The sequence below is a fragment of the Henckelia pumila genome, chromosome 1, assembly GCF_033568475.1.
Source record: "Henckelia pumila isolate YLH828 chromosome 1, ASM3356847v2, whole genome shotgun sequence".
In the NCBI taxonomy this organism is placed as follows: domain Eukaryota; kingdom Viridiplantae; phylum Streptophyta; class Magnoliopsida; order Lamiales; family Gesneriaceae; genus Henckelia; species Henckelia pumila.
The window spans coordinates 43,148,038-43,220,126 of NC_133120.1; the positions used below are offsets into that span (position 1 = coordinate 43,148,038).

Sequence of the window (72,089 nt, forward strand, 5' to 3'; positions counted from 1 at the left end):
GATTGGGCCGAACAAATTTATGTTGAAGACTTGAATGTTTGTTTGGAATTTTCAGATTTTATTTTAATATTATTGATTTTTGGATTTAAATTTGTCTTGTGAATGATCTAGCCAATTATTTGCTTGCATGTTAATTGTTTCCGAGTCCACAGGTTAGGAATTGATTTTGATCCCTCCAATAATCAACACAAGGTTAAATTGACAAGAAATAGTATTCGATTTCATTGCGCGACTTTAGGTGAAAACTGAATTTTCATAATTACTTAATGTGTTTGAATTTGATTAGAATTAATTAGAAATAATTCATCCGTCAATATTTGAATAGGTTTAATTGTTCTAGAAATAGTCTATTAAATAATTTAGGAAAATTCGCTGTGAGTTACGATTTAATCTGGATCCTAAATTTACTACTTGTTGCATGATTTGTTCGGTACCTACGTGTGTCCTTGATCGAATTTCTCATCATTGAATCAAATCTTAAAATTATTGCTGCGTTTTATTTTAATTGATTTTATTTATTAATTTTAATTGTTAGTTAATATTAAAAAATCACTTTTATTGAATGGTCTAGTTTAAGTTAGAATAATTATATTTTGGTAATTACACATATCAGTCTCTGAGGTTTCGACACTTGGACTTAAATTCCACTTACTATTACTTGACATAGTATACTTTCTAGTAGACACCTAAATAAGCAGTCAAGTTTTTGGCTCCGTTGCCGGGGACTGATTATAATATCAAAATTTTTAATTTACTTGAGACTAGACGTTTATTTTATTTAATTAGTTTTTGAATTTTTGAAATTTTTCTTTGATCTGTGTTTTTCAGGTAATTTCTGTTGTGCATGCATAGCACTCGATCGTCCAAGGATCTCATACCGCTTGATTTGGAGATTGGACGCTCAACAGGATTCGGAGAGCTAGGCGAGTTACTTGAGCTTGAGTCGGAATCTGAATCAGAGGAAGAAATGGCCGACAACAGAACTGTTCTTGATCTCATTCGTCCACCAGTTGAAGGCTATGTATCTAGCATATTTTGCCCTGCTGTTGAGGCGAAAAACTTTGAGTTAAAGTCTTATATCATACAGATGATTCAGCTGTAAGCATGCTTCGGTGGTACATCTTTGAAAGACCCCTACGCTCATCTGGAGAGTTTTCTGTCTATCTGCTATACTTTCAAGTTCAATGGGTGACATCTGATGCAGTGCGACTACGGTTATTCTCATTCTCTCTACAAGGCGACGCCCTTGAATGGCTAGATGACCTACCTGCGGGCTGTATTACTACTTGGACCGACCTTGTTCAAACTTTTTAGAACAACTATTTTCCTCCTACGAAGATGACAAAAATGTTCTCTGACATTATTTCTTTAAAGCAAAAGGAGGGAGAGTCCTTACATTCAGCATGGACCAGATTCAAGAAGATGTTGATGATGTGTCCTCAGCATAATCTCACGCAGAGCCAACAAACTCAAATGTTCTAAAATGGAGCCGATCAGTCGGTTTGATCCATGTTAGATGTTGCTGCCAATGGAAGCCTATTCAGGAAGACGCCAACAAACGCTTGGGATATTATTGGTAACATGGTTGAGAGTAATATGGGATGGCCTGATGTGAAAAAGGAAAAGAAAGCTGGAGTTCTAGAGGTCGACGCATTGACTTCACTGAATGCGAAGATAGATTCTCTTGCACATCAGATGACACTTATGCAGACAGCCCCAGTAAATCAAGTTCAAGTGAATCCACCCGAAGAACAGAATGTGTTTGAAATTGATTTAGGAGACTTTGCAGGAAACCAAAGGAGACAGTCATACAATCCTTACAGCAACACATATAATCCTGGCTGGAAGAATCACCCGAATTTTTCATGGAAACCTGCAGATCCCACTGCCAACACTTTCAAGCCAATGGAGAAGAAGCCGAGTTTCGAAGAGATCATGATGAAGTATGTAGCTGATATTGAGACTCGGCTACAGAATCAAGAAGTAATGCTACAGAAGTTGGAGATGCAAATGAGTCAAATAGCCACCCAATTTTCAGCAAGGCCAATGGGATCTCTCCCTAGCAATACTGAGAAGAACCCAAGAGACGTCAATGCTATTCTTGCAATCACTAGATCACAGGCGGACGGAAAGGAAAAGAGTGTTGATGATGAGGAAGCGATGGAACCAAACACTGAAAAAGGGATGGAGGAAAAGCCAAAGAACATAGAGTCTTCGCCTATGGAAAAGAAAGGTAAGTCTTCTAACCAAACTATTAATGATAATATTTATGTGAGTAAACTCTCATTCCCCCAACGAGCAAAGCAACTGCAATTGGATAATCAATTTGCAAAATTCTTAGAAATTTTCAAAAAGCTCCACATTAATATTTCATTTGCAGATGCTTTGGCTCAAATGCCTAGTTATGCAAAGTTTTTAAAAGAGATTTTTTCAAACAAGAGGAAGTTAGTAGATTTTGAAACTGTGAAGTTGTCGAAGGAATGTTCTGCCATTTTACAAAATAAACTCCCTCCGAAACTTAAGGATCCAGGTAGTTTTTCAATTCCTTACATGATAGGGAAATCATTCTTTAGTAAGGCACTGTGTATTGATGGTGCAAGTATTAATCTAATGTCTTACTCATGTTTCCAAAAGCTTGGCATTGGGGAAGTTAGACCAACCACCATCGCCCTACAATTGGCTGATAGATCTATGAAATATCCTAGGGGGATTGTGGAAGATGTGTTAGTTAAAGTTGATAAATTTATTTTTTTTGTGGATTTTGTTGTGCTTGACATGGAAGAGGATCGTGAGATGCCTCTTATTTTAGTTAAATCATTTTTTGCCACTGGAAAAGCTTTGATTGATGTGCATAAAGGAGAGTTGATCTTGCGTATGAATGATGAAAGTGTGATTTTTAATGTATTTCATGGCCTTTGATATCGTGTGGACAATTTTGATTGTTTCAGAATTGATGTTACTGATGAATTGGTTGAGTGCCCTTTGCAGGAATAGTTTTCTGCAAACCCATTAGAGATTTGCTTGACAGGAACAGTGCATGAGGAACACAGAAGTGAGGTTGTTCAAGAGATCGTGAGATATTTGGATGGAATGCAGCCTCTAGCACGATCCATAAATTACAAGATAAGAGAGCTTGGGAATATCCCAAAACCATTGAAGCCATCAATCGAAGAGCCTCTTACTCTAGAACTTAAACCACTCCCTTCTCATTTGAAGTATTTATATTTTTTGCAGAATGATAAACTTCCAGTAATTTTTTCTTCTTCTTTGATAGGGAGAGAGGAAGAGAAGCTGCTGAGAGTGATTATAGAGCATATTAGAGCCATAGGAAGGAGTCTGGCTGACATAAAGAGAATCAGTCCAACCATGTGCATGCACAAGATACTGATGGAGGCGGAGCACAAGATATCTACTCAACCATAAAGGCGGCTTAACCCAGCGATGCAAGAGGTAGTGAAAAAAGAGGTAATCAAGCTTTTTGATGCAGGTATTATCTATCCTATCTCTGTCAGTGAATGGGTGAGTCCGATACAGGTAGTGCCTAAAAAAGGAGGAATAATTGTGATAGAAAACAAGAATAATGAATTAATACCTACTAGGACGATTACGGGATGGCGAGTATGCATAGACTATAGAAAATTGAATGATGTCACCCGTAAGGATCACTTTCCCCTCCAATTTATTGATCAGATGGTTGAGAGATTATCAGGGCATGATTTTTACTATTTCTTAGACGGCTATTTAGGTTATATGCAAATTCCCATAACACCCGAGGACCAACACAAAAATACTTTTTCATGTCCCTATGGTACTTTTGCATATAAACGGATGATGTTTGGTTTGTGTAATGCCCCTACTACTTTTCAGCACTGCATGATAGCTATCTTCCATGACATGGTAGACAAGTTTATTGAAGTATTCATGGATGATTTTTCTGTTTTTGGCTCATCTTTTGATGACTGTTTATGCAATTTGAAAAAAGTTTTGAAAATGTTTGAGGATAATAATCTTGTGTTAAATTGGGAGAAATGTCATTTCCATGGTGTGAGAAGGGATTGTTCCAGGGCATAAATTGTTAGAAAAAGGCGTGGAGGTGGATAGGACGAAACTAGAAGTAATTGAAAAACTTCCTCCTCCCACGAACTTGAAAGGGATAAGAAGTTTTCTAGGACATGCTGGTTTCTATAGGAGATTCATCAAGTATTTTTCTTCTATTGCTTAACCCCTTATGATACGAATTATTAATGCATGGAAGTCAAACACGACTATATTAAAATCGCACCCTCAATTCAATAGACAATAAGATTCAATTGTGTTGTCCCGATCTTTTGAACAAGTAAGTTTTTGGATATCCACCTCTAGTTTATAATGAAACTAGCAACAAATAATCACGAGAATAAAAAATTAATCACAACGGAACCTTCAGAAAACTTGTTTTTGAAAATCCACGAAGATAATCAATTGACAAAACACCACAAAATAATTAAAATTTGATAAGTTTGATTTTGATAAAAACAAATCAAAGCTTTGGAAAAATTCTAGAGAGAATTTTGAAGGATTGATAAAAATCAATAATTCAATAACATCAATAATCTATTCAATAATGAATGTTTTTGTTGTATTTATAATACAACTATAAAATAATAAAAGATAACGCAAAACAATGCAAAAGATATCAAAAGATATCACCAAAAGTTTCCTAATAAGCTTAAAAGTCTCAAAAAATAGGAATAATATCAAAAATATCACAAATCCGCCGAAACACGCACAAACATGCCGCATTGTGTGTGTGCACGGACCCTGGATAAGAGTCCGTACATAGGTCTGGAAGGCTACGAATAAAAGAAGCTAAAATTTGACGATACGGAAGGATCATGCATGGACTCCCGAGCCTAGGTCCGTGCCTAGGTCCGTGTGGTTGGTTTGAAACTGAACGTATTTCCTTGCAAAAATCATATCTCGAGTTCTATTTGTCGGATCGAGCTGAAATGTTAACTGTAACTTTATAACATCCTATACTACATTCGGAACGGTGAAGATTAGATTTGGATGTCTCTAAAGTCTTCAAATAATTTTAGTCCTCCAACTTGAGCTCCATGCATTCCAACTTGGCTCCCATGCTCTCCAACTTGATTCCCATGAATTCCAAACCCTTCAACTCTCGAATGTAAATCACAGAGCAAATCTTGGAGCAATATGAATCTTTGAGCGCTTTCTAGATTCATATCAGTCTCCTCTTCTTCAAAAAGATTTGTCCTCAAATCTTGCTCCTTGTCTACAAAAACCATGCAAGAATTAAATAATTGAAAATTATTTCCCACAAGCAATAATGTACTTTGGTCAATCAAAACCATATCAAGACTCACTAAATTTCTCATGCACAAATTAAACACATCAACATCATTAGCATGCAAAAACATGACTAATATTCCATTTAACAAGACAAACACTAAATTCCTCCCCTTCTTAGACCTAGTTAATACCAACACAATGTTTATAGTTAAGTACAACCATTGCTTTCTAGGAATAAGAAACAATGCACTTGAAATATGCCACTCACAACTCCTCTCAACATATTTTTCATATGCAACCACAACAAATATTCATGGAACTTATTCATTGCTCTATAATCTCCCAAACAACAAATCAACTTTATACTAAATATTCCCCCTACAAATAACTCATTCAAAGAAGAATATGAAACAAAGACCTTATCCTCAAACAAGTTCTTTCTTACAAAGAATTTTTCATGAGTATCATGCAAACATAACTCGAACAAATTTTTAAAACCATTATACAATGCATTTCACTCCTTAACATTCTCAATCCACAACAACTTCAAGAACAAGGTACATAAAAATATGTACCTTTGTGATAGTGTAGTAACCACCACATACTCGTTACCTTGTTGACACTTAATCACCTTTCCATCAAGAACTCTTTTTCCTTGAAGACTCATACCATAAACAAATAAAAAAAATTCTCTTGTACAAAATACACACACTTTTAAATTCCCATCACTATGAGTAAATAACACAAGTATCAAATGTTCAACATGCCCATTAAAAATTTTGCTATATACTATGACATAATCAAAGTATACCACAACAAATTTACCCATAGATGCATGCAAAACATAATCCATCAATCCCATGAAAGTATTACGCACATTAGCTAGCCCAAAAGTCATCACTAACCAATCAAGAAAATATGACTTCCCACCTATGCTATTCATGCAACACTCGCACATATCAACATAAGCTAAATCACCAACTCTTGTAGTATGCACAAACTCAAGAGACTTAACATCAAGATTTGAAATCAAAGCATAATTCATAGCTAACACTTTCTCAAATCCTTCAACAAAGTAATTAAATCCATGCAACATTGAATTGAGTTCATACCTTTGGAAGTTGACATTGGATTTGTAGTTTAAACTTGAATTTAAACTGTCATGCCCCGAAACCGGGCCTAGTTGACATCGGCATTATTTAACATTTTCACATTAAACAACTAGCCTCAGAAGTACATAATTCATAATACAACCATTCTATTCATTCATAATAGGGAATTTCATTGTTCTTACAACTTCAAATCATACAGATCAATAAATTGTCTAACAAACGCAGCGAAATAAGAGCTAACTAAAACATCAACTAGCTTATTTTCTTCACCAGCCCCAAAACTATTTTTTTTCTTCATCCTTCATTTCGTCTTCATTCTTATCTGAAAGGGGGTTTTGAGTGGGTGAGTGATATGGGTGTCACTCTGTAAGTGGGGGAATATCTCGCATAAAAACAATTCCAGACTTATGCATTCATACTGAACTGAACATCCTTATATTTTCAAAAATAGAATACAGAACATGCACTAATTTAACTTATTGAATTTCGTGGATAACTAATATTAGTCCCTTATATGGTATTCCTCTAAAGGGTGAGGCTGGAAATCATAAATAACAGAATTCAGATATGTTCGGAATATATACTCCACCACTAGTTCACAAGTATCAGTACAGTAACAAAAATCAAAGTTTTTAAGAAGTTCAGACATTATCATGCAAAAGCTTATTTATGATATTTTATTAAAAACCAAAAGCCTACTTACCTGATTCCCACAAGAATAAATTGGATGCTTTGGATAGGACCCTAACTCGAAATTGGATGACACCTCGGACAGGACTTTCAACAGCACTCTTGCTCGACTACTCGGTTGATAAAAACTACTCTAGGTTCGAAAATTGGGCAGAGTCTCGACCACTATAGCTACTAAATTTTGAGAGGAATGGAGAGAAAATCTTGTGTTAGGTGTATCTAATTCCTTCAAATTTGAGGCCTATTTATAGGTGAGGGAGATTATAAGGTGAAAGGTTCCTCTTAATGGTCATAAAAGTCCTTAATCATGGTCATAATGACCCTTGATGATGGGAGTTTCATGGTTGGTCATTTGGCTTTCCAAATTATTGAGTTAATGCCAACATTAATTGAGGTAATTATTCTTACATAACTCTTGGTGTAAATTCATTTGAAATTGCATGCATGAAAATTCCTTGATCTTTACATCCCACACTCCTTAATTGAAGTTTCGTCCTCAAAACTTGAACCGGCTTGGTCTCCAACTAATGCATTCATTGTAGAGGCGATTGCATTGGCCTTTTGTCGGAATATGACAATCTTGGCACCTCTTTGCAATTTATATCCCAAAAATTTATTGTCATCATATTCCGAGATTTCAATGGTATTAAATCCTTGGAGCCAAAAGATATCCTAATGATGTTGATCTATAACCAAAAATATTAAACTAACCTAAACTTCAACAATCAAAACTTAAAATTTGTATCTATAATGTAATTAATGCTAGCTCCCAAAAAATTCTGTATAAATTCGAAATCATAACTTAAATATTTCTATTAGCCATGTACCTAAATAATAGTCCCAAAACTGAGTAAACATAAATCTAAAATAACCATTCTCAAATTTCCTGCTAATCTTAAAAATAATACTAGTTCCCAAGTGGTTCTTTTTCATTCTCAATCTTACTTACTAGTCCTAAAGTGATTCTAAATCATAGTTCCAAATTCATCATTTATCATATCACTAGTTCCCAAATGATTATTTTCATTCTCAATCTTACCTACTAGATCTCAAGTGATTCATTCTCATTCTAAATCTGAATTACTAGTCCCCAAGTGATTCATTCTCCTATATCTTAAATACTAGTTCCCAAGCTCTCATTCTGGTCCTATAGATACTAGTTCCCAAATGAATCATTGAAATTCTAAATCTTAATTTCTCATCAAGATCATGAACATGGTTTTTCTTTGATACCACTTCAATGTCATGCCCTGAAATCGGGCCTAGTTGACATCGGCATTATTTAACATTTTCACATTAAACAACCTGCCTCAAAAGTACAGAGTTCATAATACAAACCAGTCTATTCATTCATAATAGGTAATTTCATTGTTCTTACAACTTCAAATCATACAGATCAATAAATTGTCAAACAAACGCAGCGGAATAAGAGATAACTAAAACATCAACTAGATTATTTTCTTCACTAGCCCCAAAACTCGTTTTGTTCTTTATCCTCCAGTTCGTCTTCATTCTTATCTGAAAGGGGGTTTTGAGTGGGTGAGTAATATGGGTGTCACTCAGTAAGTGGGGGAATATCCCGCATAAAAACAATTCCAGAATTATGCATTCTTACTGAACTGAACATCCTTATATTTTCAAAAACAAAATACAGAACATGCATTGATTTAACTTATTGAATTTCTTGGCTAACTGATATCAGTCCCTTATATGGTATTCCTCTAAAGGGTGAGGCTGAAAATCAAAAATAACAGAATTCAGATATGTTCGGAATGTATACTACCACTAGTTCACAAGTATCAGTACAGTAACAAAAAATCAGAGTTTTTCAGAAGTTCAGACATTATCATGCAAAAGCTTATTTATGATATTTTCTTAAAAACCGAAAGCCCACTTACCTGATTCCCACGAGAATAAACTGGATGCTTTGGATAGGACCCCAACTCGAAATTGGATGACACCTCGGATAGAACTTTCAACAGCACTCTTGCTCAACTACTCGGTTGATAAAAACTACTCTAGGTTCAAAAATTGGGCAGAGTCTCGACCACTATAGCTACTAAATTTTGAGAGGGATGAAGAGAAAATCTTGTGTTTGTTGTATCTAATTCCTTCAACTTTGAGGTTTATTTATAGGTGAGGGAGATTAGAAGGTGAAAGGTTCCTCTTAATGGTCATAAAAGTCTTTAATCATGGTCATAATGACCCTTGATGGAGGGAGTTTCAGGGTTGGTCATTTGGCTTTCCAAATTATTGAGTTAATGTCAACATTAGGTAATTATTCTTACATAACTCTTGGTGTAAATGCATTTGAAATTGAATGCATGAAAATTTCTTGATCTTTACATAAATCATACCTCACAAAGGGAACAATTTGCAAACCTCCAACCCCACCTTGTGTGTGATCAACTTTACATTGATCAATCATGCTTACTCTTTTAGCATTAAATCTCATTTGCTTACTCTTCCCAACATCTTCCACAACCTGCAAAAAAGAAAGTATACTGCTCGGGATTGAACCAGCTATTTCATCACAATGAGATAAAACCTCTTTGTACAAAAGTACTTTAGGGATTTTATTCATTTGAACAAAATTTTCATCCTCACAATTTTGGACCATGTTTATTTTTTTTTTCTTGGTCTCCTTCCTCTCTTTTCTTTCCTCTTTTTTTTTTCTCTCAAAGGTCACCTCACTTTTTTGAACACTTTTTCTTTCGACCTCAAAATTTTCTTTTTTTTTTCCCACGGCTATCTCACCTTTTTTATCACTCTTTTTTTAAGTCATATCACTCAAATTTTCAAATTCCAATCGATCCTCAAGAAATTCTGTTGGATTCAATTGAATAGCAAGATTACAAGACTCATCCAACAACAAATTACTAGTCCCACTATGAACATCAATATGATTCTCATCTGCCACAAGAACATTAGATGACTCTTCAACACATAAAGACTCACCTACCACTTCACATTTGTCAACACAAACACCACTATCAACCACAACATGTACAATAGAAGATTTTTCATCAAGCCATTCACCTTCCACTGCACAAATTTTAACACTCACATTATCAATCAATGAAGTTTCATCAACTTAAATTTTCTCAACTTCTTCAACTTCACCTTTTGCCTCAACATCCACTAAAACATTGGATTCATCATCTAGTTTAGAATCCACCCCTTGATATTCACGTTTGGGAACTCCACTTCTCATATCATAGTGATTAGGAGCAAAACGTTTTCGCATAGCTCTCTTTCTCTCATCCCATGTAGAAATAGGGCTTATTCCATGTCTTTTCATATTCTCATCTAATTGATCCCACCAAGTGCAAACATAGTCGGTAAACTCTTTTATGACAAGTTTCACCTTCTTAGCTTCAGAAAAATCACAACCTACAAATATAGACTCTACCCTTTTCTCCTAACTCAAATACAATTCTGAATCCATATCTCCATGGAACGACGAAATTTTATTTTTCTTAATCCTATCCAAATAATATTCAAAATCTTTTCTCCACGACAACCATCATCATCTCTATACACATCAATTTTTCTCTCTATCCTACTCCCATAATTTCTCCTTTCTCTCCCCCAATCCTCACTACTACATTCATCTTTTCTCCTATTACTACCACACCCATAAAATCTCCGTTTGCTCTCAATATTGTAAGAGTGGGTGCCCAGTGAGCCAATTGTGTGGCTATGGGCTTTGATGACTCTTTGTATAAACAATCTTTTGTTTAATATTATTTACACTTTTTAATGGCAATGACTTTATATTACTTCATATTGTTATATTGTGATATACTATTGTTGTTTTGATAAAGACCTTGAATATACTATAGTGTATGTAAGATGTGGTAGAACATGGAGATGTCTATCATGAAATACATCTTATAGTCACTGTATATTCTAAACTGTTCCTAGTCGATTGAGCCGTCCGATAATAAGGATAAGGATCGCTCGAGTTTGAGACTAGCATTTGCGATGCGGAGTACCACATTTCATTGGTAGGGAACATGGAGATGTTCGAAGCATGCAAATGGATATTCATAGGATGAATAGTCGAACTACCCTATCCGGACTTTCCAAGTGGTTATCACTTATCGAGTGGATAAAGTCCGCGGTTTTGGTTGTACACCATTAGTCCTTACGACTTGAAACATCATGGAGACTCTATATGCTAGTGCTGTGCTTTGACTCGTTTACCGACTCTATGGGGGTCATCAGGTGTCGAGATTGGGTACAGTTACGACACATATAGGAGTCGATGCATTGTTGTCAAGGATTCACCACATACTTGCGAGTGTGGATATCCTATGCGATCTGAGGAGATATTAGTGTGACAAATCTCTGGCCAGAGTACTTGATGTGATTTAAGAAATGGTTTCTTAGTAGCACATGCGATGTCACTAATTTGATCTTCAAGATGTATTGCATAGTTATCGAATCTTGAGCGACTCTCGATATACCAATGGTTGTTGATTCGATCGGGATATATGGATGAAGGGACCGTACTGTACGCTAACCAAAATCTACTGGTTCTTGTAGGCACTATCAGTGATACCTAGGGAATCATGGGGCGATGTTGCTAGGCGCTTTACCATGATTCGTTGGGCAAGTCGGAAAGTGTTGTTCCGAGTCACAAGGAGTTGTGAGCCCACGGCTAGCTGTATCCCTGAACCATTGAGGGTCACACAGTGTAATGGAGTTTTAATCCCCGTTGAGATAGTTAAATTTAAAGAGTTAAATTTAATGAACTAAGGAGTTGGACTTCTTAAATAAGAGTAAGGGAGTAGGATTTCCTAAAATGACATAGGGATGGACATTTTTGGAAACCACTGAATTCGGATTCAGGAAAATTTATTTTGACTTTAAAATGTGCAGAAATGGTTTCTGTGCACATTGGTGAAATCAGTTCATCAATCGGAGTCATGATGAATTTTATATTAATTTCTGAACGAGCGGGCTTTGCTTGTCGGGCCCCAGCTTATGACTAATGGGCCCTAAGGTGTTAGTGGCCTGCATTATAAATAAGTTATTTCAGTACAGAAATTACACACAACAGGTCATAATTTTTGAGACAGAGAAAATTTTCGAACCCTAGCTCTCTCTCTCTGTTCGGCCGACCCCTCCCCCTCTGCCCGAGATTTTCCGGTCTGTGATTTTGAATCGCAGTAAGGAATAACGAATCAGATTCGTTTATTCTCTTCGCAGAAAACTTCTGATAGATTTTCTAGTGCAATCTATCAGAGGGATTAAACCTCTGTTCGTGGACCTGATTGAAGGAGTTCATCGGTTCCAGGGAGAGACAACAAGAGCAGATAAAATCTGTTGGTGTCCAGTAATCTCGTTGCGAGATTGAAGGTAAAATTTAAATTAATTGTTATTTGAATTTTACACACTAATAATTTAATCGTTGAACGGTTGATACCCACACTATGGAATTGTTCCATAACAAAATTTTAAACTTCCGCTGCACCGGGTATCAATCGTGATTGATCTGAACGCCAGTTTTTCCAACAGTGGTATCAGAGCCAGGTTGCTCAGATCAAACGATTAAATTAATCAATTGTACAAAAATTTTTGAGTCTCGGTTTTTGAAACAAAATAAATATTTTTAAATAAAAAAAAAAAAATTTTTCCGGGGCAAAACCCGGGCAGCGATTGGATCGCTGCCCGGTGGGGCAGCAATTGTTGCTGCCCCAAAGGGGGCGCACGGCGCCGCCCAAGGCGGCGACCGTCGCCGCCCAGGGCGGCGCCGGGCAGCGCTGTGCGCTGCCCAGCGCAGCGCTGGGCGCTGCGCAGGGCGGCGCTCGGCGCCGCCCAGGGCAGCGCACGGCGCTGCCCTAAGGGGGCAGCCGGGCTGCCCCCGGCCCGCGCCCCGGGTGCGGGCCGGCCCGGGAGTGTCCCGGGCGGCCCGCGGGAAAAATTATATTTTTATTTAAAAATTAATTTTAATATTTAAAATTTTATTTTTGGTCCGGTCAAAAATTGTTTTTTGATTGGTTCACGAGATTTCGGATCGAATTGTTCGAGTCCGTAAATTTTAAAATTGATTTTGGATAAATTTGAATTTTTGGAAAATTTTAATATTTTATCCGTAAATTGAATTTTGAAATCAATTATTTTGGTACAATTGATGATAAGATATGATCTTATGATATATTAAGTAAAATATGATTTTATTTGTAAAATTGGATTTTATAGATAAAATATGATTTTATTTGATATAGAGATAAAATATGATTTTATATGTGAAATGAGATTTTATATATAAAATATGATTTTATCTTGTTTAAATTTGAATTGCCACAGCATGTTATCCAATAAATTAATTTTGAATTAAATGTTATTGGATAAGGATGATCGATTGCCATGACCAATTTTGTAGGTGTATGTTAGGGATTTACATTTTGTCTTTATTATTGTTGGTTTTATTAATGGGCCTGGTTTATGGCCCGATATGAATGTCATATGTAATAAAAGTGGGCTTGGTTTATAGCCCGTTCCCACCCCTAAAAATGTATCCCCTACTTGTCATTGTTATTTATTGTAAATACATTAGATTTAGTGGGAGATCAAGATTTGAAGATGGTGGGCCCAGCAGACAATGAAGACTGAAGAAATGTAAATTGGAAGCATATGTAATAGGATTGCATTTGCATACTGCATATTACCTAGGATTGGACTAAGACCCGTGATTGGCAACCACGGGTCAATTAGAAATGGAATCGATCATCCTATATAATATGTGATATTATGATTGTATGCATGTTTAGACATAAATTGCGTGAATCCGGCAATGCATGCAATAAATTAAATATGATGAGACAAATATTTTTATAATTAAAAATCCCTCATTTTAAATATGATTTAAAATTTATATCAAGATAAATAAAGGAAATTTAAATATTGTTTAAATGTTCCTACCTTCCATCAACGGTCAATGTATGTGATGCTACCCGCGGATACGGTCCGGCTCATATTATTGGGGGGGCCCGTCCGTCGGAAAGCTGTACATTGGATCGACAAATATTGTAAGTTGGGTGGAACTCCCATGGGATCGGCTCATATTATTGGGGGATCCACATGGCGACCGTCCATCACAACTTAATATTGATGGGTCATCTTGACATGTCACTTTAAACGGCGTCATATTATTGGGCCCTTATTGGACATGAGGTAAATACATGGGGGTTGCTTTGGAAGCAATTGGGCTCTACCTTTTGAGAATTATGGTTGGCTGATATTATTCGGGACCATAAGTTTGTCAATTGGACTCCATGTTCTCACTAAGGAAAAAGTTTCCCGTTTTCACTAGAGGGTGGTGAAATCGTTAAAATAGTGGGAGTGAGATTCATAAAATTAAATTCGCCTATTTTATGTCTTAGTAAATTGTTAAACAATCATTGATATATGTCTGTTTTCCTTTTCAGTATTTCATACAATGAATTCGCGAAATCCTTTATTCTCGATCCTCGAACAAAACAAGCTGACTGGCGCCAACTATACGGAATGGTTCCGGAAGTTGAAGATTGTCTTAACTTCGGAGAAAATGCTCTACGTGTTAGAGAAAGCACCTCCGAAGGAAGCACCAGCTGACATAAGTCCGGAGGAATTGGCCAAACTTGATGCATGGTGTGACCATGACATCAAGACCAAATGCTATATGCAAGCCTCGTGTCTGATGAACTCCAGAGGCGATTTGAGGACACGGTGAATGCTGCTGACATTCATACGCAACTCAAGGAACTTTTTGGGGCTCAGTCGAGGGCTGAAAGGTTCTCTACTGTTAAGGAGTTGATGACGTGCCGCATGCGTGAAGGGACTTCGGTCCGTGATCATGGGGTACGAGTGATTTGGCTCATACAGAAGTTAGCGACCCTTGATTTGGTGTTGGAGCATGAATTCAATGTGGACTTGCTGCTTCTATCTCTTCCTTCTTCATTTGATGGATTCGTGATAAATTTTAATATGAACAAGATAGAGGCCACCCTTGAAGAGATGGTCAATATGCTCGTTACATATGAATCCACACTTAAGAAGGATAAGCCAGCTTTCTTGGTGGGCTCCTCATCTTCTGCTAAGAAGGGGCCAAGTATGAAGGGCAAGAAACGTTCTGCCCCACCCAAGAAAGTGGAACCCGAGAAGAAGCAAAAGACAAAGGCTTCAAACAATAGAAAATCCAAGGATGTTTGCCATTACTGCAAGAAGCCGGGTCATTGGAAGCGCAACTGCAAGGAGTATCTTGAGCAGTTGGGAACTGCAAAGGGTATGTTCTATATCGAAATAAACATGTCACTTAATACAACTTCTTGGGTATTGGATACCGGATGTGGATCTCACATTTGCAATGATTTGCAGGTGATGACAAGAAGTCGCAGGCTTAGAATGGGTGAGACCCAGCTGAGGCTCGGGAATGGTTCCAGAGTTGAAGCTACGGCCATTGGAGATGTTTGTTTGATTTTGCAGAATGGTTTTAAATTATTGTTGAGAGATGTTTTATTTGTGCCAGATTTAATTAAAAACATTATTTCTATTTCTATGCTTGATAGAGATGGTTATTCTTGTAATTTTGTGAATGGGATTTGCAATATTTACAAGAATGAATGTTTAATTGGAAATGGACAACTTGAAAACGATCTATACAATTTAAAACTAAAAGACGTTCCAATTAATTATTTTGATAAACCGGCTACAACAAACAAAAGGAAAATCGATAGTCAAAACCCGGCAAACCTTTGGCACGCTAGACTAGGTCATATTTCCTCAAGGAGGATGAACAAGCTAGTGGGAGAGGGCATGTTTGATATGTCTGATATTAACTCTCTACCTACTTGTGAATCCTGCCTAAAAGGAAAAATGACTAAATCTCCTTTTAAGGGGAAACCTGAGCGTAGTCAGAATCTGTTGGATTTGATCCATACAGATGTTTGTGGTCCATTTAGAGTAGGGACTCAACATGGCCACACCTACTTCATTACCTTTACTGATGATTATTCAAGGTATGGGTATTTATATTTAATGAAATATAAGTCTGAAGCATTTGAAAAGTTCAAAGAATTCAAGGCTGAAGTAGAAAACAAGCTAGGTAAAAGTATTAAGGCACTTCGATCGGATCGAGGTGGAGAATACTTGAGTACCGAGTTTTTGGACTATCTGAAAGAGAATGGGATTCTCTCTCAGTGGACTCCTCCTATGACACCACAGCTTAATGGTGTATCGGAGCGTCGTAATCAAACTTTGTTGGACATGGTTCGATCTATGATGAGCTTCACTGAGCTTCCACCTTCGTTTTGGGGCTATGCGCTTGAAACGGCGGTATTGTTGTTGAACAACGTCCACACTAAAGCAGTGGACAAAACACCATACGAGTTATGGAATGGCAAAGCTCCTAAGTATTCGTACTTGAGGATTTGGGGATGTCCTGCTTACGTGAAGCGGACAGTGGGAGATAAGTTGGATAGTCGATCCAGCTTATGTTATTTTGTAGGGTATCCGAAGAATTCAATCGGATATTATTTCTATTATCCTGCTGAAACAAAGGTGTTTGTTTCTAGGAATGCCACCTTCTTGGAGAAGGAGTTCTTATTGGATAAGAAAGGCGAGATGATGGAACTCGAAGAAGTTCGAGAAGAACCCGAAATACAAAATAACGATCCTACACCTCAGGAACCATTGCTGGACACGCCTGAACCTAGAAGATCCGAGAGGACTTCTAGACCTCCTATTCGATATGGTCTTCTTCTTGAAGGGGATCAAGATGAACCCGACATTGGATGTGATCCAAGAAACTTCAAGGAAGCAATTTCTGATGCGGATTCGAATTTATGGCTTGAAGCTATGCAGTCAGAATTGGATTCGATGCATACAAACCAAGTTTGGTCTTTGGTAGATCCTCCCGATGGAATTGTTCCAATAGGGTGTAAATGGATCTACAAAAGAAAGCTTGGGCCTGATGGTAAGGTATTGACCTACAAGGCGCGATTGGTGGCGAAAGGTTATACTCAAAGGCAAGGAGTTGACTATGATGAAACCTTTTCACCAGTTGCTATGTTCAAGTCCATAAGAATCCTTATTGTCATAGCTGCATGGTATGACTATGAGATATGGCAAATGGATGTGAAGACTGCTTTTCTTAATGGAGACATTAAGGAAGAAATCTATATGAAGCAGCCTGAGGGGTTCACATCCATGGGAAGCGAGCATAAGGTATGCAAGCTTCAGAGATCAATTTATGGTCTAAAACAAGCATCAAGAAGTTGGAACCAGAAATTTGATGAAACAATTAAAGATTTTGGTTTCATCAAGAACCCGGAGGAACCTTGCGTGTACAAGAAAGTAGTTAAGGATGCGGTGACATTCTTAGTACTTTATGTTGATGACATCCTACTCATTGGGAATGATGTAGGGATGTTGCAGTCAATGAAGATATGGTTATCAGGTAGATTTTCGATGAAGGATTTGGGTGAGGCATCCTACATTCTAGGGATTCAGATCTATAGAGATAGATCTAAGAGAATGATAGGACTCACTCAATCAACCTACATCGATACCATATTGAAACGGTTTTCAATGGATGGGTCCAAAATAGGACATCTACCCATGTGTCATGGAGTTTCTCTATCCAAGTCTATGTGTCCCAAGACTGATGAAGAGATAGAGAATATGACACATGTACCATATGCGTCAGCTATAGGTAGTATCATGTATGGGATGATATCTACCAGACCGGATGTAGCATTTGCTCTGAGTGTCACGAGCAGATATCAGTCTAATCCTGGTCAAATGCATTGGAAAGCCGTGAAGGACATTCTTAAGTACTTGCGAAGGACTAAGAATATGTTCATGGTTTATGGAGGACGAGAACTCAAACTGGAAGGCTATACCGACTCTAGCTTCCAAAGTGATGTGGATGACTCGAAGTCTACCTCTGGATTTGTGTTCATGCTCAATGGCGGTGCTGTCTCTTGGAAGAGTTCCAAGCAGGACACCACAGCGGATTCCACCACTGAGGCTGAATACATTGCAGCATCAGCTGCTGCTAAAGAGGCCGTTTGGATGAGGAATTTCGTCCAAGAGTTGGGCGTCATTCCTAAATTTGTTGGTCCAGTCCCGGTGTACTGCGACAACACGGGTGCCGTTGCTCAAGCAAAGGAACCAAGGTCTCATCAAAGATCCAAACACGTACTGAGGAAATACCACATCATCCGGGAGATTGTGGAAAGAGGAGACATCACTGTCGAACGAGTGGCCTCTGCAGACAATATCGCTGATCCGCTTACTAAGCCCTTGCCAGGACCATTGTTTGACAAACATCGCGAAGCAATGGGTCTACATAGTATGACTAGTTGGCTATAGGGCAAGTGGGAGATTGTAAGAGTGGGTGCCCAGTGAGCCAACTGTGTGGCTATGGGCTTTGATGACTCTTTGTATAAACAATCTTTTGTTTAATATTATTTACACTTTTTAATGGCAATGACTTTATATTACTTCATATTGTTATATTGTGATATACTATTGTTGTTTTGATAAAGACCTTGAATATACTATAGTGTATGTAAGATGTGGTAGAACATGGAGATGTCTATCATGAAATACATCTTATAGTCACTGTATATTCTAAACTGTTCCTAGTCGATTGAGCCGTCCGATAATAAGGATAAGGATCGCTCGAGTTTGAGACTAGCATTTGCGATGCGGAGTACCACGTTTCATTGGTAGGGAACATGGAGATGTTCGAAGCATGCAAATGGATATTCATAGGATGAATAGTCGAACTACCCTATCCGGACTTTCCAAGTGGTTATCACTTATCGAGTGGATAAAGTCCGCGGTTTTGGTTGTACACCATTAGTCCTTACGACTTGAAACATCATGGAGACTCTATATGCTAGTGCTGTGCTTTGACTCGTTTACCGACTCTATGGGGGTCATCAGGTGTCGAGATTGGGTACAGTTACGACACATATAGGAGTCGATGCATTGTTGTCAAGGATTCACCACATACTTGCGAGTGTGGATATCCTATGCGATCTGAGGAGATATTAGTGTGACAAATCTCTGGCCAGAGTACTTGATGTGATTTAAGAAATGGTTTCTTAGTAGCACATGCGATGTCACTAATTTGATCTTCAAGATGTATTGCATAGTTATCGAATCTTGAGCGACTCTCGATATACCAATGGTTGTTGATTCGATCGGGATATATGGATGAAGGGACCGTACTGTACGCTAACCAAAATCTACTGGTTCTTGTAGGCACTATCAGTGATACCTAGGGAATCATGGGGCGATGTTGCTAGGCGCTTTACCATGATTCGTTGGGCAAGTCGGAAAGTGTTGTTCCGAGTCACAAGGAGTTGTGAGCCCACGGCTAGCTGTATCCCTGAACCATTGAGGGTCACACAGTGTAATGGAGTTTTAATCCCCGTTGAGATAGTTAAATTTAAAGAGTTAAATTTAATGAACTAAGGAGTTGGACTTCTTAAATAAGAGTAAGGGAGTAGGATTTCCTAAAATGACATAGGGATGGACATTTTTGGAAACCACTGAATTCGGATTCAGGAAAATTTATTTTGACTTTAAAATGTGCAGAAATGGTTTCTGTGCACATTGGTGAAATCAGTTCATCAATCGGAGTCATGATGAATTTTATATTAATTTCTGAACGAGCGGGCTTTGCTTGTCGGGCCCCAGCTTATGACTAATGGGCCCTAAGGTGTTAGTGGCCTGCATTATAAATAAGTTATTTCAGTACAGAAATTACACACAACAGGTCATAATTTTTGAGACAGAGAAAATTTTCGAACCCTAGCTCTCTCTCTCTGTTCGGCCGACCCTCCCCCTCTGCCCGAGATTTTCCGGTCTGTGATTTTGAATCGCAGTAAGGAATAACGAATCAGATTCGTTTATTCTCTTCGCAGAAAACTTCTGATAGATTTTCTAGTGCAATCTATCAGAGGGATTAAACCTCTGTTCGTGGACCTGATTGAAGGAGTTCATCGGTTCCAGGGAGAGACAACAAGAGCAGATAAAATCTGTTGGTGTCCAGTAATCTCGTTGCGAGATTGAAGGTAAAATTTAAATTAATTGTTATTTGAATTTTACACACTAATAATTTAATCGTTGAACGGTTGATACCCACACTATGGAATTGTTCCATAACAAAATTTTAAACTTCCGCTGCACCGGGTATCAATCGTGATTGATCTGAACGCCAGTTTTTCCAACAAATATACTCATCATCTCCACCAACAAAATAATTTCTATAGAAAATCATACCTGCAAGAAAAAGGGTAGTAATAAAATATTCCTCACCCAAAATCTCACAAGTCACTTCAAGAGAAATCGCTCAATCACTCTCTTTTTTTTCACTCAAAATATGTAGAAAGGACTTATGCTTTGTGATTTTGTGTGTATCAAACTCACAATTTCAACACTTGTAAACACTTGTCAATCGACTCACTTACATTGCACAAAAACAAGGAATTGACTATGAAGATTGAAAAACTTGTCACCCAAGGATGACAAGACACAAGAAAATTGACCACAAGTTATTTTGCTTCCTTTTTTCTACAATTTCGGTCTCTACTTTTTTTTTACCGATTTCAAATCTCCTTTTTTTTTAATTTTTGATTTTTTCTCTTTTTTTTCAAAAACAACTTGTAGCACAAGATACAAGAAACTTGAGAAACAATATTGACAGAACGACGAACGAAGAACAAAAAACACGAAGAACGGATAATAAGAACGAAGAATAGATAAGAAGAAGAAATAGAAAGATACGACTTACTTGAATCAATGGAACCTTAAGCTTTGATACCAAATGATACGAATTCTTAATGCATGGAAAGCAAACACGACTATATTAAAATCGTACCCTCCATCCAATAGACAATAAGATTCAATTTGTTGTCCCGATTTTTTGAACAAGTAAGTTTTCGGATATCCACTTCTAGTTTACAATGAAACTAGCAACAGATAATCACGAGAATAAACAATTAATCACAACGAAACCTTCAGAAAACTTGTTACTGACAATCCACGAAGATAATAAATTGAAAAACTCCACAAAGTAATTAAACTTTGATAAGTTTTATTTTAATAAAAACAAAGCAAAGATTTGGAAAAAATCTAGAGAGAATTTTTAAGGATTGATAAAAATCAATAATTCAATAACTTCAATAATCTATTCAACAATGAATGTTTATGTTGTATTTATAATAGAACTACAAAATAATAAAAGATAACGCAAAATAATGCAAAAGATATCAAAACATGTCACCAAAGGTAACACGCACAAACACCCCACACTGTATGTGTGCACGGACCCTGGATAAGGGTCCGGACATAGGTCCGGAAGGCTACGAATAAAAGAAGCTAAAATTTGAAGATACGGAAGGATCATGCACGGACCCCGTTCCTAGTTCTGTGTGGTTGGTTTGAAACTGAACGTATTTCCTTGCAAAAATCATATCTCGATTCTTGTTGTGGGATCGAGCTGAAATTGTAAATGTAGCTTTATAACATCCTAAACTACATTTGGAACGGTGGAGATTGGATTTGGATGTCTCTAAAGTCTCCAAATAATTTTAGTCCTCCAACTTGATTCGCATGAATTCCAAACCCTTCAACTCTCGATAGTAAATCACGGAGCAAATCTTGGAGCAATATGAATCTTCGAGCGCTTTCTAGATTCATATCACCTTACTAATTTGTTGACAAAAGAGGTGCCTTTTAACTTTTTTGCTGAGCGTTTATAGGCATTTCAGATATTGAAGCATAAGTTGATGAGCGCACCAGTAATCGTAGCCCCAGACTGGAGTTTGCCGTTTGAGTTGATGTGCGATGCCAGTGACAAAACATTGGGTGCCATCCTTGGGAATAAGACGGATAAAGTGCTTCACATGATTTACTACGCCAGCATCACATTGTCAGCCGTTGAGCTGAATTATGCCACCACTGGAAAAAAAACTACTTGCAGTTGTGTTTGCGCTGGATAAATTCAGATCGTATTTGGTGGGGAGCAAAGTCGTCCATACTGACCACTCGGCGCTGAAGTACTTCATGAGCAAAAAGGATGCTAAATCCAAGTTCATTCGTTGGGTATTACTATTTCAAGAATTTAACTTGAAAATTATTGACAAGAAGGGCTCGGAAATGAAGTTTCGGATCACCTCTCTCGTCTGGAGAATCAAGGAGTCGAAACGCAGGTAATACATGATGAATTTCCAGATGAGCAGCTATTTGAGGTAAAGAATTTACTATGGTATGCAGATATTGTAAATTATCTATCAAGTAAGTTTTTTCCCCCGCATATGACTTAGCAACAGAAAAAAAATATTTATCTGAGTTGAAGTATTTTTTGTGGGAAGATCCTTTGCTTTTTAAGATTCGTGCAGATGGTATTATCCCTAGATGAATTCCAGCAGAGGAGGTAAGTTCTATATTGTCACACTGTCACACAGGCCCGACTGGCGGATATTTTGGAGTGGGTAGAATTGCTACTAAAGTCCTATAGTCGGGATTTTATTGGTCTTCACTGTTCAAAGATGCTTACTCTTTTGTGATTGCATGTGATGAGCGTCAAAGAGTAGGAAATATTTCTAGACGTCATGAGATGCCCTTGAATAATATACTTGTGTGTGAAGTTATCGATGTATGGGGCATTGGTTTTATGAGGACGTTTCCTACATCTGAAGGGCATAAATACATTTTAGTAGTGGTGGATTATGTGTCTAAATGGGTTGAGGCTCTAGCTTGTAGAACTAATGAATCTAAGGTGGTTGTAAAATTTTTGAAAAAGTTTGTCTTTGCTAGATATGGTACACCGAGAGCCATTATTAGTGATGGAGAAAACCATTTTTGTAATCACCAGTTTGACACATTGCTGAATAAATATGGGGTCACTCACAAGGTGGCAACACCTTATCATCCCCAAACTAGTGGGCAAGTTGAAATTTCGAATAGGGAATTGAAAAGAATATTGAAAAAAAAACTGTAAATTTCAATAGGAAATAGTGGTCCAATAAATTGGATGATGCGCTTTGGGCTTATCGTACTACATTTAAGACAAATATAGGAACTTCTCATTTTAGGTTATTATATGGTAAAGTGTGTCATCTTTGTAAGAGTGGGTGCCCAGTGAGCCAACTGTGTGGCTATGGGCTTTGATGACTCTTTGTATAAACAATCTTTTGTTTAATATTATTTACACTTTTATGGCAATGACTTTATATTACTTCATATTGTTATATTGTGATATACTATTGTTGTTTTGATAAAGACCTTGAATATACTATAGTGTATGTAAGATGTGGTAGAACATGGAGATGTCTATCATGAAATACATCTTATAGTCACTGTATATTCTAAAACCGTTCCTAGTCGATTGAGCCGTCCGATAATAAGGATAAGGATCGCTCGAGTTTGAGACTAGCATTTGCGATGCGGAGTACCACGTTTCATTGGTAGGGAACATGGAGATGTTCGAAGCATGCAAATGGATATTCATAGGATGAATAATCGAACTACCGTATCCGGACTTTCCAAGTGGTTATCACTTATCGAGTGGATAAAGTCCGCGGTTTTGGTTGTACACCATTAGTCCTTACGACTTGAAACATCATGGAGACTCTATATGCTAGTGCTGTGCTTTGACTCGTTTACCGACTCTATGGGGGTCATCAGGTGTCGAGATTGGGTACAGTTACGACACATATAGGAGTCAATGCATTGTTGTCAAGGATTCACCACATACTTGCGAGTGTGGATATCCTATGCGATCTGAGGAGATATTAGTGTGACAAATCTCTGGCCAGAGTACTTGATGTGATTTAAGAAATGGTTTCTTAGTAGCACATGCGATGTCACTAATTTGATCTTCAAGATGTATTGCATAGTTATCGAATCTTGAGCGACTCTCGATATACCAATGGTTGTTGATTTGATCGGGATATATGGATGAAGGGACCGTACTGTACGCTAACCAAAATCTACTGGTTCTTGTAGGCACTATCAGTGATACCTAGGGAATCATGGGGCGATGTTGCTAGGCGCTTTACCATGATTCGTTGGGCAAGTCGGAAAGTGTTGTTCCGAGTCACAAGGAGTTGTGAGCCCACGGCTAGCTGTATCCCTGAACCATTGAGGGTCACACAGTGTAATGGAGTTTTAAATCCCGTTGAGATAGTTAAATTTTAAAGAGTTAAATTTAATGAACAAAGAAGTTGGACTTCTTAAATAAGAGTAAGGGAGTAGGATTTCCTAAAATGACATAGGGATGGACATTTTTGGAAACCACTGAATTCGGATTCAGGAAAATTTATTTTGACTTTAAAATGTGCAGAAATGGTTTCTGTGCACATTGGTGAAATTGTATCATCAATCGGAGTCACGATGAATTTTATATTAATTTCTGAACGTGCGGGCTTTGCTAGTCGGGCCCTAACTTATGATTAATGGGCCCTAAGGTGTTAGTGGCCTGCATTATAAATAAGTTATTGCAGTACAGAAATTAGACACAACAGCTCATAATTTTTGAGACAGAAAATCGAAACCCTCCTCTCTCTCAAAAGTTTTCGGCCGTCCCCTCCCTGTTCTCTGCCCGAGAAATTTCGGTCTGTGATTTTGAATCGCAGTCAGGAATAACGAATCAGATTCGTTTAATCTCTTCGCAGAAAAACTTCTGATAGATTTTCTAGTGCAATCTATCAGAGGGATTTAAACCCCATTCGTGGACCTGATTGAAGGAGTTCATCAGTTCCTGGGAGATACAAGAAGCGCAGAGAAATCTGTGTGGTGTCCATTAATCTCGCTTCGAGATTGGAGGTAAAATTTAATTAATTGTTATTTGAATTTTACACACACAATAATTTAATCGTTGAATGGTTGATACCCACACCATGGAATTGTTCCATGATAAAATTTTTAAACTTCCGCTGCACTGGGTATCAATCGTGATTGATCTGAACGCCAGTTATCCAACAGTGGTATCAGAGCCAGGTTGCTCAGATCAAACGATTAAATTAATCGATTGTACAAAATTTTTGAATCTCGGTTTTTGGAAAACAAAATAAATATTTTTAAATAAAAAAATTTTTTTCCGGGGCAAAACCCGGGCAGCGATTGGATCGCTGCCGTCTTATCTGAACCCCTCTGGTATGGGAAAAATGCCAACGCATAAATGGCTGGGAATTCACGTTCTCGTCATCTTTGGTAAAATCAAGTCCGCCGCGAAGACATTCATAAACCGCTCTACCGTCCTTTGACTCTCAGCAACAACAATTACGTCTTTAACGGTATGACTCATAGGTTCTATTTATTAAAAGCTCCCCTTGCGGACAATGGAGAATGCCGCGATCGATGAACAGCGGATTGACCTTGGCATTGCTTTGTTTTTCTCTCCTTTCCTATCAACGAGTTCCGACCCTTTTGTTCGAAATTTCTTCGTTCGTACCGAACCGCTTGCAGAATCAAATCCTGTTCCACAAGATCCTCTATCAGCTATACATCCTCCTTGCATTGGTAAGGCCATGATATGCAGGGGAAAATATCACTCATTCTTCCATTGGGGACAGGTGCACGAACGCCGCATAGGGATGTAAGAAGCCCAAATCCAAGAACCCCAGCTTACTTTCGGAAAAGATGGCCGAGCAAGTTGCAGTCTTTGCTAGGGCAAAAGCGTGCGCCGCCCAGGACGGCGACCGTCGCCGCCCAGGGCGACGCACGGCGCCACCCAGCGGCGGCGCCAGGCGCCGCCAGGGCAGCAATTGTTGCTGCCCTAAGGGGGCAGCCGGGCTGCCCCCGGCCCGCGCCCCGGGTGCGGGCCGGCCCGGGAGTGTCCGGGCGGCCCGCGGGAAAAAATTATTATTTTTATAAAAATTAATTTTAATATGTTAAAATTTTATTTTTGGTCCGATCAAAAATTGTTTTTGATTGGTTCACGAGATTTCGGATCGAATTGTTCGAGTCCGTAAATTTTAAAATTGATTTTGGATAAATTTGATTTTTGGAAAATTTTAATATTTTATCCGTAAATTGAATTTTGAAATCAATTATTTTGGTACAATTGATGATAAGATATGATCTTATGATATATTGAGTAAAATATGATTTTATTTGTAAAATTGGATTTTATAGATAAAATATGATTTTATTTGATATAGAGATAAAATATGATTTTATATGTGAAATGAGATTTTATATATAAAATATGATTTTATCTTGTTTAAATTTGAATTGCCACTGCATGTTATCCAATAATTTTGAATTAAATGTTATTGGATAAGGATGATCGATTGCCATGACCAATTTTGTAGGTGTATGTTAGGAATTTACATTTTGTTTTTATTGTTGTTGGTTTTATTAATGGGCCTGGTTTATGGCCCGATATGAATGTCATATGTAATAAAAGTGGGCTTGGTTTATAGCCCGTTCCCACCCCTAAAAATGTATCCCCTACTTGTCATTGTTATTTATTGTAAATGCATTAGATTTAGTGGGAGATCAAAATTTGAAGACGGTGGGCCCAGCAGACAATAAAGACTGAAGAAATGTAAATTGGAAGCACATGTAATAGGATTGCATTGCATACTGCATATTACCTAGGATTGGACTAAGACCTGTGATTGGCAACCACGGGTCAATTAGAAATGGAATCGATCATCCTATATAATATTTGATATTATGATTGTATGCATGTTTAGACATAAATTGCGTGAATCCGGCAAGCATGCAATAAAATGAATATGATGAGACAAATATTTTTATAATTAAAAATCCCTCATTTTAAATATGATTTAAAATTTATATCAAGATAAATAAAGGAAATTTAAATTTGTTTAAATGTTCCCACCTTCCATCAACGGTCAATGTATGTGATGCTACCCGCGGATACGGTCCGGCTCATATTATTGGGGGGCCCGTCCGTCGGAAAGCTGTACATTGGATCGAAAAATGTTGTAAGTTGGGTGGAACTCCCATGGGATCGGCTCATATTATTGGGGATCCACATGGCGACCGTCCATCACAACTTAATATTGATGGGTCATCTTGACATGTCACTTTAAACGGCGTCATATTATTGGGCCCTTATTGGACATGAGGTAAAAACATGGGGGTTGCTTTGGAAGCAATTGGGCTCTACCTTTTGAGAATTATGGTTGGCTGATATTATTCGGGACCATAAGTTTGTCAATTGGACTCCATGTTCTCACTAAGGAAAAAGTTTCCCGTTTTCACTAGAGGGTGGTGAAATCGTTAAAATAGTGGGAGTGAGATTCATAAAATTAAATTCGCCTATTTATGTCTTAGTAAATTGTTAAACAATCATTGATATATGTCTGTTTTTCTTTTCAGTATTTCATACAATGAATTCGCGAAATCCATTATTCTCGATCCTCGAACAAAACAAGTTGACTGGCGCCAACTATACGGAATGGTTCCGGAAGTTGAAGATTGTCTTAACTTCGGAGAAAATGCTCTACGTGTTAGAGAAAGCACCTCCGAAGGAAGCACCAGCTGACATAAGTCCGGAGGAATTGGCCAAACTTGATGCATGGTGTGACCATGACATCAAGACCAAATGCTATATGCAAGCCTCGATGTCTGATGAACTCCAGAGGCGATTTGAGGACACGGTGAATGCTGCTGACATTCATGCGCAACTCAAGGAACTTTTTGGGGCTCAGTCGAGGGCTGAAAGGTTCGCTACTGTTAAGGAGTTGATGACGTGCCGCATGCGTGAAGGGACTTCGGTCCGTGATCATGGGGTACGAGTGATTTGGCTCATACAGAAGTTGGCGACCCTAGATTTGGTGTTGGAGCATGAACTCAATGTGGATTTATTGCTTCTGTCTCTTCCTTCTTCATTTGATGGATTTGTGATAAATTTTAATATGAACAAGATAGAGGCCACCTTGAAGAGATGGTCAATATGCTCGTTACATATGAATCCACACTTAAGAAGGATAAGCCAGCTTTCTTGGTGGGCTCCTCATCTTCTGCTAAGAAGGGGCCAAGTATGAAGGGCAAGAAACGTTCTACCCCACCCAAGAAAGTCGAGCCCGAGAAGAAGCAAAAGACAAAGGCTTCAAACAATGGAAAATCCAAGGATGTTTGCCATTACTGCAAGAAGCCGGGTCATTGGAAGCGCAACTGCAAGGAATATCTTGAGCAGTTGGGAACTGCAAAGGGTATGTTCTATATTGAAATAAACATGTCACTTAATACAACTTCTTGGGTATTGGATACCGGATGTGGATCTCACATTTGCAATGATTTGCAGGTGATGACAAGAAGTCGCAGGCTTAGAATGGGTGAGACCCAGCTGAGGCTCGGGAATGGTTCCAGAGTTGAAGCTACGGCCATTGGAGATGTTTGTTTGACTTTGCAGAACGGTTTTAAATTATTGTTAAGAGATGTTTTATTTGTGCCAGATTTAATTAAAAACATTATTTCTATTTCTATGCTTGATAGAGATGGTTATTCTTGCAATTTTGTGAATGGGATTTGCAATATTTACAAGAATGAATGTTTAATTGGAAATGGACAACTTGAAAACGATCTATACAACTTAAAACTAAAAGACGTTCCAGTGAATTATGTTGATAAACCGGCGACAACAAACAAAAGGAAAATCGATAGTAAAAACCCGGCAAACCTTTGGCATGCTAGGCTAGGTCATATTTTCTCAAGGAGGATGAACAAGCTAGTGGGAGAGGGCATGTTTGATATGTCTGATATTAATTCTCTACCTACTTGTGAATCCTGCCTAAAAGGAAAAATGACTAAATCTCCTTTTAAGGGGAAACCTGAGCGTAGTCAGAATCTGTTGGATTTGATCCATACAGATGTTTGTGGTCCATTTAGAGTAGGGACTCAACATGGCCACACCTACTTCATTACCTTTACTGATGATTATTCAAGGTATGGGTATTTATATTTAATGAAATATAAGTCTGAAGCATTTGAAAAGTTCAAAGAATTCAGGGCTGAAGTAGAAAACAAGCTAGGTAAAAGTATTAAAGCACTTCGATCGGATCGAGGTGGAGAATACTTGAGTACCGAGTTTTTGGACTATCTGAAAGAGAATGGGATTCTCTCTCAGTGGACTCCTCCTATGACACCACAGCTTAATGGTGTATCGGAGCGTCGTAATCGAACTTTGTTGGACATGGTTCGATCTATGATGAGCTTCACTGAGCTTCCACCTTCGTTTTGGGGCTATGCGCTTGAAACGGCGGTATTGTTGTTGAACAACGTCCACACTAAAGCAGTGGACAAAACACCATACGAGTTATGGAATGGCAAAGCTCCTAAGTATTCGTACTTGAGGATTGGGGATGTCCTGCTTACGTGAAGCGGACAGTGGGAGATAAGTTGGATAGTCGATCCAGCTTATGTTATTTTGTAGGGTATCCGAAGAATTCAATCGGATATTATTTCTATTATCCTGCTGAAACAAAGGTGTTTGTTTCTAGGAATGCCACCTTCTTGGAGAAGGAGTTCTTATTGGATAAGAAAGGCGAGATGATGGAACTCGAAGAAGTTCGAGAAGAACCCGAAATACAAAATAACGATCCTACACCTCAGGAACCATTGCTGGACACGCCTGCACCTAGAAGATCCGAAAGGACTTCTAGACCTCCAGTTCGATATGGTCTTCTTCTTGAAGGGGATCAAGATGAACCCGACATTGGATGTGATCCAAGAAACTTCAAGGAAGCAATTTCTGATGCGGATTCGAATTTATGGCTTGAAGCTATGCAGTCAGAATTGGATTCGATGCATACAAACCAAGTTTGGTCTTTAGTAGATCCTCCCGATGGAATTGTTCCAATAGGGTGTAAATGGATCTACAAGAGAAAGCTTGGGCCTGATGGTAAGGTATTGACCTACAAGGCGCGATTGGTGGCGAAAGGTTATACTCAAAGGCAAGGAGTTGACTATGATGAAACCTTTTCACCAGTTGCAATGTTCAAGTCCATAAGAATCCTGATTGCCATAGCTGCATGGTATGACTATGAGATATGGCAAATGGATGTGAAGACTGCTTTTCTTAATGGAGACATTAAGGAAGAAATCTATATGAAGCAGCCTGAGGGGTACACATCCATGGGAAGCGAGCATAAGGTATGCAAGCTTCAGAGATCAATTTATGGTCTAAAACAAGCATCAAGAAGTTGGAACCAGAAATTTGATGAAACAATAACAGATTTTGGTTTCATCAAGAACCCGGAGGAACCTTGCGTGTACAAGAAAGTAGTTAAGGATGCGGTGACATTCTTAGTACTTTATGTTGATGACATCCTACTCATTGGGAATGATGTAGGGATGTTGCAGTCAACAAAGATATGGTTATCAGGTAGATTTTCGATGAAGGATTTGGGAGAGGCATCCTACATTCTTGGGATACAGATCTATAGAGATAGGTCTAAGAGAATGATAGGACTCACTCAATCAACCTACATCGATACCATATTGAAACGGTTTTCAATGGATGGGTCCAAAAGAGGACATCTACCCATGTGTCATGGAGTTTCTCTATCCAAGTCTATGTGTCTCAAGACTGATGCAGAGATAGAGAATATGACACATGTACCATATGCGTCAGCTATAGGTAGTATCATGTATGGGATGATATCTACCAGACCGGATGTAGCATTTGCTCTGAGTGTCACGAGCAGATATCAGTCTAATCCTGGTCAAATGCATTGGAAAGCCGTGAAGGACATTCTTAAGTACTTACGAAGGACTAAGAATATGTTCATGGTGTATGGAGGACGAGATCTCAAATTGGAAGGCTATACCGACTCTAGCTTCCAAAGTGATGTGGATGACTCGAAGTCAACCTCTGGATTTGTGTTCATGCTCAATGGCGGTGCTGTCTCTTGGAAGAGTTCCAAGCAGGACACCACAGCGGATTCCACCACTGAGGCTGAATACATTGCAGCATCAGCTGCTGCTAAAGAGGCCGTTTGGATGAGGAAGTTCGTCCAAGAGTTGGGCGTTATTCCTGAATTTGTTGGTCCAGTCCCGGTGTACTGTGACAACACGGGTGCCATTGCTCAAGCAAAGGAACCAAGGTCTCATCAAAGATCCAAACACGTACTGAGGAAATACCACATAATCCGGGAGATTGTGGAAAGAGGAGACATCATTGTCGAACGAGTGGCCTCTGCAGACAATATCGCTGATCCGCTTACTAAGCCTTTGCCAGGACCATTGTTTGACAAACATCGCGAAGCAATGGGTCTACGTAGTATTACTAGTTGGCTATAGGGCAAGTGGGAGATTGTAAGAGTGGGTGCCCAGTGAGCCAACTGTGTGGCTATGGGCTTTGATGACTCTTTGTATAAACAATCTTTTGTTTAATATTATTTACACTTTTATGGCAATGACTTTATATTACTTCATATTGTTATATTGTGATATACTATTGTTGTTTTGATAAAGACCTTGAATATACTATAGTGTATGTAAGATGTGGTAGAACATGGAGATGTCTATCATGAAATACATCTTATAGTCACTGTATATTCTAAAACCGTTCCTAGTCGATTGAGCCGTCCGATAATAAGGATAAGGATCGCTCGAGTTTGAGACTAGCATTTGCGATGCGGAGTACCATGTTTCATTGGTAGGGAACATGGAGATGTTCGAAGCATGCAAATGGATATTCATAGGATGAATAATCGAACTACCCTATCCGGACTTTCCAAGTGGTTATCACTTATCGAGTGGATAAAGTCCGCGGTTTTGGTTGTACACCATTAGTCCTTACGACTTGAAACATCATGGAGACTCTATATGCTAGTGCTGTGCTTTGACTCGTTTACCGACTCTATGGGGGTCATCAGGTGTCGAGATTGGGTACAGTTACGACACATATAGGAGTCAATGCATTGTTGTCAAGGATTCACCACATACTTGCGAGTGTGGATATCCTATGCGATCTGAGGAGATATTAGTGTGACAAATCTCTGGCCAGAGTACTTGATGTGATTTAAGAAATGGTTTCTTAGTAGCACATGCGATGTCACTAATTTGATCTTCAAGATGTATTGCATAGTTATCGAATCTTGAGCGACTCTCGATATACCAATGGTTGTTGATTCGATCGGGATATATGGATGAAGGGACCGTACTGTACGCTAACCAAAATCTACTGGTTCTTGTAGGCACTATCAGTGATACCTAGGGAATCATGGGGCGATGTTGCTAGGCGCTTTACCATGATTCGTTGGGCAAGTCGGAAAGTGTTGTTCCGAGTCACAAGGAGTTGTGAGCCCACGGCTAGCTGTATCCCTGAACCATTGAGGGTCACACAGTGTAATGGAGTTTTAATCCCCGTTGAGATAGTTAAATTTAAAGAGTTAAATTTAATGAACTAAGGAGTTGGACTTCTTAAATAAGAGTAAGGGAGTAGGATTTTCTAAAATGACATAGGGATGGACATTTTAGGAAACCACTGAATTCGGATTCAGGAAAATTTATTTTGACTTTAAAATGTGCAGAAATGGTTTCTGTGCACATTGGTGAAATCGGTTCATCAATTGGAGTCACGATGAATTTTATATTAATTTCTGAACATGCGGGCTTTGCTTGTCGGGCCCTAGCTTATGACTAATGGGCCCTAAGGTGTTAGTGGCCTGCATTATAAATAAGTTATTGCAGTACAGAAATTACACACAACAGCTCATAATTTTTGAGACAGAAAATCGAAACCCTCCTCTCTCTCAAAAGTTTTCGGCCGTCCCCTCCCTGTTCTCTGCCCGAGAAATTTCGGTCTGTGATTTTGAATCGCAGTCAGGAATAACGAATCAGATTCGTTTAATCTCTTCGCAGAAAAACTTCTGATAGATTTTCTAGTGCAATCTATCAGAGGGATTTAAACCCCATTCGTGAACCTGATTGAAGGAGTTCATCAGTTCCTGGGAGATACAAGAAGCGCAGAGAAATCTGTGTGGTGTCCATTAATCTCGCTTCGAGATTGGAGGTAAAATTTAATTAATTGTTATTTGAATTTTACACACACAATAATTTAATCGTTGAATGGTTGATACCCACACCATGGAATTGTTCCATGATAAAATTTTTAAACTTCCGCTGCACTGGGTATCAATCGTGATTGATCTGAACGCCAGTTATCCAACAATCTTTTTGTAGAACTTGAGCATAAATCGTTTTGGGCTACTAAATTTTTAAATTTTGATGCTAATGCTACAGGTGCGGAGGGGCTACTACAACTTAACGAGTTAGATGAGCTGAGATTGGATGCGTATGAGAATGTAAGAATTTTCAAAGAAAAAACCAAAATATGGCATGATCAGAACATCGTCTCTTGTGAGTTTGAAGTGGGCCAATAGGTATTATTATTTAACTCGCATTTGAAGCTCATGCCATGTAAACTGCGATCGAGGTAGTCAGGTCCATTAACTATAAAAAAAAAGTTCTACCATATGGTACGGTGGAGATTACGAGTCCTGCAACTAGTGCATTCATGGTAGATGATCAGAGGTTAAACATTTAGCGAGGTGTACATGTGGATAAAACCCAGACCACGATCGATTTGCAGGACCTGAACAATTGAAAGGGAAGTATAGTCGGGCTATAGACTTTTAATTTAGTGCTGACTGGGAGGCAACCCAGTGTTCTTTCCCCTTTTTTAAATTTGTTTTCATTAGTTATACTTTATATTATTTTCTTGTTTGTTTTTTATTTATTTCAAAAAAAATTTGAAAAATAAAAAGAAAATTTTTTGCCTCACTCGAGCGAGGAGTGTTTTGGAGGTAAAAAAAAAATTTGATCTCGCTCGAGAGGACATTTTTTACCGATCGAGCGAAAAAAGTTCTGGATTATGAGCAATTTTATTCTCGCTCGAGCGGCCACTTTCTACCGCTCGAGCGAAAAGTTCTTTGGTGGATGAAAAATTTAAACTCGCTTGAGCGGATACTTTTTACCGCTCGAGCGAGATACTTTCGGGGTCAGTTTATATCAGATAATCAAATCTACACCCTTCTCTCATTCCCTCATCCCTCACGAATCCTATCCGCCAATATTTTCAATTGCACTATCTTCACATCTCTATCCTCCAATTGCATGGAATATCCGGAGTCACTTCATCACCGATCACCGCTTCATCATCATTATGTCCACCAGCCATAACATCCACCCTGTTGCTGCTATTCGACCGCCTGTTGATGCTCTCCACAACCCAGCACCCCCTGCATCTGTTCTCCACCATCGTTCATCATGTCGTCGTTGCTTAGCCTCACCATCTGTTCTCGGTCATCACCATCACCTGTTCTCGGCGGCCTCTGTTCCAGCCTACTGTCGCCCTGTTGCTGTTAGCCATCGGCCGCCTCTGAAGTTGTTATCCGGCCACCCTCAACCGTGCAATTCTCTAATTCACTACATCTATCTCCGATCACAATGCCTCCGAAATGAGTTCGTTTGACCGGAGAATCCTCAAACCAACAAGCTGCGGCATCCTCCTCATCTATGGGTCTTGCCGGAAAATTCGTTAACCAAGCGGCAAAATAAAGGTATGATCAGGCTAAACTCCATCGATCCCCTATACCTGAGCGTGGTTTTGACCTCACCTTACGAGAGAGTGGAGTAGCGATTTATATTGGGAATAGAAATTGGATGAATTTTTTCAAACAACCTAAAGCCGCAATTGTCCCTCTTGTTCGTGAATTCTATGCCAACGCAGCCAAGCATGAGGATTGCAAGGCCTATGTTAGAGGAAAATTGGTGTCGTTTGAGAAAAATGTAATTAATGCACTTCTTGAAACACTGGTGGTTGATGATGCATTATATCAAAGTCTCAAGGCCGATCCGAGCCTTCATGAAATCATTCACCAATTATGTTATGAAGGGGAAAATGGCATGACCCTTTTACTTATCAAAATTTCCCAGAGCTCTAACTCCTCTTGGACCCGGCAACATGGTATGCCTTTGTTGCAAAACGTATGATGCCCATCTCCCATACCAGCAATGTGACCATTGAATGCGCAATTCTTTTATATGCATTGGATTTGGGTTGGTCAATCAATGTTGGCAGGGTGATCCATAGTGAGATACGGAGGTCTATCTACACTCCGTCCTTGGGTTTATTCTTTCTTACTATTATTTCCGAGCAATGTGTTCGAGCCAGTGTGCAAGTTTGAGGGGATGAAGAGTGGCTGCATCTGAAGCGACCTGTGGACAGGGCCATCGTCAACAACAAAAAAGAAAAAAGGGCCAAAAAGTTTCCTCCCGGGGGTGGAGAGTCTTCTAGCACTGCTCCTGCACGACCATCTCATCCCGCTCGTCGCCCCACCGCAGATTCTATCAAAGAGCTTACTGTGTTTGCTCATTACCAGAATGAGTATATGACCGCCACTACTGCTCATATTCAGGCCATGGATGCCATGATTCACGGGAAGACCACTCAGCTAGGTCTTGACGCTTCAGCCTTTCCCACCACTCCGCAGTACCCACCACATTTCCAGTTTCAGTATGCCACCCAGCTTCTAACTTCCCAGTGCCACCGCCCGAGTTTGAAGAAGATGAAGACGCCGACGAATAAACCATGGGAGTCTTGTTTTTCATTTGCATTTTGTTTCCGTTACTTTGAATTTGTTTATGTGTTTGTCTGTGTGTTTTTAAAGCATTGAGGGCAATTCATTGGATAAGTATGGTGGGTAGCTTCGTTTTGCATTGTTTGTGTTGCATTCATATTGTTGCTAGTTAAGCGCATATAGTTCATTTCATATGTCATCATGTTGAATTTGTTTTCGTGTTTGTCTTGCATGAGTAAGATGAGGAATGGGAGCCGATGATGATGAAGTTGATGATAAAAAAATGGATGTTTGTGAAAATTTTTGCTCTTGATTGGATATGAGAAACCGCAGGTTGCTTAGTGAATATTTTTAAGCACACATGTTAGACCAATAAAGTGTAGTGATATCTTTGATGATGTTTGTGTCTGTTTGACCAATGCACGACAATAGGTGTTTTTTTATCTTGATTTTGTTCTTTGAGTTTCAATGATTGTCAAGCATTGCACTTATGATCTTGGGCGCGCCTAATAAAAATTTTAACAAAGTTTTTATGAAAATTTTTGCGAAAAATTTAACTCCATCCGGGTCATGACGAGGAATTAAAATCCTAATTACCTTGTTCTTGACTAAGTATGTGGATTAAATGGGGTTACAAACTTAAAAATCTAAATTTTTGAAATAAAATCAATAAAGATTCCATCCAGGCCTGGAAAGGGATTGAAATTCTAATCACCGATCCATGGCTAAGTTTGCGGGTTCAATGGGATTGTGGCTCCATACAGGCTATAGAGAAGGGGATTGAAATTCGAATCATATCCTAGTTATAGCTAAGTTTGTGGGTAATTATTGGGGCTTAAGAAAAACCGGGTGTAAAATCCAAAGGTGTGTAAACTATCTCAAGGGATGTGTGCTTGTGCTAGAGGTTGTTGGGAGAAAGACACACTTGATTGTGAAACTTGCACAGTTATGTCATAGGTCTCTTAGGAGTCGTAGAACGGATTCTTTTTAAGTTTCATTTTACTATAATAACATGACACACACACACACTTTCACGCTAAAACGATGGTTTATTATGATAAATCAAGAGCATGTGTGATTTTGTTTGGTGTTTGAACTTCTCTGAGGCTGTGCACTCCCATGAATCGTTCTTACTTTTATCTGTGTTTGCATATTGTGTTTTTAGTCTTGCTCGAGGGCGAGAAAGGTTCAAGTATAGGAGAATTGATAATTGTGTTTTGTGTGCATATTTTTGTGTCGTTTTATTGTTTTTTTGCATGAATTTATGTTTTTATTAGTTTTGTTCATATATCATGCATTGTGTCTACATAACGTGTTCCTTGTTTTATGTCTAGGAAATTTGGAATTAAAGCTAAAATTCGGACATAAGTATTCTCGCTCGAGCTGCTGGAATTTACCACTCGAGCGAGAGAGGAAGAAATTTTCGGACAGAAAGTTGTCCGCTCGAGCAGCAACTTATTACCGCTCGAGCGGAGAGGAAAATAGAAAAAGTGGCAGAAACATTCTCGCTCGAGCGAGAACTTTCTACCGCTCGAGCGAGACGACGTGCAGACTCCTATTTTTGGGAAATTCTTGTTCGAGAAGAAATCAATCTTGTGGATATTTGAGGAATATAAATAGATCTTCTATTATCAAATTAAGGGCTCCGGACGCATTCTATCACAAGAGAGGCGGCTATATCACATTCGGAGTAAAGATTTTCTTCATTCTTCTTCTTCTCTTATTATTTTTTATTTTTGATTCTAGTTGTTGATTGAAAACTTGATTTTGGATTATGTTTACTTTTGAGTAGTAGTTTTCTTTCGATCAAGGCCACGTGATGGGCCGAACAAATTTATGTTGAAGACTTGAATGTTTGTTTGGGATTTTAAGATTTTATTTTAATATTATTGATTTTTGGATTTAAATTTGTCTTGTGAATTATCTGGTAATTTTTTGCTTGCATATTAATTGATTCCGAGTCGACATGTTAGGAATTTATTTTGATCACTCCAATAATCAACACAAGGTTAAATTTACTAGAAATAGTATTTGATTTCATTGTGCGGCTTTAGGTGAAAACTGAATTTTCACAATTCCTTAATGCGTTTGAATTTGATTATTATTAATTAAAAATAATTAATCCGTCAATATTTGAATAGGTTTAACTGTTCTAGAAATAGACTGTTAAATAATATAGGAGAATTTTCCATGAGTTAAGATTTAATCTGGATCCTGAATTTACTACTTGTTGCATAATTTGTTCGGTACGTACGTGTGTCCTTGATCAAATTTCTCATCATTGAATCAAACCTTAAAATTACTGTTGAGTTTTATTTTACTTCATTTTATTTATAAATTTTAATTTTTAGTTAATATTCAAAAATCACTTTTATTGCATGGTCTAGATTAGGGGTGGGATCGGGTCGGGACCCGTCTCGTAAACCCCTTACCCGATTCCCGTCCCGATAGTAATTGGGATATTTTTTTTCTCCCGATCCCTCACCCAAAAAGTGTTGGGACCCAAATAGTAATCCCGAACAATATTTTTTTAAAAAAAATTTCTATGAAATTTTTAAAAAAAATATATATGAAAAAACTCAAACGATTTCTTAGTACATTACAAATAAATTAAAATTTCTTTGTATATATCCATTAAAAAAATAAAACTTCTTCTTAGTACATTACAAATAAACTAAAACAACTACTTGATTAATACAATAAAAACATATAATATTCATAATAATAAAAAAAATAAAAATTTATAACTCAATGTTAATATTAAAAAAGATAAATATAAATATAAAAAATAATTATATGGTAGATAATTATAAAACATTAATATTAAAACAGAAAATTATAAAAAAAATTATTTTTTTAATTAAAAAATATTATTTATTCATTCGGGTCGGGTCGGGTCTGGAATCCCGTCGGGTAGAGATGCCTATCCCGATCCCGAAATTGATCAGGTCGGGAAAAATCCCGACCGCTCGGGTCCGAAAAAGTTCGGGACGGGAAAAATTCAGGACGGGAACGCGTTGGGAATCGGGAAGGGTCGGGATTTTTCTGAAATTTGCCAGCCCTAGTCTAGATTAAGTTAGAATAATTATATTTTGATAATTACACATATCAGTCTTTGAGGGTTCGACACATGGACTTAAATTCCACTTACTATTACTTGACCTAGTATACTTACTAGTAGACACCGAATTAAGCGGTCAGTCCGCGAAGTTCTCCTCTGTCAGCGCGACAACCTTCTCTGCCACCCCCTCCTCTTGGTCATAGTCCATGATATTGTCTGGGATGGCATTGAACACTTTTTTCAAGTCCGAGAAGTGGGGGCTGCATCGGTAGGCACTAGGTCGGCCTCTTAAAATTGCGACTTGCAGTCCTGGAAACCCACCTTCAAGAACTTGGCTTTGGGCCCCAGTATCTCGAGGAAATACTGGCTATGAATGAAGGCCTCCAGCCGCACAATCTCTCCAGACCGGTCCGCCTCTAATTTATCTTGGGCAGCCCTGGCCTCTACTTCTGCAGCCTACATAGCCCTCCTCCTACCAGCCGCATAAGCTCGGGCCCGGTCACATTCGATCTGCATAAAAGAAATGGTGGCCGAGTGTTCTTCTTGGAAGTCGTCTAGTTCTCGGGTCAGGGCTCTTACCCGATCTTGGGCCTGCGTGACCTCCATTTGAGCTTCCTGACGGAACACCATAGATCGGTCTAAGCTACTATAAAACTGCATCAGACCCTGGATATTAAGAATCCTAATTGGCACGAAGTATAAGTGACATGAGCTGAAATAGAACAACTTACCCAAACAATGTCATTGCTCCCACCTCGAGTACAGGACTTGAGACGGAGAGATGTCAGATGTTCCCTCTCAACGACAGAGCCGAGAGAGTGTAGGATTTGGAACCCGAGTTGAGAGTAACCCTCTATGAATATGTTGGAGGTTTATGTGTATTCGGGAGGGAAATGGGGCGGGGAAATTGAACCGGGCGGCAAAGGATGGCTTGATTTCGGGGCCTTATGAATATGGCCTTCCCCGGCGTGGGTAGTAGAAGAGATCATTACCTCGACACCGAGGGTTTTTTTCTTCCTCTTTTGGGGAAGCTCCAGCACAGCCAAGTCATGAGGAGTGGCCACGGAACCGGTTGAACAAGTCAGAAAATCGATAAGGGAAGGCAAAGCTATTGCTCAGCTGTGCTGGCAGCTACGACCATGGGGGGACTTGGGGCCTGGTGCTTGCCCCTCGATCCTCATCAAGTTGGGACATAATGTTCTTAATGTACATCTATTAAATCCCTACATGGAAGGCATGAAATATCAGAGTAATATCGACAAACATTAATGAGCACATAATGAAGTATGGGGATTTATACCGGGCTGGTTTCCCCAGGCGCCCCTGACTCCTCAGTCGCTTTGGATAAACCGGGCGAGCCTGCCAGGTCGGAACCTCAGGGACTCAGCTCGTGCTGGTGCAACAGGTCTTCTTGTAGGAGGGTGGGCAAGTCATATTCATGGCCCCCTTGATCGTCCTGCATCCAGAGATAGAATTGGGATTGTTGATGAGAAGGAGGAAGCTCGAGCTATCGCAATAGGCCTGGAAACCAAGCGGTTGGATAGTTGGGAAGCAGGCAAAGGCGAAGAAAGAACATGGGTATTATCCATGTGGTAGAATGATTTATGCTGGAGCTGCTCTAGGTGTACCCGGTAATGCCAGGCTAAGTCCTTAGAAGGTGGGAATAGGAAACCGAATCCAATTTTGGAGTTGGGCTTTAAAACAAGTCAAGTACCCGTGGGACGAGCGGTGATCTCAGTGACCAGGACTCAAAATTATTGTGTCTCGATCTTTGGGAATATCCCCGAGGCGGCGAAGTAGGGCCTTATCCTCGGATTTATGTTTTGAACTTTAGGAAGGATACCATTGGTCGACAGGAAGAAGAACAAAGAGACCAATGGGAATGATAGAAGAGGAGAGGTAGGGCGAGGGAGATAAGAATTTTAGGAGGTGAGCATTCTACCCGTACCCGTTTGGGGCGGCCAAAACTAGAATTGGAGTTCGGGTCTCATCCTGAGGAGAACCTTAGGCGTTGGTCCCCGAGGTGGAGTGTTGCGTGTTTTTTCACTCGCAAGCGTAGGGTGTAAAGTTTTAATACAGAAAATGAGTCCAAGTCGATCCCACAGAGAATGAATAAAATGATATTATAGTAAATATTTGCCACTAATAAAATCTTAATCCTATGTAGAGATACGAATAAGGGGTTGAATTTAATAAAACTAAAATTTTTCAAGAAATAAAATTAAATAACAACGAATACGCAAGACGAAAATTCAATAAGATATGAATTTTAGAGGTTCGACTTCACTTGACTATCCATCACAATTTAATTCTAATGATTGTTTAATTACAAATTCTTCTAGTTCATTAGTCAAAAATCCATATTATTTTCAACTCTTTTTCTCAAGTGTTAAGCAGAAATTCGTATCTAATAGCAAAATATTTTTATCCAAGCTCAACTATTAAATCCGGTAAACAGTTCAATGATTCTTCTAACGACTTCTATGGAGTTATACGCCTCTCGAACAATATAAACACCAAAGATGTATTTTCCTATGTCGTATTCAAAATCCCCTCTCTTGAGTGATAGATTCCAAATAATATATCATTCAATCTATGACCAGTAAATTGAAAGAATTAAAATCCGGAAAACACAAATAAACTATGCGAAGAATTCAAATATATAAATCAAAATATCCAAATCATGGTTTCAAGTCATGATAAATAAATGGATAAATTTAAAGATCAAATAAAACATGTTATTAAAACAAGGTTTTTATATCAAACTAGAAAAATAGAGTATCAAAGAGAAACAAGAACGAAGTTAGAATAAGTTTTTTCATCGCCGGATGCCGTAGTCTTCCGCCTTCGTATCGAGTTCTTTAGCTCTTGTGCCCTCCAAAGCCTTTAAACCGTCTCTAGCCTTTGAATTCCGCTGCAAACCCTCAATAATCCCAAAATTAATCAATAGATCTCCTTAAAAATACGGCTAAAAAGTTTCCAAAATTTGATGCAGTGCAGCCCTGGAGCGCTTCTTTTTCAGCGCTGGGGCTCCCGGCAATTTTCCAAAACAACGCTGGAGAGCTAGAGATATGGCATTGGGGCGCCAATGCTTCGGCTTTTATTTTTTTTTTGGGAATGTCTGTAAAGCGCTGGAGCACCGGTAACAGACACTGGAGAGCCGGTAGCAGGCGATGGGGCGCCAGTCTGTGCATTTTTTTCCCTTTTTCCATCACTTTTCTTCACCTCTTTTTGCACTTTGTGACTCTTATAATTCAAATAAAATAGTTTTCACTCCAATTACTGCAAACAACACTAACAACAAGAAAAATGCATAATATCGCTCGATACATAACAAAAACCAAGCTAATTCATATAAAATATAAGTGAAAAAATTGAACTTATCAAACTCTCCCAAACTTAAACTTTTGCTAGTCCCGAGTAAAACAAAACAATTAAACAAACAAAGAACTAGACAGCACACAAGAAAACAATAAAACTTTAATAAACCAACCGACCTCAGATGTTCAACAATTAATCTATGTGTAGCTAATTTTCTCAAGAGTTCTCGTGAGTGTGTGATTAGACATTCTGTAGTAGCTCGGTTCCATTTTACAAGATTAAGTGACTTTAAACATGTTAGAAAATGACATCTAATTTTAAAAGTGTCAAAAAAATGTTTAAGGAATCCTTATTTGGTGAAAATAAATGGAAAATCAGATCCGGAACGTCCGAAAATGGTGGGATATGTCCCGAGGGTCCAAAAATGACTTCGGAAGGACCAAAACAATTCGGAGCACACGGACAAGTTCGGGCCCTCCGAACAGTTTGGGCCCTCCAAACCTGAGTTTGGATCGTCCGAACTCAGCAGAGCCAGGTGTCTTAAAGGCTCGGACAAGTGGCAGTTCGGACCGTCCGATCTTCGCCTATAAATAGGCCATCCGAGAGCCTCATTTTTCACACCAAATTATCTTTTCTCTCTCGGTATTTAGTGTATTCTAGGGGTTTTGGGGTGTTTCTAGCCTTCCTAGGCTTGGTCCAGAGGTTGGCTAGGTGCTCCGGGGTTGCGGCGGAGCGGTGCCCAAGTTCTGGGGCAGTCGTTATCAGCGGGCTGACGACGGACGCAGATATAGCTCTGGCTTCTTGTAGTAAATAGGGAGTATGCTATAGCGTACTTAAGGCTTTTATAATAAGATTATAATGCATGAGTAATTTGCATTGTAGTGCGGATTATAGGCTTGGACATAGTACTGGTCTAGCTTGCCTAATTTATGAGGTACGGAAGTATTATTCGAGATATCCAAATTGAATATGCATGCATTATGTGTTTGCATGGATTATGTGATTCCATGTTTATATGCCTTTATATATACAGCATGCCATGACTGTATGTTGCATACATGAGCATATTGAGCTTTTACCTTAGAAATATCCTGTATTAGGGCGCTCACCCTACGAGTTTGTGGATGGTTGGATGCGTAAGTCTTGTGTTAGGTCACCGTGATGGTTGGACACATGTACTAATATCAGGTCACCATTATACACTGGATATATGAGCCAGCTCCTGATGCGACGGCGCAGCGTGCTATATACCCTGGGCCCGGTGTTTGAGCTTGTTTCTTGACCTGAGAGTCTTGGTACCCACTTCACTTGCATACATGCACACATAACACCGTATACTCATACTCTCATACTGAGCTTATCATGCTCACGTCCCGTACTTTGTTGTATTTGGACACCCTATTCCATGGGGCAGGTCTGCGGCTGGATGAGGCGGATGGTTCCAGGAGAGCTTAGGCGATGGAGGACCAGCAAGATTATTGTCTAGGATTTTGTTTCAGTTGTATTTGGGTTAATACATTGGATTTTATTCGATATGGTTGTAAACAATATTTTATTGTTGTTTAAATTTTCCGCTGTTTAATTTTTTATTTATTTAATTAAGTTAAATGCATGCTTAAGCTTCTGATTAGTAGGTGATCACGGTGCGGGTCACTACATTTATGGTATCAGAGCATGCATAGTAATCTTGGGATCTAGATTGTTGGAATTGGGTTTAACCTTTAATCATCGTGTAGATGGCGAGTCATGGTGACGAGAGTAGTCACGGCAGCGTAGGTGGACGCTGGGAGGATCAGAACGATTGGGAGCATCTTCGGGGCCGTCATCACCATCGCCATGATGATCGCAGGCGTTTCAGCATGCATAGGTTTATGCAGATGGGTCCGAACCCTTTAATCGGAGGAGAGTCACCGGAGAATGCGGGAAACTGGCTACGACGTATGGAAGTTTGTTTTCGGGAGTTCCGATGCACTGAGGAGCAACGGATGGAGACTCTTGATTTCCTGGTCGAAGGACGAGCTCGGAAGTGCTGGGATTCTACTTCTACGCCTTTTATTGCAGCCCAAGGAGTTGCTACCTGGGATGAGTTCCGCATGGCTTTTCATAAGCTATATTTTCCTCCTGCTCTCCGATAGACGAAGACAAGTGAGTTGCTGAGTTTACGGCAGGGATCGATGTCGATCGAAGAGTACCAATTGAAGTTCTTTGAGTTGCTGCCTTATTGTCCCCAGATTTCCGATAGCTCGGAGGCAAAGTATAAGCTGTTCCTTCAGGGCCTTAATCCGGAGATTCATGATCGAGTTGTTGTGGGAGATGACATGACTTACAAGGGCTTAGTGAGCCGATGTCACCAGGTAGAGGACAGCATCCGCCGTAACAGATCCTCCTACTCATCTAGACCCGCGAGTTCTTTGGGTCCCCATGCTCAGTCGTTCAAGAAGTCTGGTTCTATTTCTTCTTCCTCAGGATCCGGAGAGGTGCTGCGTTTCGGCAGAAAGAATCAAGGTCCTTGTAATCATTGTGGTGGGAATTATCCTGCCAACAGGTGCCGGAAGGTTTTATGGGCATGCTTTCGATGTGGAGAAATTGGCCACCTGAAGAAGTATTGTCCACAGGCCGGGGGAGCTGGTTCTGGCTCAGGTTCTGGTTCTCAGGCTTCAGTGCAGCAGAGGCCACAAGGACAGTCGACAGGGGATTCTAATTTGAAACCTCGTACTTTGAAACCTCGTACTTCCAGCCAAGTGTTCACCTTGAGGAATCATCAGGCGGTGGATGAGAATGAGAAAGTTATAGCGGGTACATTCTTGTTATTTGATATACCTTCTTTTGCACTCATTGACACTGGTGCATCTCATTCTTTCATATATGCATGTTTTGTTAAGAGATATAAGTTGCCATACATTTCACTAGACAAATTGGTTGTTGTTTCTACCCCGATGGGTCAGTCTGCGTCGGCTAAGCGTCTAGTGATGGGTTGCCCTTTAGATTTCAAAGGGAATGTCTTGATGGTGAATCTCACGACATAAGCAATGAAGGATTTCGATTGCATTTTGGGAATTGATGTGTTAACTACATACTGAGCTTCAGTGGATTGTTACCAGAGATTGGTAAAATTTCATCCGGTTGGCGATGATAGCTGGTTCTTTTATGGTGAGGGAGCGCGACCTCAGATGCCATTGGTATCAGCTTTGAAAGCTTGTCAAGCTTTGGAATCTGGCACGGAAGGCTACCTCATCTATGCAGTTGATACATTCGCTGGAATTGTTGGTATAGAAACTATTCCTATTGTGAATGAATTTCCAGATGTATTTCCAGATGAGATTTCAGGATTTCCTCCAGTGCGCGAAGTTGAGTTTGGCATTGAATTGATGCCAGGTACTTTGCCTATTTCTCGAGCACCGTATCGTCTGGCTCCATCAGAGATGCGAGAGTTGAAGCAGCAACTTCAGGATCTGTTGGACAAGGGTTACATTCATCCTAGTGTTTCTCCATGGGGAGCACCTGTTCTGTTCGTGAAGAAAAAGGATGAGTCTATGCGTCTGTGCATTGATTATCGCCAGTTGAATAGAGTAACAATCAAGAATAAGTATCATTTGTCTCGTATAGATGATCTGTTTGATCAGTTTCAGGGTACTTTGGTTTACTCGAAGATTGATTTGAGATCTGGATATCATCAGATAAGAGTCCGAGATCAAGATATAGCCAAGACAGCATTTAGAACCAGGTACGGACATTATAAGTTCTTAGTAATTCCATTTGGGTTGACTAATGCACCTGCTGTATTCATGGATATGATGAATCGAGTATTCCGAAAATTTCTGGACAAGTTCGTCGTTGTATTTATTGATGATATCTTGGTGTATTCACATGATGTGAATGAGCACGCATATCATTTGAGGCTTGTGTTGCAGACTCTAAGGGATAGACAATTGTACGCCAAGCTGAGTAAGTGTGAGTTCTGGCTGGATCGGGTGGTATTTTTTTGCCACATTATATCCATAGATGGAGTGTTTGTTGATCCAATCAAGATTGAGGCAGTAATGAACTGGTCGCGTCCGATGACGGTAGTTGATATCCGTAGTTTTTTGGGTCTAGCAGGATATTATCGTCGATTTATCGTGAATTTCTCACAGCTTGCTCGAACCCTGACACAACTTACTTGGAAGGGCATGAATTTTGAGTAGTCTTCAGAATGTGAGAAGAATTTCTGTGAACTTCGTAGATGGTTGACTTCTACGCCGGTGTTGGCTTTGCCGTCTGGATCTGGAGGGTATGTAGTGTACACGGATGCTTCTCTTTAGGGACTGGGATGTGTTCTGACTCAGAATGGGCATGTGATTGCATACGCCTCTAGACAGTTGAAAGTTCACGAGAATAACTACCCAGTGCATGATCTTGAGTTAGCAGCTATTGTTTTTGCGTTGAAGATCTGGCATCATTATCTCTATGGCGAGAGATTTGAGATCTTTACAGACCATAAGAGTCTCAAATATTTGTTCACTCAGGCAGAGTTGAACATGATACAGAGACGTTGGATGGATTTGCTTAAGGATTATGACTGTGAAATTAAGTACCATCCAGGAGCTGCTAATCTCACTGCCGATGCTTTAAGTCGCAAGGTGCGAGTGTCTGCACTTCAGACTTGTTCTGTGGCAAGTGCAATTGAAGATTGTTGTTCTTCAGGTTATACCTTCAAGCATAAGAAAGGTATGCAGAGTATCCAGATGTTTGCGATCTTATCTGAGCCTGCTTTTTATTCTTGGATTTGAGATTCTCAGATGGCTGATCCGAAGACCCAGCGTTTGGCTCGTTTAGCCAGGGATGATAGTTCGTCTGGATTCCACTATCAGTCAGATGGTTTTCTTTGTTTATCTGGCCATATTGTTGTTCTGGAGGATAATACTCTGAGGGAGGAGATTTTATCCCAGGCTCATCGTTCTAAGTTGAGTATTCATCCGGGGAGCAACAAGATGTACAAGGATTTGCGTACTAGGTTCCGGTGAAAGGGAATGAAAAGGAGTGTGTATCTATATGTTTCTAGATTTTTGGTGTGTCAGCAGGTCAAGGTAGAGCACCGAAGACCTGGAGGGTTGCTTCACAGTTTACCTATTCCTGAGTGGAAATGGGAGTTGATCACGATGGACTTCGTGACCCATTTACCGGTGAGCTCGAGGACGAACTCATGCCTTAGTGGGGGAGAAATGTAAGGCCCGAGATTATTTAATTTTAATCCGATAATATTTAATTTGGGAATATTTAGAGTTTAGAAATAAATTCTAATATTCTTAAATTGAAAAAGATTGAAATTGAATTAAATCGCTTTTCCGGGGACTGAATTGCAAATAGCCAATAGTTCAGGGACTAAACTGCAAATATGTTTATATTTATCTCCTCTTCACGTGTATAATCTGAAGAAAGAAATAAAAAGGCAGAGAACTTCATCTTACCTTGTTTGAATGCCATTTTCAGATTTTTGCTCAGCAAAAGCTTCGTTAACTCGCGCTCCGGTTGTCAGAAATTCCGAATAAATATATATCTGCGATCACCGCTCCGAGACCTTCGTTTTGGTACAAGTTTCATTCATATTTCTCAGACTTTATTTGTATGTTGAAGATGGAAATTTATGATTTTAAGATATAAGCATTTATGAGCTGTATCGATTACGTATTCGCAGACGGTTCGGAAAAAAACTATCGTTCGGATTTTATATGATTTTAGCAAGCAAAATTCGAACCCTACCTTATCTAATTATGATGCTTTTGATGGTATTGAGATGATATTATAAGTTATCTTGATTGGTGGATTGATTTGGATATTGTTTGGATTGCCGGTTTTTAGCCGTTATGCCGTCGATTCGAAAAATGTCAAGACTTTGATATTGTTGATTGAATGAAACATGAAGTGGAGTTGAAATCTGATCTTGTGAGATTGTATACATATCATTTCAGATCTTAGCACAAGATTGATGACTCGAGAAGTAGTCTTCGAAGCGTGACAAAGTTGAAGCAAGGTTTGCTAGCATTGCACTTGAGATTGAGTTGAGAAATTGAGCAACCTTTTAATAAGATTTATCATTGATGTAATTACAGATTTAAAGTACTTTCAGACGTTCTATCGAAAGGTATAAATGACAGCTAATCCAGATGGGATAGAACACTCGAAATAGTTATTGTTTCGAGTATTCTCTTGTCAATCACATACTTATTTGCTTATGTACCTTATGTGATTACATGATTGTGTTGCTTTACTCGCTTATGTGATTAGTTGTTCAAGATGTTTTATAGCATTAAATGCATACAGAACATGTTGCATTCATCTTGAACTCCAGCCTAATAAGCACAGAGGGTTAAAATCCTAGAGTGCATATGACGTTTGGCGGATTGTAGTTGAGTGGCACGGAATGTAGACTTACTTCCAGAGCCAGAAGACTCACTATAGTTGCACCAAATTCAGAGGAAATAAATTATTTAACTTCACCTCGATTGGGTCAGTTGGTGTTCGTTAAAGATTTTATTTCCTCGGGATCCCAAGAACTTATATTCGATTGATATCAGCTTGATAGCCTCTTTTGGTCATATGCATTGCATTCACGTTTATTATCTCGCGCTTTATGTTGTTTATACTGGGATTTTATTCTCACCGGAGGTATTCGGCTATTGCTTTGTTTTGTATGTGTGCATGGAAATAGGTGGGGCAGGAGCTAGTCAGAAAATACAAGGATCGCTCGAGATAGAGTCTGAGCATGTGAGGACATGGGTTTTAGCAGCACGACATGTACTTTGAGTTGATGAACCATGCTAGAAATGATACAAGAACATTGTATATTGTGGTTGATTACATGATAGTTTGTGTATCTTGTGTATGGAAGCTTATAAGATGTTATGAGATAGCATGTATCTTATTTGGTAGATTGTACAAGAGATTATGGTTATTGTTTCTACCTTTGACAGCACTTTGTTAGCAGCAGATTTTTCAAGAATTGAAGCCCGCTCGATCGGGTGAAATTCACCGATCGAGCGAGCCATGTATTTTGCAAAACAGAGGAGTTGATTTTCTTGGCCGCTCGATCGGCTGAAGTTCACCGATCGAGCAAGGCCAAGAATATTTTGGACCCGAGAGTTTTTAATTTGGAGCTCGCTCGATCGGGCAAGTTTACTCGATCGAGCGAGGTACTGTAGCCTTTAAAAAAAAAATTTTTTAGCTCTTGGTTCTTTAATTCTTTTAAGTACTTGATTAATTGTTAATTATAATAAATTGCCCTAAGATAAGATTAGCAACCCGGGTCCCCACAAATGCCCTCTTGAACCATGAAGTGGAATTTTTCCCATTTAAGCACTAAATTATTTTCTTGGCAGCGCTGCAAAACAAGGGTCAGATTGTGCAAACAATGATCAAAGGAAGACCCAAACACAGAAAAATCATCCATAAAAATTTCCATGACTTCCTCCATCATGTCCGAAAAAAATTCCATCATGCATCGCTGAAAAGTAATCGGTGCATTACAAAAACCAAATGGCATTCTCCTAAAAGCATAAATACCATAGGGACATGTAAAATTTGTTTTCTCTTGATCCTCTGGCACTATAGAAATTTGATTGTATTCAGAATAACCATCTAAAAAACAATAATGTTGATAACCAGCCAACCTATCAAGCATTTGATCAATAAAAGAAAGAGAAAAATAATCTTTTCTAGTAGCCTTATTCAACCTTTTATAATCAATGCAGACTCTCCAACCAGTGATAGTGCGAGTCGAGATCAACTCATTTTTCTCATTTTTAACCACAGTCATACCTTCTTTTTTCGGAACAACCTGTACTGGCGACACCCAGGAACTGTCAGAAATATCATAAATAATACCAACATTCTGCAATTTCAAAACTTCAACTTTTACCACTTCTTTCATCGCAGGATTTAACCTCCTTTGATGATCAACATATGGATTATATGACTCCTCCATTAAAATTTTATGCATGCAAGTATTGGGACTAATTTCCTTAATATCAGAAATTGACGAACCCAAAGCACATTTGAATTTCCTCAAAACTCTTAATAATTTATCTTTTTCATCAGGATTAAGGAGGATGATATAATTACCAGGTGAGTCGAATTTTCGCCCAAAAATTCATAGCATAAATGACATGGCAAGTCTTTCAATCCAGGATTAGAAACTGGTACCTCTTTGATGGGCTCCGCAGGCAATTCTTCAAAAAAAAATTTGGTCCTTTTTTTCTTTTGAAAAACTTTCAAGAGAAAGGAATTTCTCTCTAAGTTCCTAATTATCACCACTAAACTGAGTTACAGAATTAATTAAGTACCTTGCCAAAGCGTCCTCCAACTCCATTCCTACACCAAAATTATTCACATAAGAATCAAATAAATCAATGCGATTACAAGAATATATATACCTCATCTTGGTATTTCATGGTCTTATAAATATTAAAAGTGACCACTTCACCAACAACTCATAGAGTTAATTCACCCTCCTACACATCAATTAAATCTCTGCCAGTTGCCAAGAATGGTCTCCTCAAAATTAGAGGGACATCTTGATCTTCCTCCATGTCAAGCACTACAAAGTCAGCAGGAAAAATAAATTTATCTACTTTTACCAATATATCCTGTTGGAAGACGTTTTCAGATCATAGATCTGATACCCGGTGCAGCGGAAGTTTAAAAATTTTTATATTGAACGATTCCATATCATGGGTATCAAATCCTAACGATTAAATTATGCAAGTAAAATAATAATAAAAATTAATATTTTACCTCTTCAAGCTATGGCTAGATTATGGACTCCAACAGATTAAATCTGCTCTTTTTGTAAATCCCAGGAATCGATGACTCGCTCGATCAATCTCCGAAATTAGGTCCACGAACAGAAAACTAAAACCCTCTGATTGATTACACTAGAAATCAATCAGATATTTATCAAAGAGATTAAACAGATTTGATGAATTCTCTCAAAAAGGGGACAGGATTTTCGAAAAACCCTTTAGAATATATTATATGATTTTTGAAAATTGCAAGACTTGAATTGTGTTATTTTTGAAAATTACATACATATATATATATATATATATAATTTCTAGACTGGATTAAGTTATATATCTATTAGGACACTAACTCCTTAGGGCCCATAATCCATAACTTAAGACCAACAAGCCAAGCCTGTTATTATAGAAATTAATATAAAATTCATCATGACTTCGATTGATAAACTGATTTCACCAATGTGCACAGAAACCATTTCTGCACCTTTTAAAGTCAAGATAATTTTTCTGAATCCGAATTCAGTGATTTCCAAAAATGTCCATCCCTATGTCATTTTAGGAAATTCCACTCCCTTTAGTTTTGAAGTCCAACTTCTCTTTCATTAAATTTAACTATTTAAATTTAACTATCTCAACCGGGATTAGTAATTCATTACTTGTGTAACCCTCAATGGTTCAGGGATACAGCTAGCCGTGGGCTCACAACTCCTTGTGACTCGGAATAACAATTTCCGACTTACCCATCGAATCATGGTAAGAGCGTCTAGCAACATCGCCCCATGATTCCCTAGGTATCACTCATAGTGCCTGCAAGAACCAGTAGATTTTGGTTAGCGTACAGTACGGTCCCTTCATCCAAATATCCCGATCGAATCAACAACCATTGGTACATCGAGAGTCGTTCGAGATTCGATAACTATGCAATGCATCTTGAAGATTAAATAGTGACATCGCATGTGCTACTAGGAAACCAAGTAACCTAAAGCACATCATGTACTCTGGCCAGAGATTTGTCACACTAATATCTCCTCAGATCGCATAGAATATCCACACTCGCAAGCGTGTGGTGAATCCTTGACAACAAAGCCACTCGCAAGCGTGTGGTGAATCCTTGACAACAAAGCATTGACTCCTATATGTGTCGTTACTGTACCCAATCCCGACACCTGATGACCCCAATAGAGTCGGTAAACGAGTCAAAATACAGTACTAGCATACAGAGTCTCCATGATGTTTCAAGTAATAAGGACTAATGGTGTACAATCAAAACTGCGGACTTATCCACTCAAATAATGATAACCACTTGGAAAGTTCGAATAGGGTAGTTCGATCATTCATCATATGAATATCCATTTGCATGCTTTGAATATCTCTATGTTCCATACCAATGAAACGTGGTACTTGGCATCGCAAATGCTAGTCTCAATCTCGAGCAATCCTTATCCTTATTTGGAGACGGCTCAATTGACTATGAACTGTTTAGAATATACAGTGACTATAAGATGTGTTTCATGATAGTGATCTCTCTTTATTCACTATCTCATCTTACTTACACTATAGTATATTCAAGGTCTTTATCAAAACAACAATAGTATATCACAATATAACATTATGAAGAAAGATAAAGAAAATGCCATTAATGAATGTAAATTATATTAAACAAAGATTGTTTATACATAGAGTCATAAAAGCTCTTAGTCATAAGTTGGCTAACCGAGCACCCACTCTTTCAATCTCCTACCTGCCCTAAAGCCAACTAGTCATACTATGTAGTCCCATTGCTTCGCGATATTTGTCAAACAATGGTCCTGTTAAGGGCTTAGTAAGTGGATCAGCGATATTGTCTGCAGAGGCCACTCTCTTGATAGTGATGTATCCTCTTTCCACGATCTCCTGGATGATGTGGTATTTCCTCAGTATGTGTTTGGATCTTTGATGAGACCTTGGTTCCTTTGCCTGAGAAATGGCACCAGTGTTGTCATTGTACACCGGGACTGGACCAACAGCTTCAGGAATTACGCCCAACTCTTGGACGAAATTCCTCATCCAAACGGCCTCTTTAGCAGCAGCTGATGCTGCAATGTATTCTGCCTCAGTGGTGGAATCCGATGTGGTGTCCTGCTTGGAACTCTTCCAAGAGACAGCGCCGCCATTGAGCATGAATACAAATCCAGAGGTTGACTTCGAGTCATCCACGTCACTTTGGAAGCTAGAGTCGGTATAGCCTTCAAATTTCAATTCTCTTCCTCCATAAACCATGAATATATTCTTAGTCCTTCTCAAGTACTTTAGAATATCCTTCACAGCTTTCCAATGCATTTGGCCGGGATTGGCCTGATATTTGCTCGTGACACTCAGAGCAAAGGCTACATCCGGTCTGGTAGATATCATCCCATACATGATACTACCTATGGCTGATGCATATGGTATGTGTGTCATTTTCTCTATCTCTTCGTCAGTCTTAGGAGACATAGACTTGGATAAAGAAACTCCATGACACATAGGTAGATGTCCTCTCTTGGACTCATCCATAGAGAACCTCTTCAATATAGTGTCGATGTAGGTAGCTTGAGTGAGTCCTATCATTCTCTTAGATCTATCTCTATAGATCTGTATTCCTAGAATATAGGACGCCTCACCCAAATCCTTCATCGAGAATCTACCTGATAACCATATCTTTGTTGACTGCAACATCCCTACATCATTCTCAATGAGTAGGATGTCATCAACATAAAGTACTAGGAATGTCACAGCATCCTTAACTACTTTCTTGTACACGCATGGTTCTTCTGGATTCTTGATGAAACCAAAATCCTTTATTGTTTCATCAAATGTCTGGTTCCAACTTCTTGATGCCTCTTTGAGACCATAAATTGATCTCTGAAGCTTGCATACCTTATGCTCTCTTCCCATGGATGTGAATCCCTCAGGCTGCATCATATAAATATCTTCCTTAATGTTTCCATTAAGAAATGCAGTCTTCACATCCATTTGCCATATCTCATAGTCATACCGAGCTGCTATGGCAATAAGGATTCTTATGGATTTGAACATTGCGACTGGTGAAAAGGTTTCATCATAGTCAACACCTTGTCTTTGAGTATAACCTTTTGCCACCAATCGTGCCTTGTAGGTCAATACCTTACCATCAGGCCCAAGTTTTCTCTTCCATTTACACCCTATTGGAACAATTCCATTGGGAGGATGTACTAAAGACCAAACTTGGTTTGTATGCATCGAGTCTATTTTCGACTGCATAGCTTCAAGCCATAAATTCGAATCCGCATCAGAAATTGCTTCCTTGAAGTTTCTTGGATCACATCCAATGTCGGGTTCACTTTGATCCCCTTCAAGAAGTAAACCATATCGAATAGGAGGTCTAGAAGTCCTCTCGGATCTTCTAGAAAGAGGTGTGTCGTTTAATGGTTCCTGAGGTGTGAGGTCGTTATTTTGTATCTCGGGTTCTTCTTGAATTTCTTCAAGTTCCATCATCTTGCCTTTCTTCTTAAGTAAGAACTCCTTCTCCATGAAGGTGGCATTTCTCGAAACCAACACTTTTGTTTCAGTAGGATGATAGAAATAATATCCGATTGAATTCTTAGGATACCCTACAAAATAACTTAAGGTGGATCGACTATCCAACTTATCTCCCACTGTCTGCTTCACATAAGCAGGACATCCCCAAATCCTTAAGTACGAATACTTAGGAGCTTTGCCATTCCATAACTCGTATGGAGTTTTATCCACTTCTTTAGTGTGGACATTGTTCAACAACAATACCGCCGTTTCAAGCGCATAGCCCCAAAACGAAGGTGGGAGCTCAGTGAAACTCATCATGGATCGAACCATGTCCAACAAAGTTCGATTGCGACGCTCCGAAACACCATTAAGCTGAGGTGTCATAGGAGGAGTCCACTGAGAGAGAATCTCATTCTCTTTTAGATAGTCAAAAAACTCGGCACTTAAATATTCTCCACCTCGATCCGATTGAAGTGCTTTAATACTCTTACCTAGTTTGTTTTCTACTTCAGCCTTGAATTCTTTGAACTTTTCAAATGCTTCAGACTTATATTTCATCAAATATAAATACTCATACCTAGAATAATCATCAGTAAAGGTAATGAAGTAGGTGTGACCAAATTTAGTACCAATACTAAATGGACCGCAAACATCTGTATGGATCAAATCCAACAGATTTTGACTACGCTCAGGTTTTCCTTTGAAAGGTGATTTAGTCATTTTTCCTTTTAGGCAGGACTCACAAGTAGGTAGAGAGTTAATATCAGACATATCAGACATGCCCTCTCCCACTAGCTTGTTCATCCTCCTTGAGGAAATATGACCTAGCCTAGCATGCCAAAGGTTTGCCAGGATTTGACTATTGTTTTTCCTTTTATTTGTTGTTTCCGGTTTATCAACATAATTAATTGATACGTCTTTTAATTTTAAGTTATATAGATCGTTTTCAAGTTTTTCACATCCAATCAAACATTCATTCTTGTAAATATTGCAAATCTCATTCACAAAATTGCAAGAAAAACCATCTCTATCAAGCATAAAAACAGAAATAATGTTTTTAACCAAATCTGTCACAAATAAAACATCTCTTAAAAGTAACTTAAAATTATTCTGCAAAACTAAATAACCGTCTCCCACAGCTTTGGCTTCAACTCTAGAACCATTTCCAAGCCTTAGCTGGGTCTCACCCATCCTAAGCTTACGACTTCTTGTCATCACCTGCAAATCATTGCAAATGTGAGATCCACATCCGGTATCCAATACCCAAGAAGTGTTATTAAGTGAAACATTTATTTCAATGTAAAACATACCCTTTGCAGTTTGCAACTGCTCGAGATATACTTTGCAATTACGTTTCCAATGACCGGGTTTCTTGCAGTGATAGAAAACATCTTCAGATCCGTTCACGTTTGAAGCCTTTGTTTTGTTCTTCTTCTTTGGCACAGTTTTCTTGGGTGGGGCAGAACGTTTCTTACCCTTTTCACTTGGCCCCTTCTTAGAGTTAGAAGAGGAACCAACAAAAAATACCGATTTATCCTTCTTTAATGTGGCCTCATATGTGACAAGCATATTGACCATCTCTTCAAGGGTGGCCTCTATCTTATTCATATTGAAGTTCATCACAAAACCGTCAAACGACGAAGGAAGTGAAATAAGTAACAAGTCCGCATTCAGTTCGTGCTCCAATGTCAAATCGAGTGTTACCAACTTTTCAATGAGCCCAATCATGTGTACCCCATGCTCACGGACCGAAGTCCCATCTCGCATGCGGCATGTCTTGAGCTCTTTGACGGTGGCATACCTCTCCGATCTTGACTGAGCTCCAAAAAGTTCCTTGAGAGTATCGTGAATGTCAGCAGCATTCACTGCATTCTCAAATCGCCTCTGAAGTTCATCAGACATCGAAGTCTGCATGTAACATTTGGCCTTGACATCATGGTCTCACCATTTGTCAAGTTTGGCCAATTCTTCTGGACTCACATCAGTCGGGGCTTCTTTCGGAGGAGGCTTTTCTAACACGTAGAAAACTTTTTCCGAACTTAGAACAATCTTTAACTTACAGAACCATTCCGTATAGTTTGCGCCAGTCAGTTTGTTTTGTTCGAGAATTGAGAATAGTGGATTGCGTGAATTCATTGTAATGAAATACTGAAAAAAAAAAACAGACAATAATCAGTGATTGCTTAATTAATTTAATAAGACATAAAATATGGCGAGATTTAATTTTATGAATTTCACTCCCACTATTTTAACGATTTCACTACCATCAAGTGAAAACGAGAAACCGATTTTCTTAGTAGGAACATGGAGTCTAATTGACAAATTATAGTCCCGAATAATATCAGCCAACCATAATTTTCAAAAGGTAGAGCCCAATTGCTTTCAAAGAAACCCCCATGTTTTTTTTTACCTCATGTCCAATAAGAGCCCAATAATATGACGCCGTTTATTGTGACATGTCAAGATGACCCATCAATATTAAGTTGTGATGGACGGTCGCCATGTGGATCCCCAATAATATGAGCCAATCCCATGGGAGTTCCACCCAACTTACAATATGTGTCGATCCAATGTACAGCTTTCCGATGAACGGGCCCCCCCAATAATATGAGCCGGACCATGCCCGCGGGTAGCATCTCATACATTGATCGTTGATGAAAGGTAGGAACATTTAAACAATATTTAAATTCCCTTTTGTTTATCTTGATATCAATTTTAAATCATATTTAAAATGAGGGATTTTTAATTTTGAAAAATTGTCTCATCATATCATATTTGTATGCTTGCGGGATTCATGCAATTTAGTCTAAACATGCATACAACAATAATATCATATATTATATTTAGGATGATCGGCCCCAAAACTAATCGACCCGTGGTTTCCAATCACGAGTCTAAGTCCAATCCTAGGTGATATGCAAGTATGCAATGCAATCCTATTACATTGAGCTTCCAATTTACATTTCTTCGGTCTTTATTGTCTGCTGGTCCCACCTTTGTCTTTAAATCTTTATCTCCCACTAAGTCTAATAAATTTACAATAAATTTCTATGACAAGTAGGGGATACATATTTAAGGGTGGTAACAGGCCATAAGCCAGACCCACTTTTTATTACAAATGACAAATCAAATTGGGCCATAAACCAAGCCCATTAATAAAACTCAACAACAATAACAAAAACCAAATGTAAATTTCCTAACATACACCTACAAAATTGGTCATGGCAATCGATCATCCTTTATCCAATATTTAATTCAATAATTAAATCATTGATAACATGCAATGGCAACATAATTAAAAGATAAAATCAAATTTTATCTAATATATACATAAGATCATATCTTATCATCAATTGTACCAAAATAATTAATTTTATAAAATCTAATTTAACGGATAAAATTTATAAATTTTCCAAAAATTCAAATTTATCCAAAAATCAATTTTAAAAATTTCGGACTCAAACAATTTGACTCGATGCCTCGTGGACCAATCAAAAACAATTTTCGATCGGACCAAAAACTAAAATTTCAAAAATTTAAAATTCTAATTTAAAAAATCAAATTTTAATTTTTCGGGCTGCCCGGGACATTCCTGGGCAGCCCCGCCCCTACGTTGGGCATGGTCTCGGGCAGCGACGATCGTTGCCCCGGTTTGCCCATCAAATTTAATTTTTAAAAATTTTTGTTTTCGTTTCTAAAACCCGAGGCTCAAAAATTTTGTACAATCGATTAATTTAATTGTTTGATCTGAGAGAAACCTCTCTCTGATACCACTGTTGGAACACGTTTTCAGATCATAAATCTGATACCCGGTGCAGCGGAAGTTTAAAATTTTTATATGGAACGATTCCATATCATGGGTATCAAATCCTAACGATTAAATTATGCAAGTAAAATAATAATAACAATTAACATTTTACCTCTTCAAGTTATGGCTTGATTATGGACTCCAACAGATTAAATATGCTCTTGTTGTAAATCCCAGGAACCGATGACTCACTCGATCAATCTCCGGAATTAGGTCCACGAACAGAAAACTAAAACCCTCTGATTGATTGCACTAGAAATCAATCAGATGTTTATCGAAGAGATTAAACAGATTTGATCTGTCAATTCAGAATGTAATTTTTCATAAAAATCACAGACTGAATTCTCTCAAAAAGGGAACAGGATTTTCGAAAAACCCTTTAGAATATATTATATGATTTTCGAAAATTGCAAGACTTGAATTGTGTTATTTTCAAAAATTACATACATACATATATATAATTTCTAGACTGGATTAAGTTATATGTCTATTAAGACACTAACTCCTTAGGGTCCATAATCCATAACTTAAGCCCAACAAGCCAAGCCTGTTATTATAGAAATTAATATAAAATTCATCATGACTCCGATTGATAAACTGATTTTACCAATGTGCACAGAAACCATTTCTGCACCTTTTAAAGTCAAGATAATTTTTCTGAATCCGAATTCAGTGATTTCCAAAAATATCCATCCCTATGTCATTTTAGGAAATTCCACTCCCTTTAGTTTTGAAGTCCAACTTCTCTTTCATTAAATTTAAATATTTAAATTTAACTATCTCAACGGGGATTAGTAATCCATTACTTGTGTAACCCTCAATGGTTCAGGGATACAGCTAGCCGTGGGCTCACAACTCCTTGTGACTCGGAACAACAATTTCCGACTTACCCATCGAATCATGGTAAGAGCGTCTAGCAACATCGCCCCATGATTCCCTAGGTATCACTCATAGTGCCTGCAAGAACCAGTAGATTTTGGTTAGCGTACAGTACGGTCCCTTCATCCAAATATCCCGATCGAATCAACAACCATTGGTACATCGAGAGTCGTTCGAGATTCGATAACTATGCAATGCATCTTGAAGATCAAATAGTGACATCGCATGTGCTACTAGGAAACCAAGTAACCTAAAGCACATCATGTACTATGGGCAGAGATTTGTCACACTAATATCTCCTCAGATCGCATAGGATATCCACACTCGCAAGCGTTTGGTGAATCCTTGACAACAAAGCATTGACTCCTATATGTGTCGTAACTGTTCCCAATCCCGACACCTGATGACCCCAATAGAGTCGGTAAATGAGTCAAAATACAGTACTAGCATACAGAGTCTCCATGATATTTCAAGTAATAAGGACTAATGGTGTACAACAAAACCGCGGACTCAAATAATGATAACAACTTGGAAAGTCCGAATAGGGTAGTTCGATCATTCATCATATGAATATCCATTTGCATTCTTTGAACATCTCTATGTTCCATACCAATGAAACGTGGTACTTGGCATTGCAAATGCTAGTTTCGATCTCGAGCGATCCTTATCCTTATTTGCGGACGGCTCAATTGACTAGGAACTGTTTAGAATATACAGTGACTATAAGATGTGTTTCATGATAGTGATCTCTCTTTATTCACTATCTCATATTACTTACACTATAGTATATTCAAGATCTTTATCAAAACAACAATAGTATATCACAATATAACATTATGAAGAAAGATAAAGAAAATGCCATTAATGAATGTAAATTATATTAAACAAAGATTGTTTATACATAGAGTCATAAAAGCCCTTAGCCACAAGTTGGCTAACCGGGCACCCACTCTTTCATATCCTCCACAACTCCACGAGTATAAGTAAGAGAACGGTCAACCAACTTTAAAGTGATCGTGGTCGGCTTCACTTCGCCAAGCTCCAAGGCCCTGAAAATAGACAACAACATTAAATTAATACTTGCAAATAAATCACATAATGCTCTATTAACAGTGGCACCACCAATAATGCAAGGAATAGTTAAAATCCCTGGATCTTTCAATTTTTGTTGTAATTTCTTTTGCAAGATGGCGCTTCACTCTTCAGTCAACTTTACCGTCTCAAACTCTTCAAGCTTTCTCTTCCTCGACATCACATCCTTCATGAATTTTGCATAATGTAGCATTTTCTCCAAAGCATCAGCGAATGAAATATTTATATGAATTTTCTTGAAGATATCAAGAAACTTAGAAAATTTCTCATACAACGTTTTTTTTTCTTAAATTGATGTGGGTATGGCAGAACAGCTTTTGGCACGGGCAATTTCTCAGACACAATTGCCAATTTATTGGAAGTTTTGCTGTCGGATTTTTCTGATTCAATCACAATTTCTTCAACTTCATCACCATCCACTACCTTTGGGTCATCGTACCCAACTTATTTCCCACTTCTCAAAGTAATAGTCTTGCATTTCTCCCTTGGATTGACCCCAGTATTGCTAGGAAATGCCCCTATCTGCTGATTATTCAATGCATTCGCCACTTTACCAATTTGTGTTTCAAGATTTTTCATAGAAGAGCTCACATTGGTCAAGTGTGTCTCCATACTATCAAGCCTATTCTCATTCTTTTTAAATCTTGTGGATGACTCTGAAAAAAATTACTCACCAAATATTCCAAAGATGGTTTAGCTTCACCATTCTGAGTATTGAACCCCGTGGAGGATTCAACACATTCTTATTGTTTGCATAGAAAAAATTCTCATAATTGCACAAACTAAGATGATATTGATTGGGTGCAGGATTACCTCGAAAGTTATTGAAATTTCTGTTGCTCATATACTGATCTTGCTCCACACTCTCAAATCCATCAGGAGAATTTACGGCAGTCTCCAGTGATGCCGACTCAGTTGAACTTTGATTCCCTTTGGTCAGCGCAGCCAACTGTGTAGAAATAGTATTCATTTGAGCAGTCAAGGCAGTGAACGCATCAAATTCATGAATTAAATCAGGTTTCCTTATCACAAATCTCTCACTCGGCCACTGATAACTATTAATAGTCATTTGCTCAAGCATCTCATAAGCCTCCGCAGGAAATCTAGAAAATATCGATCCTCCAGCAGCAGCATCTACAAAAATCCTAGTTGGCCCATTCAAACCATTGTAGAATTATTCAATCTGTTCTCAATCTGCAAAATTATGGTTTGGGCACTTTCGTCGTAATTATTTGTAGCGCTCCGAAGCTTCATAAATTAGCTCGTAATATTGTTGTTTGAATATAGTGATATCAATTTTCAGTTAGGCAGACTTGGCAGGAGAAAAATACATAGTCAGAAATTTAGAAGCCATGTCAACCCATGTTGTGATACTCCCAAGAGGTAGTGGCTGAAACCAACTACGAGCATTGTACCTAAGAGAGAACAAAAACAATCGTAGTCTTATGGTGTCCTCATTAACACCATGAATTTTTACCGTGTCAGCAATATCCAGAAAAGTGCGCATGTGCAAATTCGGATCTTCACTAGCTGCACCCCTAAACTGATTCTGCTGCACCATATTGATCAAAGCTGGCTTCAACTCAAAATTATTCGCCGTGATATTCTACCGAGCAATTCAAGAATAATGATTGTTGATCACTGGTTTAAAGTGATCTCTGATTGGCACCGTAACATTATTTTTGCCTCTATCTATTTCTTCAACCATTAGTTTCAATCCTTCTCTTCTAGCTTTTCTCAAGGCTTTAGTAGTTTTCTCGATTTCCAAATCTAAGAGCAGTGAGTCGTAACTTTGGCTTTTTTGCATAAACTGTATAAATAGAGGAGAAAATTTTAAAATTAGAACCAATAAAATAAAATAAATGCTCTAAATCAAAATTGATACTAATTAGCGCAAATTAATATAAATCAAATAAAATTCATTTTCCGGGCAACGGCGCCAAAAACTTGTTGCGTATTTTTTTTATCGCAAGCGTACGGTGTCAAGTTTTAATACAGAAAATGAGTCCAAGTCTATCCCACAGAGAATGAATAAAATGATATTATAGTAAATATTTGCAACTAATCAAATTTTATTCCCATGTAGAGCCATGAATAAGGGGTTGAATTTAATAAAACTAAAATTTTGCAAGAAATAAAATTAAATAACAAAGAATTCGCAAGACGAAAATTTAATAAGAGATGAATTCTAGAGGTTCGATTTCACCTGACTATCCACCACAATTTACTTTTAATGATTGTTTAATTACAAATTCTTCTAGTTCATTAGTCAAGAATCCATATTATTTTCAACTTTCTTTCTTAAGTGTTAAGTAGAAATTCGTATATTATAGCAAACTCAATATTTCTATCCAAGCTCAACTATTAAATCTGATAATTAGTTCAGTGATTCTTCTAACGACTTCTATGGAGTTATATGTCTCTCGAACAATATAAATACCAAAGATGTATTTTCTATGTCGTATTCAAAATATCCTCTCTCGAGTGATAGATTCCAAATAATATATCATTCAATCTATGGCCAGTAAATTGAAAGCATTAAAATCCTGAAAACACAAATAAACTATGCGAAGAATTCAAATATATAAATCAAAACATACAAAGCATGATTTCAAGTCAAGATCCGTCTACCTCTAGACTAAGAATTTAGTTCATGATAAATTTAAAGATCAAATAAAACATGTTTTTCAAACATTTTATCAAACTAGAAAAATAGAGTATCAAAGAAAAACTACAACAAAGTTAGAATAAGATTTTTGTCACCGGATGCCGCCATCTTCCGCCTTCGTACCGAGTTCTTTAGCTCATGTGCCCTCTAAAGCCTTTAAACCATCTCCAGCCTTCGAATTCTGCTGCAACCCTCGATAATCCCCAAATTAAGTCAAGAGATCTCCTTAAAAATCCGCCTAAAAAGTTTCCAAAATTTGATGCAGTGCCGTGCTGGAGCTCTAGAGATATGGCGCTGGGGGGCCAATGCTTCGGAATTTATTTTTTCCCGGAATGTCTGTATAGCGCTGGAGCACCAGTAACAGGCGCTGGGGCACCAGTCTGTGCATTTTTATTTCCCATTTCCATCTCTTTTCTTCATCTTTTTTTGCACTTTGTGACTCCTTTAATTCAAATAAAATAGTTTTCACTCCAATTCCTGCAAACAACACTAACAACAAGAAAAATGCATAATATCGCTCGATACATAACAAAAGCCAAGCTAATTCATATAAAATATAAGTGCAAAAATTGCACTTATCATGGAGGATGCTGATGACTCAGAAATAATTTAAAAAACAGAAGCGCAATTGGAGGACTTAGTGGGAGGTGTCGAACCGAGATTATAGCACGGAAATATTCTTGAGGAGGAGAGGAAGCAAGACAAGCAAAGAGAGAAGAATGTTGGGTAAGTGAGGTGAGAGGGGAGTTGGGGGGGTGGGGGGGTTATATAGGACATGGAAATCAATTGGAGTCATCGATCATGGGTGGAGGAACAACCGGGATGTTTTGTGGAATCGCACTGCAGGCCAAAGTAGGCGAACGGTCGGCCCATTAAGCAAACACGACGTCGTTTGGGCGTCGCCTAGGCCAAGTATCCCCGTGACATCAGCCTGCCAGATCGAAATCTTATTCACTATTTTGAGTGGTTCGGGACCCATTTGCCTCAGTCGGATCAGCGAATGGTGTTCTAGCCTGATTAGGGTGGGGGGACTTGTGATATATAGATAGGAGTACGGGTCCGACCCACTAATGGAGAACCGGGGCAGTAGACCCGAGATAGAAAAAGAAGGGCGGGGTGAGGGCCGATCTTGATATGACTTCAGGACAGGAGACCGAAGGCCTGGAGCGAGGCCGAGGAGAAACCAGATCTATGGGTAATAGAAGTCGAGGACCCGTGCCCTCAGGATCTACAACTCGAAGTAGGGCTAGTGGTAGAAGGGGGTATTGGGAGTTGAAGCCTCTCGGGCTCGAGGGAGCCATGACCGAGACAAGTGATGTTAAGTCAGTGGTGAAATATAAGTCATAGATCTTGTTTCCATATCAAGATATCATTGTATCTTTCAAGATAACTAAGGATCTTGGATAAGAAGAAATATTTGAATTCAACTAGGAAGCAAATATTTCTAGTCGCTAGGACTCTTTTAGGGTTCTTCTTTTGGTTCATTCTTAACACACTATCATCTTGCAACATATTGCATATTACTCCTGAGCTTTTCTCTTCCGTGAGCATATTCTGACTTGAGCGTCTGAGTGGTCACGTCGAAAAACTCTTTCGGCGAGTTATTTTCTTTGTGTCAATAACCGGACCTTATATCTAGGCAACGGTGAAAGGGAAGATCTAACTGGAAAAGATTGTCACGTTTACCCAACTTTTCCCTGTGTTAATAGTGGATTTAGCATATTGGATGTACAAGACGTTTAATCAGTCGATGCTCACTAGGTGTTTTAAAAAACTCAATCCAGTCCGTCAAATCGACATGAGTCGATCCGAAAAATATGGGGTTAGGGTTGGGTGTTTTTGGGTTTGGTCGAATCAGGTGACCCGAAAGCTAACCTGAAAAATTTAATCGGGTTTGGGTTGGGTCGGATCAACCCGGGTTGACCCAAAAATATTTAATTATAATTATTTTTATATAAAATCAAGAAAGATTTACTATATTTTTATACGTTGTATGTTTGAAAAAAATTTATTTTATATTGATATAATAGATTTTCTTCTTTTAATGTTTATTTTGCACAATTTTTATTTTTTAAAATAATTTTTTAATTTTTTGTAATAAGTATACTTTAAATTTTATACAACTATAATTTCAAATTTAAATAATATATAAGCTTAGATTTTGTTATTATGTGATTAAATTAAATATTACTATTATTATTGTGTGTTTTGAATTTTTATTTAATTATTTTGTTAAAAAATAAAAAATAAAATCATTTTATTTCGGGTTGAACATTTTCGGGTTGGTTCGGGTTCGGGTTGAAAATTTTTTACAACTATTTTCGTCAACCCGATCCGAACCCATTTGACTCGCTCGAATTAACACCCTTAATATTCACGTAAGTGTCCAGGGTATATCCTCAGGATATCAAACCTATATTGTCTAAATCCTAAAGTTAAAAAATATATTTTAGGATTTGGACTAATGCCAGTTTTCTTGAAAACTTAATTAAAGGCTTATTGTCACTATCATATTTAAGTATAAAATTAATTAATTTTATTTTTCAAAAAAATTATCAATTAAGATAAAACTTTGGTTGGTTACGCACGTAACAAACCAATGTCGAATTATGATCAATTACGTACACTTTAAATTACTCTGAATGCTCTCTAGACTCTAATCCAATTTTTTTTATGTTGTCTCTAGCACATGTCCCGATTCTCATCTTAGCTCTTTTGTTTTGGCTTTACGAGACCACTTAATTTAATTATTCAATATATATTTTTGTGGTAAATAATTCAATATTTTTTTAATATATAACACACCTTTATTTTATTTTATTTAATATTAGATAACATAAAAAATAATTAAACTAAATTCACTAGAATACTAAACTATCGTGATCTAATCCAAATTTAAATTATCATATCCCTCCTTATCCCAAAATTAATATAAACAATAAATATATATAAATATATATATATATATATATATATATATATATTACTATATTGTTATAGTAGAGATCATTTAATTAACTTTCAACTAATTGGTGAAGTTTGAGATAAAATTACGATTATATCTTAACTTAATTCACCACAAAACCAAAATTATTAGGTAAATTATTCATTTTATATGACCTTATCTTTTTTTTATACATTATATGTTTTTTTGTTTACTAAAATGAAATTAAATTTTTGAGCTTTCGTGTATTTTTATTTACGAAAATGGAACTCTCCTGTAGAAAATTAATGTATTTGTTACGTTTTAGTAACTATTTATTTATGAAACACTATTTGTATGTATTTTTTAAAATTTAAAATTTATTTTTTTTCTCTTTTTAGTTTTTTTTTAAAACACGAACTTTACAAGCACGCAATGCGTGCACGAGAATACTAGTATATATATATATATATATATATATATATAAAGTTTCTCTCAAGTGCCCACCTATCATGCCCACTACCATGTCCACCAATGATGTGACACTATTCTATTGGACCACATCTTTATCAAATCCAATAGAATAGTGTCACATCATTGATGGGCATGGTAGTGGGCATGATAGGTGGACACTTGAATGAAACTATATATACATATATATATATATATATATATATATATGATAGGTAAATGCTACACCAACGAATCTCACACAGAAGTTCATCGTGGATGTTCATGAGATCAAATGTATATGTATGTATGTTGTATATATATATATAGTGTCAAGATATATAATAATAAAAAATACAAAAAAAACTCTTGCGAAAAAGTTTTATGAGTCAATTTTATGATACGAATCTCTTTTTTATATCATCCATGAAAAAATATTACTTTTTATACCTAGAGTATTATTTTTTTATGGTATATATGGACAGAGTTAAACCGCTTCACAGATAAAAATCTGTGAAACTTAGGGGTGTTCAAACTTCGAATAAAACCGAAAAACTGTAAACCTACACCGAAAAAACCAAACACCGAACTAAACCTAAAATTGTAATTTGAATTCAGATATACATTTTAAAACCAAAAATTTTTTTGTTCGGTTTCGTATTTATATGTATCAAAACCGAACCGACAAATAAACCAAAATTTTATTAAATTAATAATTATTTATATTATATATTTTATAAGATGATATTTAGTGAATAAAAAATCATTTTAATCATTTTTAGTTTCTTTTTGTTTATTTAAGTCATTTAGACTTTAAATTTAAAAGTTTTACAAAGAATCATTTAAAAATATAACATATTATATTTTAAAATATATTTATATTATTATATAAAATAATAATATCAAAACCAAAATAACCGAATCAATTTTATTATAAATCGAACCTAATCGAAGGAAAATTGGTCGTGATAGGAACGGTTGGGGTGTCGTAAACTGCTCTTTCGATGGAATCGGTTTGGGTGTAAATATTAATTTTTCAAATTGATTGGCATTGCAGCAGTTGACTCATAAATCTACCAAATTGAGTTCAGTTGAGGTTGGTCAACTGAACAGTTTCCTTCACGAGTGTCAATAATAATTGGCAAACAAATATAATGGTGCAGGAATTATGCCAACTACCATAGTAGAACTAATGATCAAATGTCTTGATATGAGCAGTGAGTGAGAGTGTTCGACTTAAATTAAAGTAAAAAAAAAATATGCAAGTGTTTGTTTCTGAATGTTCGAAGCAAAATCTCCTACGTCACCCCTTCTTTCATCTCGAAAGGATTTACTCTAGAAGACTTTAACAATTACAACACTTTGAAATAGTCCAATACAAAACTAGGACTTACACTCTACTGCCTGTCTCAGAATTCCTAGACTCATGAACTCAGCACTCAGATAGTTTAGCTTGCGAGAAACTGATTCAGCTCTGTTGATTGACTCAACGACTCGATGACTTCAGTTGGGCTCTGGTCAAAGTCAACTTAGTTTATCTATGCAGTTTTTCTCGAAATCTTATCCAGTTTTCTTTTTCAATTTTGCTCGTGTAATTTCGAAAACATCAAAACTACGTGTTCTAACAATTTTACCCTTTTTGATATTGTTGAAACTCTTGTATATATAAATTGAAAAAATACCACCGTCCTAACATTTACTACACAATAGGGCCAAGAAAATGAACTAATATAGGACTAATGAAATTAGCATCTTTATAAATAAAAACTCATGCACACATTGCCCAACTCTCGATCTTAAACCAAAACCAACCCCTTCCAAGTTTAATTTTCTCCATCTTCTTGACAGAAGGAAGAAAATGGTCTCCCAACAAAACCTTAAAGCCATTTCCCAAAAATCCATCCATTCTTCTGATCTTCTTGTTGGGAAAAACTCCATTTCTCCGAATCAAGACGAAGCTACTCATGATCAATCCAAACCCGGAGAATTCGAGTTTCTCTCCGGCGGCCTTACCAACATGATAGCCGCGGATGAACTCTTCTGCGAGGGCAAGCTGCTGCCCTTTTGGAAAATGCAGCAATCGAATCATTACAAACTCAACAAAATCAGCCTAAAGTCGTCGGAGAATGTCGAAAAACCCGAGCAAGTCCACAAGGAGGCCAGCAGAACCAGCTGGTTTCTCGATGATGATCCCTCCCCGAAGCCACCCACATGCACTGTTCTGTGGAAAGAGTTGCTGAGGTTGAGGAAACAGCGTGCCTCCTCTCTTTCGCCTTCTTCTTCTTCTTCTTCTTCCTCCTCACGAAGCTCGAAAAACGAAACTTCGTCGGCCGACGGAGGCAAAGAAATGGGCGAGAAAAAGGAGAAAGTAGTTGTGAAGAGGATCAAGGTGAGCAGTATAAGAATAAGGCCGGTGTTTACTCTGGCTGTATGCACGCATAGGAAGAACAATAATATTGGGTCTCCCTTGTTTTATCCAAGAAAAGGGACTTGAGAGATCAGGTACCAAAATTAAGGAATTTAGATTTGTAAAATTGAAGTTTTTAATTTTTTTTTTATGTGATGGGTTTAAGTTAAGATATTAATTAATAATATATGAGTAAATGTGTTGGATTAATTTGTTTCTTTTTTTTTTTAACTTCTTTTTGGGTTATGTGTACTTTTTTTTTAGGAGATCCGATCCTATGCTAATTAATATCAAAGTTTTGGAAGTACGTTATTCGATAACCTGGTGTAGCATAATTAATCAGGGGAAAAATATTAAGGTTATTGCAGGAATTGTTGGCGCATGAACATGGGAAAGATAATGGGGAATAAGAGAGTCTTAAAAGAATTCAATTTATTTATCAAAATAGCTAGCATAATCATTTTTGAAGAATCAGATCCAGTATGTGATAAGCTTCTGAATGTAGGTTAAATTAAGCTGAAGTACTAGAAGCTGTAACATTTTGAACCAAGAAAATAATATGATATTTTTAACGAAAAGTGAAAAATCAAAAAAAAAATTCTCTAGAGATTGAAAAAAGCTCCATAAATTGGTGGGCAAGAAGTTAATTAAATTCTTTAAAATGAAGTAGTTCACTTGTAATTGTTATTTATTTATTTATTTATTATAATAATAATTATTATTATTATAATAAATATTATTTGTTTACGAAGATATATTGGTTGACCAAAATTGACCAAATCTTGTTAGTCCCATCGATTTGATGCATCGGTATTGGGTAACATGTCCGTAAAATATGCACTGTAATTCTCTTCGTAAAAGATATAAGGACATATTCTTGTAATTCTTTTTGAAAATTTACATTTCTGTTGATGTAAATAATGTATGCCCATGATGACAAATAGACGTAACTTGCACATGGAGAGTGAGCTTAGCTTTGCTTTTCTTTTCTTTTCTTTTCTTTTTTGAAACCAAGAGTGAGCTTTTCTAAGTCGTCACATGCGTTCAAGTTTTATTTTTTCATAAATTATTATATTTTTAAGAATTATAAGATTGAGATTTAACTGAATTCTTCAAAACACTCAGTGGATTGATTTCACCAGAATATCATCATCACATACAACTTATTGAAGCCAAAAAAAAAATCGTCAAATAACTAAAAAACATTAAACAAACAAGATAAAGCAAATCTGACGAAGCTATGAGTACCTTGTTTAGATTTTTGAAGCATATGTTTTATCCTAAAAATGCCCCGTGTCGACATAAGAAGTGATTGCTCACATGGGCTAATACACATAAGGTAGGAGCATAGAATGAGTGGGAGTGCAGTTAACCAAGATAAGAAACAAAAGAAAAATGTAAAAAAAAAAAAAAAAAAAAAAGAAATACACGTGTAATTCAATGGAAATAGGGGGTGTTCCTCACCAGGAGGAGCATAGATTTACCCTAATTTAAGCTCTTAGGCATTAATCAAAACCATTAATCAGTACGACGATTCACTCAATTCTAAACACGTTTAGATATATATATTATTATTTTTATCGCACTTTTTTTTTGGGATAGTACTTTCCGACACAAAGATGTAGTATGTATGGGGTGCTCTTGACCCCTCCAAAACTATTGAAGCCACATGCCTCAAAAGATATTATCGAAGCACTTGACTGAAAATGGAAGAGCCAGAAGACAGCCTTCTTCAATTCAATGCTTCCATCCATTCATTCATTCATTTATTTTTCATGTGTCAGTCTACCACTTAAGCATTCTCATGGTAGGGAAACCTTCTGCCTGCAGAAATATGGCATTTATGCCCTCCGATTTCTGAGATATTTCAAGAAGGGTCCATAATCAGTCCAAGATTTTAAGAAGTGTTTGCAATCACTAAAAAAAAGTGATTGTTAGATTTTAACTTAAAAAATCATTTTTGTGTGTTTCTTAAACCCAAATTATGTGTTAGCTTATGCTTAACTTAATTGAAATCTAAAAGCTAGTTATATGGTGATTATGATTCTCCAAAATTGATTTCAATAAAAATATCAATGTTAAAATCACTCTAATCACTTATTTACCAAACTCTACCCAACTTTGATTTTTTAAAGCCAAAATCTAAAAATCACTTTGCTTTTAGGTTGTACTTGGATAGAAGGATTTTAAATCCATGGATTTCAAATATATTCTTTTGTTGTATATAGAAGTAGCAACATAAATTTCAAATCTACTCTTTCATGTTTATATGATATTTCTTGTTAGTTAGGATAGATTTCAAGTCCACCGAATAATTGATTCATTTGAAATGCATTCTATTTCATATAACTAACGTGTAAATAAATAGTGTATAGATTTAAGATTTGATTTATTATTTCATTGTTAACAATTAAATAGAATCGAAATCCATAGATTTGAAATCATTTCATCCAAGCACAATCTTAGTGATTGCAAACATTCCCTTAATCACTTCTACAAAAGCATAATCTTTTGCAAACACTCCCTTAGTTTATTTCGGATTATCAAATTTTTTAAAAATAATTTTGTAATCCCAACTGTCACAAGATTTTAATTAATATACTCGTATGAAAGCGTTTTAGAATACAAAGGAGCATAATCGATCCTCTGTGTCAGTGATTTTTTTTCATTGGGCTCATGCATTAATGGGCTACAGTGGTAGAGAAATTTTTAAATTTGTTTTGGGCTAAAGTGGTCACAGATTTCTATGGACTCTTTCACATATTTACAAACAAATTTTATGAACTCTGACAGACATTTGGCAAGATTTTTATAGACATTTATAAAATTTTTCACATAATTCTATGAATTTTTATCTTTAATTATACGTAATAATGTAAATATAAATTTTAATATAAATATGATAGTTTACAGAATAATTGAAAATACGAAAAAAATCAAATGGAAAAACTGAAAATAAAATCGATTTTTATTTAAAGAGTTAATAAAAAAAATTAAATTTTAAAATAAAATGGAAAAACAGAAAAGAAAATCGATTTTTATTCAATGAGTTAATTAAAAAAATTTAAATTTTAATTGAAACATTTATCTACGACGTTCTATTTTATAGGCCAACAAAATTTCATGATTTTTGTATAATTTTATTAAAAAAACTCGTAATTATAATTTGGTTTTGATTTCAAACTATTGTGATCGGTTATGTGTGAATACACTGTTAAAATTTTTATTTAAAATGATTGATCGGTTGAGTATGTGTTAACCAACTACACCTAAGTTCTCAACTTTTTGAAGGCGTTCAAACAACTTTAAAATGCGAAAATAGTTTGATAACCTTCAATGAACCTCTATACTCAGATCATAGTTAAATAAACAAGATTAAAGAGAGCAAGAAACAAAAGAGATATGAAAGTTCGAAAGCATAATCTTTTTATGTCTTCGCTTCTTCCACACAAGAATGAATTCACTCGAAAACTTTGGTTTTATAGACACTGTAATAACTCACTCCAATATTAAGACTTA

The 72,089-nt window shown here is 37.7% G+C and overlaps 2 protein-coding genes across 2 annotated transcripts; one reads left to right on the forward strand and one right to left on the reverse strand.

Moving 5' to 3' along the window:
• Positions 1–25,422: 25,422 nt before the first annotated feature.
• LOC140861670 (uncharacterized) lies at positions 25,423–25,623 on the reverse strand. Its single transcript, XM_073264692.1, has one exon. The coding sequence runs from the start codon at positions 25,621–25,623 to the stop codon at positions 25,423–25,425; it is 201 nt and encodes a 66-aa protein (XP_073120793.1).
• A 19,597-nt stretch (positions 25,624–45,220) lies between these two features.
• On the forward strand, positions 45,221–46,234 carry LOC140861676 (uncharacterized mitochondrial protein AtMg00860-like). The gene is made up of 2 exons (XM_073264697.1): positions 45,221–45,388; positions 45,962–46,234. Exons 1-2 carry the CDS (start codon positions 45,221–45,223, stop codon positions 46,232–46,234), a joined length of 441 nt encoding a protein of 146 aa, XP_073120798.1.
• The last annotated feature ends 25,855 nt before the right edge of the window (positions 46,235–72,089 follow it).

What these genes read in the sequence shown, in the direction of transcription:
- LOC140861670 (XM_073264692.1), bottom strand. Translation starts at nt 25,623, where the DNA reads ATGCAAGGAGGATGTATAGCTGATAGAGGATCTTGTGGAACAGGATTT.
- LOC140861676 (XM_073264697.1), top strand. Translation starts at nt 45,221, where the DNA reads ATGCCATTGGTATCAGCTTTGAAAGCTTGTCAAGCTTTGGAATCTGGC. An exon ending in AGATTTCAGGATTTCCTCCA is followed by an intron (nt 45,389 to 45,961) that starts GTGCGCGAAGTT and finishes CTTGTGTTGCAG; the next exon opens with ACTCTAAGGGATAGACAATT.